Genomic DNA, 72,089 nt, shown 5'->3' with positions numbered 1-72,089 from the left:
GAAGCATTAATTTCAGATCTGTGGTTGAGCAGCATGGTTGTTTGATCTCATCCGTTGTTATTGCCTACTATAGAACCAATTGAATAATTCCTTTAGTGCATTGCTCCTTCTTTGTCCACCTCCCTTTCTCGTACATTTGAAAAAAGAAGTCCTCGCTTGATAGAGAGATTTTTCCATTCCTCGAGTATTCCATGTTCCAAGGGGTCCTTTTTTTGCAAAATATGGTCCATGCAGGTATAGAATATGCTAAAAATAAAAAAAAAGTTAGTTGAACTCAATAGGATGCAAAGTAAAATACTATCCAGACTTTAGAAAGTAATTGAATACTCACCAAGTAATATGTGATGTCTTTTGCTCCCCAAGCATCTATAATAGCAGTTATTAAAAGCTTTATTGTCTTTTTAAAGTCATCTGCATAAGTAGCAGAGCTAACTTGTTGTCTCAAAACTTTCAAAAAACTGTCGAGCTTCTTCCACACTTCCATGCGTTTGTTGGCTACATGTGGTCTACTTTTGACATTGGTTGTTATAACACAAACATCCTTCCAGCAGTTCCACATAGCATCAACTTGTTTGTTGTCATGGTTACTCAAAAATCTTCTGGCTTTTGCTCCATCCATAGAAACATCTTGCAAAACATAACCGGTTCCTTTTGAAAGAGTGGGATCTTTTTTTAGATGCACTTGACCACCATGAAAACCCATTTGAGAGAGCAAAGCCTCGCATTTTTCTATGCACTCGTCTGCAAGTTTAGTTGGCTTAATAGAATATGCATAGTCAAAATAGAGTCGAAGTGTAATGGAATTTGCCTTAATATGTGAGAGTAGAGGAATTTAATGAGAGTACTTTCAAGAAATGATTTTGTGAGCATAGCGGGTTGACATAATTGAAGATAGCAACATAATCATAGCAATTAGTTAACTTGGCATAGACAATACTTTTGCAAGAGAGAGAGTTTAGAGAACATGACAACAGTTGAGGACCGGATTTATGTGGAGCCGGTCCCCCCTCCAAGTATTATGATTTCTCCCATTAAGAGAGACTTGTTACAATACATTCTTTGTGTTCCTTGTGACCTAGGTGATGCAATGAAGATGGAAAGCTTCATGCATCATAATCATAGCATAACATGAACTTGAAGAAAGCTTTAACTATCCCAAGCCTCAGTCCCAAGACCTCAAACACCTTCGAAGGTGGAGAGAGCTAACAGGGAATGAGGGTAGGGAAGAGGAAGAAGAAACATTTCGTAGGAGAAAGAATTAGTTCCTCACTTATCATACTCTTGTTGCTAGCATACATAATAGCATAGTAATGAAGAAGAAGGAGATGTCAATCTTAAGCATTGAAGCATGGCTCTTGGTTGGATTTGCACTCCATAGCCAAGAGTGTTGGTGTAGGCTCTCAACCTCTACTTTCTTGGAGAAGGAGAGGGAGCTCTTGCACTTTGCATAGTACACAATGAGAGTGCTTGTGAGTGTGTGTGGGTGAGTATACCCCTCAAGAAAGCCCCTAGCTAGCTTGGGTCGACCCCCCCTTGTAGCTCATGCTTGAAGCTCATTGGACCCTCCCAGGCCTAGCCAATCACAAGCAAGAGCCATTACAAGCAACATGGGTAGCCTTGGGACAAGTGGTCCCCTTTCCCCTTTGAGAGAGAGGACTTGATAAATGCAAAATCAATTAGATAATTCAAGTAATTTATCATTGGACCCCTTTGAAGCCTAGCCAATAGGCTTCAAGCAACACATGAAGGTAACATGGGTAGGGACCTGACATGTGTCCTTGCTGCCTCTTCAAGTTGGGGCTTCCCTTGTGTGGGTGAGTGGGTATTCTCTCTCTAGCCCCTAGGAAAAGAGCTCGCCCCCCCTCTTGTAGGAATGCTTTTGACTTTAGGTGATCAAGCACCTTACTCACCAAGCATGACAAAGCACTTGAACTAGGGGGTGTTCCGACAAGCATCTCAGGCCAGCTTCTCAAGGCACCTCAAGTACCTTAATCATGCAGCAAGTCAAGCACCTCAAGCATGGAGCCATTCAAGCAGCTCAAGAATATTAATCAAGAACCTCAGGCATGACAAACACCTCAAGCACGACAAGCACCTCAAGCAAGACAAGCACCTCAAGCAAGACAAGCACCTCGAGCTTGGGCCGGGTTCCCACCTCAAGCTCAGCCCTAGCTTACCTAAGGTCAAAGGACTTTTACACACATTTATTGGAGGTCTTCAATGAAGCTAACCCTAAGGTCTTATGCTCCATTGGTTAGCCTTGCTCTTTGATAGACCATCTCCCTTTTGGGCCCCTTTACCATTGGCCCCGTGTTGAGATAGATCTATAAGCACATATCTATATCTTAACACTTGTTCCCATTTATTCTCCCACATTAAGTGATCAATTTAATATGAGAAAATCATTTGGGTTGGCTAGATATTAGATTTTATGACATTAGCTCTCTTTTGAAATCATAGTCGTCCTCGACTATGAGGTAGAAGAGATAAAGTCTTAGTCATTAGTCAATCGTACTTAGCGGGTAAAGGATCCCTTTTTACCCTACGACATCTTTCCAAGATGGATGACTAATCCATTTGGTGCTTGGGAGACATAGTTGCCGCAAGCATGTCTTCTCTTTAGTCCATTTCATTCTCCCAAAGTAGAATGACAAATTCTACTTGGTGTTTGAGAGACGTCGTCATCACAAACATGATTCTAAGCATGCATACTAGTTAAATTTGTGCACAATTAAAAAGAGGACTAGTCATATAAGACAAAAACATGAGTCATTTAAAAGAAATTTGTACATTTGCTTACTCTAATGTAGCATTGTAAGCATTGACAAGGTTCATACTATCCTTAAGTTGTACTCCTTGCATCCATCTAGCATCTTCAAAAGGATAATTTTTGAACTTAATAAGATATCGTTGGATTATCTTACCATCTCGTAGTACCTTGTCTTCATTCCGAAGGACAGCTTCGGGTTGTAGCACCTCTTCTTGGTCTTCAACTTCGGGAGGGTCTTCAATAATTGGTTTAGTTGGTGGCTCTCCTTTGTAGGGCTTAAGCAGGCTTACATGAAAGGCATTGTGTATAAGACAATGGTTGGGCAACTTGAGTTGATAAGCCGTCTCATTAATGGGCTTCAAGATTTGGAAAGGACCATAGTATCTTTTTGCTAGTTTAGTATAATACTTTTGATGGCCCGTAGGATTTTTGCCCGTCGTTTGCCTTAATCAAGCCTTAGGAAACTTGAGTAAGACCCAATCATTTTCTTTGAACATTAAGGCTCTTCTGTGCTTATCAGCAGCAGCTTTTTGCCTTTGTTGAGAGATGGATATAGCCTCCCTAATCTTTTGAAAAGATTCTTGTAGGTCACGGCTATACTCATCGGCGGCGAAGATCTTCCCATGTACTTTGAGTAGCAAGGGACTTTTAGGTCTTCCCTCAATGATCTCAAAAGATGCTTTTCCCGTAGAAGTATGTACAGTATTATTGTAGGCATACTCTACAAGAGGTAAGTACTTTTCCCATTGTGAGCGTTGATCTACTTCGGTAACATAAGTCTTGAGTAGATCAAGTATCGTAAGATTGGCTATCTCACTTTGGCCATCCGTTTGTGGGTGATAGGCCGAAGAGAAATTCAATCTTGTTCCTAGATTTTCAAAGAGACCTTTCTAGAAATTACTGGTCATTCTAGGATCTCTATCTGACACGATGGATGTGGGTAATCCATGGTGCTTGAAAATCTGAGATATGAAGAGAGTTTCCATTTGGTGTGCATAAATAGTCTTTTTGACAAGAATGAAATGTGCTTGCTTGCTAAACCTGTCGACTATTGTCCATATTCCTGTATTCCCAAGGATAGACTTGGGTAATCCAAAGATGAAATCCATGGATATACTCTCCCATGGTGAATTTGGAATAGGCAATGGCTGGAGTAATCCAGGTTGCTTCCCTCTATCATACTTGGTCTTTTGGCATACTACACATTTTGATACATACTCTTGTATGTCCACTTTCATGGTAGGCCAATAGAAGTACGTCTCTACTCCTCGAAGAGTAGGTTGAATACCTATATGCCCCACATATGGAGGAGCATGGGATTCATACATAACCTTCTCACGAAGGGAATGGGTAACACATAGCCTGTTGCCGTGGAGAAGATAACCATCCTGCAAGGTGAATGGTTCCTCTTTCTTCCCCAAAGCAAGGGATGACATTATGTCTCTAAAGTCAGGGTCAGTAGCATACTCATCTATCATAGAGAATAGATCATTGTGAGTATCTATAGACACCGCATTAACTTTTGGTCATCGTGAAAGTGCATCGGCAACTTGATTGTGCTTACCAGCTATGTGAGCAATATGGAAATTAAATTGCGAAAGAAAATTTGCCCACCTCATTTGTTTGTCGGAAAGCTTGGTTTGCGTCATGAAATACTTTAGACTTTGGTGGTCGGTTCGTAGGATAAATGGAGTCCCCAATAGGTAGTGCTTCCATGTGTCTAGGGCATGTAGAACAGCTAAAAGCTCTTTCTCATAAATGCCCAAGACTCGTTCATCACCATTGAGCCCTCGGCTCTCATATGCTATGGCATGCCCTTCTTGAAGCAAAACCGCTCCAAGGCAATCACCACACGCATCACATTGGACCTCAAATGGCTTTGAGAGATCCGGAAGCACGAGGACTGGTTGGGAAGTAAGCTTCTCTTTGAGTTTTTCAAAAGAATTTTGCTCCTTAGCAGTCCATACAAACTTAACATTCTTCTTTGTCAAGTTGTGAAGTGGTCCTGCTACTTGAGAGAATTTTGCTATGAAGCGTCTATAGTATGCACACATACCAATAAAGCTTCTTAGCTCATGTAGATTCCTTGGGTTAGGCCATGATTTTATTACCTCTATCTTTGATGGATCCATACGAATACCATCGTGAGAGATAATATGACCTAGATATTGAATCTCTGGAAGGAAGAATTCACTCTTCTTTTGGTTGAGAAAAAGTTTGTTTTCCCTCAAGGCTTGAAAAATCACTTGGAGATGTTGCTTATGTTCCTCCAAACATTTGGAGTAGATGATGATATCATCAAAGAACACTCCAGTGAATTTACAATATGGTCTAAAAATTTTCTCCATGAGACGATTGAAAGTAGCTGGTGCATTAGTCAAGCCAAAAGGCATGACTAGATATTCATAAAGACCAAATGTTGTGCGAAACGCGGTCTTTAGGATATCTTCATCCACTATCCTTATTTGATGATAGCCACTCTTAAGGTCAATCCTACGGAAGTAGGTAGAGCCTTGTAGCTTATCAAACAGATCTTCTACCCGAGGCACGGGAAATCTGTTTTTGATAGTGATATGGCTTAGTGCTTGATAGTCCACACACATACGGTATGTACCATCTTTCTTTTGCACTAAAAGGACTAGAGAACAAAAGGGAGAGGAACTAGGCCTCACCATCCCTTTGTCTACCAATTCCTGTACTTGCCTCATAATCTCCTCTTGTTGATCTTGTGAGACTCGATAAGGAGGTTTGTTAGGCGGTGAGCTTCCTGGAAGGAGCTCAATACGATGGTCATCATCCCCTCGTTTTGGAGGTAGGTCCATAGGGATATCATCGATGAACACATCTTGGAATCCTTTTAGAAAAGTAGACAAGTCTAACTCTTCTTGATTCCTATCATTTTCATTTGATGAAACATTATTAGATTTTAGAGACTCTTTGACATAAATCATGTACGCAGAAATTGAGCTCTTCATTGATTTATCAAAAGAAAGAGGATTTACAAGTGGAATAGTGCGACCACGCTCACTAGGATCTATATACATGTTCTTTCCCCTGTAAGTGAAGTAAATTCTCCTTTCAGGGAACTTCATGTTGGCAGCCATGCAATCAAACCATGGTGCCCCTAGGATAACATCCTGATGTTGGAGAGGAGAGATGAAGAAGTCTTCTTTGTCGACATAGCTTTGGACATGAAGCCTCAACTTCCCAATCAAGGGAGTAACGGAGGCTTGTTGTCCCTTGAAAGTTGCATCAGCGACTACTATATCTCCCATCTCAAAAGCTTGAATGCCCAACTTGGTGGCCAACTCTATTGATATGAAGTTAAGAGTAGAGCCAGGGTCAAACAAGATGAAGGCATCATGCTCTCTTACCTTTCCCCAAGCATAGGAGAGTGATGATCCTTTGCAATGAGCATCCTCTTTTGGAGCTTCGATGGTGGAAGCTCTAGGAGTCTCATTGCGAGTATTCTTCTTGGGGCAAGAACGATAGCCATGTCCTTGCTCTCCACACTTGAAACACTTATGGTCCTTGCGAAAATCTTCAAGCTCTTCAGGAGAGAGTTTGTTTTTACCTTTGTAAACTCCCTTCTCCTTGGACCGATTGTTGTTGTTGTTGTTGGAAGTGCCTTGGGAATTATTTTGAGCATTGGATTTCCCCTTTGCATCATTTTTATCTTTGTTTTCCATGGGCTTGACATTACGTCTAGCCCCTTGATGGAAATTGATGCGTGAAGCAACCATGGTGTGGTGGATTACTTCGGTAATAGTACCGGGCCGTTGAAAGTTGATATATTCGGCCATCTCTTCAGGTAATCCCGCATAGAATTGCTGTCTTTGCTCGGCAAAGTCTATCTTTTGAAAGACAGTAGCTTTGAGATGTAAATCCCAAAACTTGGCTACATACTTGTTGATAGACTCATGAGAGAGAAGCTTCAAGCCGCGCCATTCGGTAAGAACTTTATCTTTAGTATCGCTTGGCAGAAATTGCTTCATGATGGAAACTCGTAGAGTTTTCCATGTCTTTGGGGCTTCTCCATTGCCATGAAGGCTAGCCCACCATTGACGAGCTGATTTTTGGAAGTTCATAGCTACATGACGTAGCTTGGAGGACTCTGTGAAGCCCTCGTCCCCAAAGGCCGCATCAAATTGTTGGCTGAAGGCCAACACTTTGTCAGTAGCACCAAAGGTGCCATCGTAGGTGAGAAAAGAGATACTCTTTCCTCCCTCCTTGAACTTCTTTAGCTTTTGTGACCTTCGCCATGCAGGAAATGATTTGCGATGTCCTCCCCTCTTGTATTCTCTACGAGAATAGCCATAACTTTCATTGGAAGAGGAGGAAGGTGAAGAAGAAGGAGAAGAGGGTGACCTCTTCCTAGCCCTTTTCTTCCTTTGTTTCCTCTCTTGCCTTTCAGAGTGATGAGGAGAAGGACTATGGGTTTCTCTTTTCCTCTTGGGAGGAGTAGGCGATCGTCTAGACCGCCTTCTTCGTGGAGCCACATCTTCAGAAGAACTTAGACTTTCATTGCTTTCTTTCTCTTTGGATTCCTCCTCTCGAATGGGAGAGAGTCTTCTTTTGGGGGTCTCTTCAAGAGGCCTCCTAAGCTCTCTCTCCTCTTGGAGAGGAAGGGAAATTCCATAGGCACGAAGTTGTTGAGTAACTTCGGCTTGCAAAGTAGGGTTGCCCATAGCTTGTTGCAACCTAGTCACAAGATAATTCACAAACATGGGAGCATCATCATTAGCACCTTCATGTGCAAAATCAAAGCTATCAATGTTCATTCTACTCTCTTGATTATTGTCAGCCATGTTAACAAAATTTTATGTATGTACTTAGTGTATGCTTTGGCAATTCAAAACCTTAGTTGCCACTCCTCTTAGCCTTTGAAAATTGGCTCTTAAGTATCTACACCCACGGCTCAAAGTGGTTAATTATAGAGAGTAGAGGAGTAGGTCTAACATAGCAGAGTTACCAAGGGCTAGCTCCTTTCGGACTTCTTGTGGCTCAATAATGGTAAAGCCCTAGGCAAGTCTAAAAAGACTCCATTATTAAGTCCAAAGCTCCCGAGGTGTGCACCATCCCCCACATAGTGGGCTTAACAAAACCGATATTAGATCCCAGTTCCACTTACTCTATTATAATTAACAACATCAACCATTTATAGGCTACTTAAGGACCTCTCTTCTTAAGCAAGAAAAGAGAAACCAAATGCTCTGATACCAATGTAATGGAATTTGGCTTAATATGTGAGAGTAGCGGAATTTAATGAGAGTACTTTCAAGAAATGATTTTGTGAGCATAGCTAGTTGACATAATTGAAGATAACAACATAATCATAGCAATTAGTTAACTTGGCATAGACAATACTTTTGCAAGAGAGAGAGTTTAGAGAACATGACAACAGTTGAGGACCGGATTTATGTGGAGCCGGTCCCCCCTCCAGTAGGCATTTGTATTATGATTTCTCCCATTAAGAGAGACTTGTTACAATACATTCTTTGTGTTCCTTGTGACCTAGGTGATGCAATGAAGATGGAAAGCTTCATGCATCACAATCATAGCATAACATGAACTTGAAGAAAGCTTTAAATATCCCAAGCCCCAGTCCCAAGACCTCAAACACCTTCGAAGGTGGACAGAGCTAGCAGGGAATGAGGGTAGGGAAGAGGAAGAAGAAACATGTCATAGGAGAAAGAATTAGTTCCTCACTTATCATACTCTTGTTGCTAGCATACATAATAGCATAGTAATGAAGAAGAATTAGATGGCAAGATTAAGCATTGAAGCATGGCTCTTGGTTGGATTTGCACTCCATAGCCAAGAGTGTTGGTGTAGGCTCTCAACCTCTACTTTCTTGGAGAAGGAGAGGGAGCTCTTGCACTTTGCATAGTACACAATGAGAGTGCTTGTGAGTGTGTGTGGGTGAGTATACCCCTCAAGCAAGCCCCTAGCTAGCTTGGGTCGACCCCCCCTTGTAGCTCATGCTTGAAGCTCATTGGACCCTCCCAGGCCTAGCCAATCACAAGCAAGAGCCATTACAAGCAACATGGGTAGCCTTGGGACAAGTGTCCCCCTTTCCCCTTTGAGAGAGAGGACTTGATAAATGCAAAATCAATCAGATAATTCAAGTAATTTATCATTGGACCCCTTTGAAGCCTAGCCAATAGGCTTCAAGCAACACATGAAGGTAACATGGGTAGGGACCTGACATGTGTCCTTGCTGCCTCTTCAAGTTGGGGCTTCCCTTGTGTGGGTGTTCTCTCTCTAGACCCTAGGAAAAGGGCTCGCCACCCCTCTTGTAGGAATGCTTTTGACTTTAGGTGCTCAAGCACCTTACTCACCAAGCATGACAAAGCACTTGAACCAGGGGGTGTTCCCACAAGCATCTCAGGCAAGCTTCTCAAGGCATCTCAATTACCTTAATCATGCAACAAGTCAAGCACCTCAAGCATGGAGCCATTCAATCACCACAAGCATCTTAATCAAGCACCTCAAGCATGACAAACACCTCAAGCACGATAAGCACCTCAAGCAGGACAAGCACCTCGAGCTTGGGCCGGGTTCCCACCTCAAGCTCAGCCCTAGCTTACCTAAGGTCAAAGGACTTTTACACACATTTATTGGAGGTCTTCAAGCTCGCGAAAGGTGAGAGAAAAAAGAGAGATTCAAAAGTGGAAACAACTATTTGCCGCCAAGTGAAGTAAATGAAAACAAATTTCGAGGTGAGCCACAAAGAAATGTGAAGAAAATGATATCTTTTGAATATTTGGAGATATGTACCTAGATACACTTTAGATTGCGTAGATATGCTTTAAATGACCAAAATGGACAAATTTGGAGCCGTTTTGACCACAAACGGCTCTGCTAATTAGTAATTTAACCAATTCCTTACACAACCCTTATTGAGTTGTTTTTGGCCCTAATGAGTGCAACGCAGAAAATTGGATGATAAGATTGTCAAATGTTTTTTTTTTGGTTATATTGTTGAAAGAAAAGGTTACAGGTTGTATCATCCGCAAACAAAGCATATTTTGGTTTCACGGGATGTAGTGTTTGTAGAAGATTCTATTTAGCCCATGCTGTCATGTACTAGAGATAGTAATGTAAGCTCACACGACATTTATGACACTTTGTTGCCTCTTTTCAGTGGTGGAAGTTCGAATGTAAATTCCAATGAGGCAAATGTAGAGCTTATGGGGGTTTCAGAAAATGTTATAGATCAGCCTATTACTAATGGAGATGTACATGATGTACTTGATGAGGAAAATGCTGAAAATGAGCAGGCTAGGGGTATGCCAAAATGGCTGGAGCACACTTAGCGTGACAGTAAATGGGATGCACCTTTGTCTAGTCATACTCGTTCAGGCTCTTGCCATGCATCTTATGCATTAGATTGTTATGCTTTGGCTGTGTCTAGCTTATATGATGTTGAGGAACCTCTGTCTTTTGATGAAGCACTGAATTCAAAAAATTGGATTGTTGCCATGCAATTAGAATATGGTGCACTTTTAGAAAATGACACATGGACTTTATGTTATTTGCCTCCTGGCAAAAAGGCCATTAGTACGAAGAGGGTTTACAAGTTGAAATGCAAGCCGGATGGTGAGATCGATCGCCTTAAGGCTTGACTTGTTGCAAAGGATTATGCACAACAAAAAGACATAGATTATGAAGAGACTTTTTCTCCCACTTGTCGTATGACTACTGTGCGTTTTCCATGTGCATTGGCAACTCATTTTGGTTGGGATGTATATCAATCAGACATTGTTACTACTTTCTTCAATGGTGACATATTTGAGGAACTTTATGTAACGCAGCCTCACGATTTTGTCAAGAAAGGACAAGAGGACAAAGTGTGCAGATGTAAGAAGGCTTTGTATGGGTTGAAGCAATCTCCTCGTGCTTGGTATGAGAAAGCTGACACTCATTTGGTCAAACAGGGCTTTCGTAACACTCCAACAGAAAGCACATTGTATGTAAAGCGTGCGAGTGATGTACTTCTCATTGTGGTTGTTTATGTAGATGATTTGCTAATCACTGGACCAAATGAGAAGCATATTTCGGAATTTAAGGCTGATTTGAATGCTACTTTCAAGAATAAAGATTTGGGGCTATGGCATCATTACTTGGGTATACAATTTAAGCAGTGTGATGGTGGTATTGCCTTGTGTCAGAAAAGTTACATAGAGACATTGCTATGTAAGTTTGGACTTCAGGATTGCAAACATATTGCCGCTCCCATGGAAACAGGTTTGAAGTTGAGTCTACATGATGCTAGCGATCCTGTTGATGTCACTCTTTATCAAACTGTTGTTGACTGTCTCATTTATGTATGCAACACGAGGCCGGATATTCAGTTTGCAGTCTCACAGGTCAACAGATTTATGTATAGCCCAAGGTGTAAGCATTGGCAGGCTCTCAAGAGGATTTTCCACTACCTTAGTGGCACTTTACATCTTGGCTTGTTTTATCCAAAGGGGGGATCATTGCTGCCAGACTAACATGCTTTTTCGAACTAAGATTGGGCTGGTTGTTTTGACAAGCGAGTGTCCACAAGTGGTTTTTCTTTCATGCTTGGAAGTTCATGTATATCATGGTTGAGCAAGAAGCAACCTACTGTACATGTGGCCACTTCGAGTTGGGAGGCTGAGTACATGGTAGTCTTCACAGCTACGATTGAGTGTGTATGGCTCAGACGCCTTATGGTTGATTTGGGTGTTGGATAGGACACTGCCAACACTATCTACACTGACAAACAGAGCGCATTCGCAGTTGCGAGGAACACAGTTTTTCATGCTCGCACAAAGCACATTGAGGTGCATTACCACTATGTCAGGGAGAGGCTCTCTGTAGGAGAGATCAGCTTGGCTTATGTGCCAACACAGGAAAACCTTGCAAATCTTTTCACAAAGGTATTGTCTCGTGACAAGCTTGAAGCTTTCCGCAAAGCTTTGGGCTTACTCCCCTTTGTGGACTGATCATGTCCTCAAGGCATGGCACTTGCCTTTACTCATGTGCCAGCTCTCGTTCACCGCATCACTTCAGGGGGGATTTGCTACCATATACATGTGGTGGTAGTGATGTGTGTGAACACACTAGGACCGCTGGGGCATTTTTCCCCTCTTTAGGAGGTTTTTGCCCCCGAGCGTTGTATATAGGCCCATCACTCTAGGGCTATCTATCTTTCCATAGCACACTAAGTAACACACTCTCTATTGTGTGCCTTAAGCATCCTTCGTCTTCTCCAAGCTGTGTGCGTTTCTCTGCAACCCTAATTCCAAAAGAAAGGAGGGCGCTTCAAAAGGGTCACTCACAAGAGGCTTTTTTGGAGTCATGGTCTTGAGAGGCTTTCTCTAGGTGAGAATCACCCCTTGATTCAAAAATAAAAAAGGTGATGCAGAGGTTTCTTTTTGAGTCGCCTGCAATCATAGCGAGCATGGCCTTGCACGTTGACGCCGCCAAAGTAAAGCATAAGATGAGCATGGGATGCCAGGGGTCGGGGGAGGTTCTCGATGCCAGGAGGTTGCCGAAAAGGGGGAAGAAAAGAGGAAGAGGGGAGCATTGTGGAAGGGGAGCGGGGTGCTCAATACTTGGAAGAGGGAGGGCCAGGTGATCGAAGGGCGGCTCTCAAATACCAAGAAGGAGGATCCCAAGCTCAGAAAGCAACAGAAAGAGAGAGAGAAATCTGCCAATAATTATTCAGAGGGGGGAGGGCTCTGAAGGATCTCACAAGGTGCAACAGAGGGGCCTTTTCATGAACCTGTTAAAAGCGCCTTTTCAAGAAAGACCTCCTAAAACTTGGAGGCGCCTTTGAAAAATTGTCATGCTCCCATAGACAGATTACAGTTCTAAAAGTAGGTCTGTAAAGGGTGAGAAAACATGCCCTAGCCAATCAAGCTGCGAGAGGTGGATTCAGAGGGTGGTTCAAGCTCCCTCTAGCCCAGCAGCGAATCAGATTTGGGAGGCAATTTTGGTAGGAGTACGGGGGTTTCACTCTTTGGCAAAGGCCTTCTGAGCGGCGCCATTCGCAGGACTATGGGAGGGCGCCAATCAAGCTGCGAGAGGTGGATTCAGAGGGTGGTTGAAGCTCCCTCTAGCCTAGCAGCGAATCAGATTTGGGAGGCAATTTTGGTAGGAGTACGGGGGTTTCACTCTTTGGCAAAGGCCTTCTGAGCGGCGCCATTCTCGGGACTATTGGAGGAGAGAGCCGGTGGGCATCTAGAGAGTGCTCAGATAGAGCTAATAAAGGGAGAAGGCTTTGACAAGAGAACTTATTAGATCTGCAGAGGGAGAGCTTGTCATAAAGGAAGGAGGGAAGCCACTAGTTGAAGAGGGGAGCCATGCTCGGCACATAAAGGGGTCTCAAAGCTCAGAGCGATGGAGAAGGATGAGTTGGAGAGAGCTGAAGGGGCAGCCAATTGAGGAAGAATCTCAGGCGGTGCTATAGAGCGACTAGACTGGCAAGGCGGAAGGCTTCGTCAACAGGCCGGGAGACTGCAGCCAGCTCAAGTAGGGGGTACCGGCTGTAAAAAATTCAAAAAACGAGGAGAATCGGCGGCGTCCTGCAAGCAATGCAGGGGACGAGTTGCAATGCGGAGTAGAGGACCTGCGTCACTGCAAGTAAATTGTTTTCTTTTTCCTACAAATTGGGCTCATGGAAATTATCCGAACAGGCCTGGCGAGCTGGTTACTGAACCAGGTTTTGAATAGAACCATACCTTGATGCATTTAAGTTTTTGATTGGCATGGGCAGAGGACCAAAACGGAATCTGAGAAAGTTTTGGCTAATGATAGAATAAAATAGCGGAGTTACCTTTGAGCTTTTGATTGGCATGGGCAGAGGACCAAAACGGAATCTGAGAAAGTTTTGCGTAATAATGGAATAAAATAGCGGAGCTACCAGTAGCCTCTAAAACAAAAAGCTAGCAAAGTCCATAGAAAGAATTGGCCGTTACCTTTCCAAGGACAGCTATGGACATCATTGCAATCGAGCTAAGGTTTGATAGCCGATATTGTCTTTTGGCTAGTTAATGTTTTTAGAAATTAGTAAGTCACTTGTGTTCTAAGGCTCATTAGGGACTACATCATTAAATAGTCTTTTTTTGCTTTGCTGTAAAAGCTCTCTCTCATTCAGAACCATGTGTCTCTTTGCAAAATTAGAGTGTGCATGGCTATCTCTCATGTGCGCCCAATCATGGGAAAGATAATTAGACCCTTTCTGATGTACGAGAGTGGAGAAGATGAACAATCTCTCAGACTAGTCAATCCAACAGGTATGCCAGGAACGAAGTAGTAGAAAGAGCTCTATTTCACCGATTGAGAGGTGTCAAAATTGTCGGTCAGCGTGTAGAGACAAAAACGTATACCTCAGATTTGATGCCTGATTGAAATGAGCTACTTGGAGACTAACCTTTGGAGTTTTGTAGAAACTATCCAAAGCTTCTCTTGAAAAAGGTTTTGCATAGTAGGACATAAATTGTCATAATAGATCTTCAAGATGGGCCTACATAATGAACTCTTCTTGAAGCTCCATCGGCACACTACATCTAGCTGTGGTTGATGGAAAGATTGTGAAAGGGCCCTAGGTTCTAAGCTAGTTGTAGAGTTAAAGAATGGAATGATTATTGAGTACCCTAGTGATGCAACTAATTGTTCATGCACTCAAGCACCTCGCTAAGTACTAAGCTTTGACTGTTTGGTTTAACAATGCCCACTGATTGAATTGGTGTTGCTCAAGAGTTCAGCAAGTAGACCACCTTTAACATTATCCAAGTAGAAGATGCAATGCAAATGATGAATAATGAAAATATTTTTATATTTTTGGTGGAGATAATCCAAGATTACGATTGTGTGCTAATTAAGCTAATATTATGTAGTACCATGTTACTGATATATGGTTTGTAGACTAGAGACTTTATTAATCATTAATCACATTAGGATGTTCTTATAAAATTATGTACACAATAGAGAAGGACATGACTTTATTAATCTTGATGTAAATTAATATTGCAATATACAATGACCGGATGGTTGATATATGGATACATGATTGCCCAAAAGACATAAGTGAAGGTGACCTTAGTGCCAAAATTGATTGTTGGTACCTTGAACACGATCGAAGCACTGTATTTGAGTGTTCATTGTAACAATTCCTAGTGATTAAATTGGTGTGAATCTCTAGAAATGAGTAGAAGCTTGAGTGGATGAAGTAATCAGACCCTTGTAAGGTCCCCAACTTGGAGATTGGGGTGCCTTGATAGCTGGCCTTCCTTTATTCTTAAGTTCCATTGATATCACCTTACTTTCATATAGAGAAGCAAGGTTATAAGCAGTAGAAGTGAGGGAGGCCTCTATCCTTCATAATTGGAGATGTAAGGATCTTACACCACAAACCAAGTCAATAACCCAAAGGTTATGATAAGAATTAAAGCTTTTATAAAATTCTCAATATTGTACATAAGACTTAAATCCTTAATTAGAACCTAAACTTGTGAAAAGTACTCAAATAATGTGGTCCATCTATTGGTAGATATAGTTCCATTTGAATGCTAGTTTGGGTTCCATTTAACAAGAACATGCACTGTCAATAACTTCCTTTTCAATGGATTACTTTCAGCAATGATCAAATAGGTTTTCCTTGAATCAAATGAATTTTTTGACAAACGATTCTCTAAACCTAATTTAGAAAAATATATGCTTGTTTCTCATGATGATAATTACACTCTAGGTCATATTTGGGACATCCTAGTCCTCCCGTACTAAGGTAAACTTATGTATAGACAATGCAAAAACTGACTATTTGACTTACCGATACAAGAGTAGATGCAACAACCTGTGGTTGAGAATGGCCACCACCAAGTTTATTCATTAATTCTATAGTATAGGGATTTGTTGGAGCTTTAAGAATGTTGTGGGAGTTTCACATTCTCTTCCTTGGTGGGACCATCTCTCATGCAGTACATCGAAAAGATAAGAGGATGTAATACTAGAATCAATCAGAACCACATGGATGTATGTTACAACAAACATCTACACCCATAAAAATTTCTTAAAATACATAAGAATATGACTCTAGTAGGAAGTTTGAACATCCAATTCACTAGGGACACATCCTACTGTAGACAACCATATGTAGAAGGAAACTTGTTGCACATTCCACTCTCAAGTGATTTGGAGGTATTCAGGGAGACATTGACGGTGATTAAGGCAAACAAAATCACTAAAGAAAGAGATTATATTCCTAAAGTTCTAGTGCATGGATGCATCCACAATTAAGACACCCATATACATCCATACTTACTATTTCTGTGTATTCTTTGATATGCCTAATTTTCACACGGTTTAGCTTATGTAGATAAGAAAATCAAGTTGAACTCTAGCATATTATTGTGATGATATGGACAACGAAGAGGTTTAACTCAATGGTTTACCTTGCAATTAAGCACCCCAGATAAAGTAGTACTGTGATGGGTGACCTCCTAGGAATTTTTGAGTCCTACTAAATGATTGTCCCTTGCAGGTAGTCAATGGTGCCAATGAAGCCTTCATAGCCTCATTACCAAGAATTCTAAGGACTATGCCTAATTTTCCACCATAGTCGGTAGCCTTGGAGGGACTTGAGGAGGGTTGAGGTGAAGGAGGTGGCGATGCCGGGATGGTGGTGAAGCTTTGTTTTAGAGTACTATTACTCTTTATGTAAATTGTGTTTGTCCTCTACCCCTTTATAATAGCCTTTGAATTGTGTTAATTAGGTACATTATTTTTGGTTATACATCTCTCACAACCTTGATTTTCGTGTAAACAACTATGGCCGTCCTCAACCTTTAGCAATGAGCTCATATCATTCTCTGTTTTTGGAGTACTTTGCTCTCGGTTCTCTTGGGGATACTTATTATTCATCCATTTTTTCAAAAGTAAGGTCTTTTAGAAACTTTTCTTTTTCCTAAGATTTTGACATAGGTTCACATAGCTTATATGTACGACGTTGGATGTCATAATTGCTTTTTTTTAGCACATTCCTAATTGTTATTACATTCTATAATACTAATAAACTTAAATCAAGAGCCATGAATGAATGCAAAATTTAAATGGAAAAAAAATGGTGCATTACAGACTCCTTAATTTAAGGATTCAATATGTATCGTCTCAAGAAGAAGTCAAAGTACTTGTTCTTTATAGTGTCTTCATCTCCCATGTATCTTATTTAGGATAGTTCTTCCATTAAACCTTAGAACTCTCTTTTAAATTATTTTTTCTCAATATTTCAAAACTATAGAGGGATGGAGATCCAAGATGTTCTGGGTTGGCATGAAAATTTATTCATGGTCAATGATTTAATCATCACTAAGAATATAGGGTTTCAATACAAGAAATACATCATAGACTCTCACATAAACTAGCAATGTTAGCTTGTAATCTAGAATACCTAAATATACATTTGATGAGTTCAAAAGTACCACAATAATGGAGGCTAGACTTCTTTGTACCTCCCAAGTGGTTGGCTACTTATCTTTGGGTGAATCCCAAGAAAAACTTTGTCTCCTTCCTTGAATCTTCTTTCGAACATCTTACCATGAGCATACTGCTTTTGTATATTTTGAGATGCTTGATTATTCTTTTGAATGGCTTTGGATTTCCATCTCTTTGATAATCCTCTTAGAAGCTTCAGCTCTTATGGTAGGATGTAAAACGTTGAGTGGAGAGACACATTCATGATTGTAGAGGGCACAATATGGGGTTTTACCAATGGTTTAATTGTTTGAAACATTGTAAGAATATTCCACTAAAGGTCGAAATTGAATCCATTGCTTTAGATCCCTACTACAATAGGCTCTAGGAATAATTTTAATGACTTTCTAGACCCATTCAACTCCCAATTCAATTAGGGATGGTATCATAGTCATTCATAGGAAACATTGTTTCTTCCTTGAAGAAATGGAATGGCCATTTCACGGAAACGACGTTTTTGGCCTTTCTTTTTTAGAGTGAAAAGTGTAAATGCTTTTTTTTGTTCTCAGTCAATTATCTTTTAGCCTTAGTATCATTTTTATGCACTTGCATGTCTCTATATGCACACTCTATGCTTTATGTATCGGGTACTAATTGAGAGTGAATATTGTGGCTTCTTTGCATACTTATTGTGGCTTCTGGGAATTTTGGTTGGATCTATGGATGGGTGGGTGTATGTTTAAGTCCTACAATAGTTTTTACACTAAGTTAATATTTTAATTAAAAGGATTGTTGTTTCTTGACTGCTTTGATCTTCATCGCAACGTCGGGTTTCCTATTTTTTATTTTTCCATTTCCATTTCTTATTGTGATTGTTGATGGTATGTAGTACTAAAGTTGAGCTTTATTCTAATCTCCTTGAAGAGAGAGGCCAAAAATTTGAATTAAACTCCACATCTTGCTGGCTTACAACCTATGTGAACAATGTACAATCTAAAAATCTTCTTAGAAAACAATTTTGCAATGTTGTAGGCAATAACAATTGTCTTGACTAGAATGATATGTGAAACCTTAGTGAGTATAGGCCAAAAACCAAAATAAGTGCATTTTATCCTCCTACAATCTAGTGACAAAGTCCATAATTATGCACTCCAACCCATCTAGAGAATACAACGGTGGTTGAAATATAGCATGGAGTATAATTCTTTGCATCTTAATCCTTTGGCATATCAAACATCGAAATACATAGTGTAGTATGTCCACCTTTTTCCCAATTGAATATAATTTTTTGCACACATAATTAAGGATCTTTGCATACTATAGGAGTTGTGAAGTAGGACTATAATGGGCCTTGACCAAGGTATCCTTCTTTATGTTAGTATCCTTTGGTACACATGGACTATCTTCATAATAGATACAATGGCCATCATAGAAAGAGTATTTTATAGATGGTATATTCTTTGATTCTCCTCTATGAACAAGAAAAAATTTCAGAATTAGATTTTTAAATGAGTGAATCTACAATCGAGTTTTCTTTTATTAGGAAATAGATAATGTAAAAATTGTATTCTTGAAGAAACTCTATCGAGTGTATTTCTTGCATATTTAGGGTTGGTTTTGTAAAGATCCACGTTAATCTCTGATGGTTGGTTATAAGTCATAACTTCCTTCCTAATAAGAAGTGCATCCATAGATTTTGAGGATGAATGAGTGTGAATAGCTTGAGATCACGAGTTGGGTAGTTATTGTCTCTAATCCTTCTTGAACTAACACTCCTCCAATTGCTATATCATTAGCATCAATGTGACAACATCGAGGTGTGATAGAAATCTAGTAGCTTTAGACAATGTGAAGTAATGACATATTCCTTAAGTTTATCAAACCTTCTTTGTGTTGCGGTTCCCAATTTATCTTCACTTCTTTCTTTAGAAGGTTGGTCAAGAGAAAAGCAATCACAACATGATATCTTATTAAGATTCTTTAGCTGCCAGCAATGAGGACATTCAACAATGTGTTGAGCTTTAGAAGGGTCTATTGAGATCCCTTCTTGAAAAACAATAAATCCAAAGTATTCGATCTTTGAAGAGAAGAATGAACACTTGGTTATCTTAATATATAGCTTGTGTTGTTAAAGAAGATGAAGAACCCTCCTCAAGTAGACTTTGTGTTCTTTCTTATTCTTTGAGTAGATTAGAATATCATCAAACAAGACAAGGACAAAATCATCTAGATAGTGCCTAAAATATTGTACATCAATCTATTGAGTTAAGTCGGTGTATTAGTAACTAAATGTCATTACTTAAAATTCAAAATGGCCATATTGGGTATTGAGGGAAGGTTGTCTTTGGGATATCTGATTCGTTTTTTATATTTGGTAATAGATAGATTTTAAATACCCATAGAAGAAGTCACAGAATAAGGACGACAAGTTAGACCATAAAGGGAAGAAGCCAAACCCGAGTGCAAGACTTGTCCCAGATTTGGTTGGTGACCAGCCAAACATAGATGCCACAGAACCTTTGAGAAGACTTTTGATCCGTGTAACCTGTACGGTAACAATCACGTAGGAATGAACTCATGGTGAAGGAACATTGTATGTGTATACGATTTGTTTGCAAGAGTTGTACAATTGCTTTTTTTTTTGAGGAGAGATTCTTGTTAATATGGTTGTCACCTGGGAATATTTGAAGTGTTTTGAGTGGTGATTGTTGCAAATCAATGTGATTAACTTTTGACTACATTCACTTATCAATTTGTGTTTTGACACCCTCAAGTTTGGATCAATTTTTGAGGCTCTTCTACTCAAAGTTTGCACTTTGGTCAAAACTTGTTCTTTTGTTTGCGCTCTTTGATTTTATTCGTGGTTTTCAGAAAATGAAGTTCGTAGCTATAAGTTGTACTATTTTTAGTACAATTGATTGACGGAGGTTTCATATTTGTAAAGCATCTGTCATTGTTTTCTAACATAATCTTCTCTCAGTAACAAGACTCATTGACATTGGACTATTTGTGGGCTGTGATCATACCAAAGGCCACATATATTGAGAAAGATGGATAGAATATTGTGATTTATTTTTGCAACGGTAATTTATTTGAGATCTCTCTTAATGATATTGTAGCAAATGTTGTTACTACTCTAGGTGATCATGATTGTAAAGGTATCGCATCACTGATTTATTAATCCCAATTTCTTAAACTCTTTGAGCTTCATCGTCATGATCTTATATATTTCATGGATTTTAAAGCTCATTCTCATATGAAAATATCAGATTTTTATGCTCTTGGAATACACAATCGTAAACCTTTTTCTCTCTCAAGTGCAACTCATTCTCATGATGTTTTTGGAACTTTTTCATATAAACTTTTGTGGGCTTTTTCCTTCATCGAGATCAAAACATTGTTAATTCATTATATTTGTTGATGCTTACTCACGATATATATATTTTTATGCTTAGACAAAAATATGAGGTATTATTTGTTTTCAAAAGATTTTACAATACTGCAGAAGTTGAAACCGTTCATTGTCTCAAGAAACTTAGCAGTGATAATGGTGGAGAATATGTTTCTTGTGAGTTTTAGAGTTATTGTATTGAACAAAATATTCATCATGAGTATACTATTCCTTATTTCTCTCAACAAAATGGTATTGTTGAACAAAAAAAATCACTCTATTCTTAATGCTAGCGCTGTAAGATGTATGATAATTCATTCTAAGCTATCTTATCCCTTTTGTGATGAATCTATCTTGATAATACTATTTGTTCAAACACATCTTCCTGTTGTTGTTCCTTTAGGTAAGGTATCCATCATAACATGAAAAAGTTGACGCTCCTCCTCTCAAAGGTTTTTTTATTAGATATTCTAAAACTTCCAAATTCTACAAATTCTATGATCCTTCCTCCAAGAAAGTAATCGTGAATTGTGATGCTACTTTCAGTGAATAGCTTATGTGAGGTACATGGTCCATGGATGATTCTGATGATACTAAATCTTTGCTTCATGATTTTTTGTTCTTTTTTTATGACCAACCTCTTTGTAAGAAGCAACTTTCATTTCACAACTATGAACTTTGAATGTTACAAATGATCATATTGATATTTTTGTTGATTTGCGTATTGATTTTGAGCATGGTTACTGTAGCATCTATGATAAAGATATCATTGATAACGCTCTCTACTTTTGAAGATCCCCTCACCAATAGTGAGTCTATCTCTTCTCTAAAAAAAGATCAATGGCAAGAGACTATGGAAATAGACTATGATTCTCTTGTCTCTAAAGGTCAATGGATGCTAACCAAATTGCATTCTAGTCGTAGTTCTATTAAGTGTATGTGGGTGTATAAAACAAAAATTAAAGCTGATGGATCTTTTGAAAAATTCAAGGCATAATTAGTTGCCAAAGGTTACTCTCAAATTATCGGCATTAACTATCAAGAGACCTTTTTAACAGATGTTCACATTATTGGTTCAATTTGATTTAGAGACTTATCAAATTGGTTTTCTTTGATATTGGTTTCTTTTTTTTGACTTGTTATGTTGTATGTAGTCTTTTGCAAGACTAATAGGTCTTATTTGTAGGAAAAAACCAATTGGATATGAGATCATTGTCATTATATCTAATATGATGTACTTAAAGGAACTATCATGATTGAACATTTTTTTAGTGACCAAATGATTGCACACATTCTTATCAAAGTGCCCAATGAAAGAGATTTCATTCTCTTGTGCTTGGAGCTTGGAATTGCCCAAATTTCAATCTTTCTAGATTAGAAGATTTATTTGCTATGATAGCTTTCTACATATGTCATTGTAGTCTTATAGGCACCGTGCACCCTGTATATTTGACTCTTGCACAGTGCGACCTCTTGGTCACTTGTATATTTGTACATAGATACACAATGCACTTTCACATCACTATTGCTGGTTCATATTTTCATATTTATATAGGGGTTTGGGTTTTCTCCTCGTACTCTCCAAGGGTTTTTTCATCGAGATCTAGAGACCTTTGATTGAGCGGGGGTGTTGGAGAGCTATATATGGATCACTCTACCTAACTTGGTCTCACCTATACATGTGTAGATTGTCCTCAATATGAATCAGTCTTTCGGAGTGTGCATGGGGTGTGTCTTGTGTCATCTCTCTCTCTCTCTCTCTCTCTCTCTATATATATATATATATATATATATATATATCACTATTTTTTATAGAGGACCACTTTCTTGGAGAATATCTATCTCCTGGTCAATTTCTCGAGTAGGAGGAAGAGTGTTGAGGTCTTTGAGAATGACGTTAGCATACTCATAGAACCAAAAAGGTGTCACTTAAGTTTGGATCAAGCTTATTCAATTTGAACAAAAATAGATATTTCCAGCTTTGATACCCTTGAGTAGATGATTTGGTTTAGCTAACTAATCCTTGGATGTTCATTCTTCCCCTGCAATTTGACATGCTTTGCTTCATTATCTGTAAAGGTGAAATTGTCTTCGCCATAGTGGATGCTAGCATGACTCCTAAATACCCAATCCATTCTAAGAGTCCCATTGTACATCATTTAAAGTTGAAGGAATCTAAAGAAAATTGAGGTAGAGTGTCCTCCTAGGTCAAAATCAAGGATTTCCAGGAATGTCGAGATACCACGGTTTATTTCATTAGCTAATTCTACTAGATATGTCTAACTTGTTTTTAATTCCAATTCAACTTCCAGAAGCATTTTAGGAATTTTTGAGGATATAAAAATATTTACCTTGATGTGTGGCTAGTGTTTGAATAATAGAAAATTGTCTATGTGCTCTAGGGTTGTCACTAGTTTCATAAATAGTTTCTCCCTCTTTCTTTTCTCTGAGAGTAGGTGTCACTAGGAGGTGTAGTTTTCGTGTTGCCTTCTCTAAATATGTACGACATGGATAGTCAACTGTTAATTGAATAAATAAGTACCAAAAGGGGCGCCAATTTTGGGGTCTACAAGGTGTCGATCTGGTGTGTGCAGTGACATTCTAGTTGCTAGACACGCCTGTGTTCTCTTTTCTTCACAGTGCTCTATGTAAAGCTAACAGATAATTGAAATAGTACCACCCTCTACATTGTATAGGCAGGTTATATGGTTCCATCGACGGGATAGTCACTTTTTCTTAAAAAATTGAAGCATGGATTGTCTTTATATGGCAAAAAAGAGAGACCAAGTACCTGAAGAGGGATCTTCCTCAGATGGCACAAAGAAATTTCCTTCAACTCTTCAGGAAGAGGACATGTTGTTTAGAGCTTAACTGCGTCGCTTCATGGACATGTTTTGGAAGTTGGCTAACAACCCAAGGAGTAGGAGTTCTTATAGGATTCTATACAAGAATTTCAAGCTCCAACATAGGGTTTTCCTCCTCCTACATAGGACATGACTGAGCCGTTGCAGGAAAAGGAGATTTCCAATGTGCAAAGGACTCGTGATGCTCGAGGGAAAGCCCATGTGTTTGAGCAGCCGATATTGTCCAATAATCCAAAGCAGCTTGCTTTAGCTAGACAAGAACCATTTGTAAATGGTCAATGGAGTAATAAGTAGGCTATGCGTGAGACCCTTCCATTACCTATTAATTTTCCTAGTTATTTTGGAGGTGGTTCAATGTTTCAAGCTATGGCTAAACCTTCCATAGGTTATATTCCAGGGAATGTGTTTGTGACAATGCAAACAGGCAGGGGTAACCCTTTATATGTGAACATGGATGTCCAACCAGGTTTTCAGGGTATCTATGATCAATTTAGAGTGCTTGTTAACAGAATTTGATATGGCTGGTTTTTCGTAGTCATACGTCCAAAATGCAGATATGATAGGTAGAACAAGTGATGCGAGTTCTAGAATGCGCAATCGTGAAGCACATTTTTACAGGAACCTATTTATGATAATGTGGCTCCTCTGAGTCAGCCAAAGGATTACAAGGAAGCTGGACAGGGAGTGAAGTTTGAAACTTTTTGAGGAACTGAAGATCAACTTAAGGCTTTGACCTTCATACAATAGTTTTATGTAGCTTATTCTAGAGGAAATTTCACAAAGTCTTCAAAGATACACAAAGCTACCACTTTCTTGAAAGGAAATGCGCTTCAATGGTGAACCACATTGTTGAATCGAGGACAAGCCCCAACAACGTGGGTCCAATTTAAATAGGTTTTTGCACGTACATGGCTAACAAGCACTTTTGAAGTGGATGTGATGACAGAATGGCACAAGGTAAATGCTAAACACTGTGCGAATGTGGAAGAGTATAATAAATAGTTTTGGGCCACATTGTTTTCAGTCACCTCTTACACGTTTGTGCCATTGTCAAAACAGATTGAGAAGGACTATTGCGGATTGCCCAAGAAGATCACGAACTACTGCAGAAAGACTACTATCAAGAATATGTTCCAATTGATTGAGAATGTAAGAGTGGCCATGAATCTGTCAAAGGGAGATTCTGATGGATTTAATAGCCACAAGAAAGGGTCCCAGGGAAAAAAAATTTCAGCCAAGGGAAATGTTGCAGCAAAGCCTTCTGTGCCTCCCACAAAGAAGCCCTCCACTAAAGAAGCTGATACGTCCAAGAAGCACTCTAAATATTCTTTGCAAGGACAAAAAGGCATTTTTTGGCAAAACTTTTGAAGAAAGGAAAGCTCTTAGAGAGGCCAAGAAAAGCTATATTTGTGAAGAGGAGGGACATTTTGCAACTTGGGTCAAAGTCAAAGACGAGACAATGTTGGTTTTCTTTGATCGAGGAGGCCATGAAAATTTCATATCACCAGAATTGGAGTCAAAGTTGGACATTTGTACAAAGGAGATGGTATGACAAGTGAAGCAGGTTTGGCATGCCCAGGTCATTCAGAGCCTGTTACTCCCATTTTGGGGAAGTTTCATCTACACATTCAGAGCTATGTGGATGCGAAGGAATTTCATAGTATGCCACTTGAGGGCTGTGATGTGTTATTTGGGGAAGTTTCGTCTACACATTCAAAGCTATGTGGATGCGGAGGAATTTCATAGTATGCCACTTGAGGGCTGTGATGTGTTATTGGGTATCCCATGGTGTTAGAAGATGAATGCTATAGTGGATATGTACAAAAAAAAGACTACCCTTGTGCACAAAGGAAAGACTCATGTCCTTGATGTAAAGCTTAAAGGCGAGTCTGTTCCAGTACTTTCTACTTCTGCTATTTCATTTGGAATAAAGAATCATCTTTCTTCGCACTTGACCTTTCCAAAAGAATTTCCTATAGTTGTATCTAATTTGTCTACCTCAGATAAAGACATGTCAACTTTTTTGATCATGAGTGGGTTCAATGATTGTTATTCGGACGCTTTGTCAGGGGAGTTACCTCCTCAAAGACCTGAGGATCATACCATAGATCTTGTGCTAGGTTTTAGTCCACCAAATAGACAACCATTGTCGTAGTGTATGACTTGTATAATGTGAAAGTACAAGATCTACCTCACTCCCAATGCTTTTGTTATGAGGGACCAAATGCTTTTTTGTACATAGTGTTATATATGCGAAAATAAATACCATGGTTGCAATTGTGTAAATCCCTTGTTGGGACAGTGAGTCCCTAGACGTGGAAGTATGGCATGTTTTTTCACATAAATATATGTCTGTTTTTATTTAGAAATGTACCAATTTCAAGTGTATTGAAGTGGCACGCTCGGTTTGCCTAGAAAGTTCAATGCGGGCAATCTTGGCCAAAAATAGCAGGTTCCATGCGCTGGCAAAAGAGATGCATCCAGAATGCTTGCAAGTGATAAAATGAGGTTCAAGATGAAATTTAATACCAATGGTAATTTCCACAATTTAGGGATTTTTCCCATCTCGTTTGCGCTTTTTATAGACAAAAAAGGGTATTTTTTGGGCTAAAAATGAAAAAACAAGTCATAAAATGGTCAAAAATGGCACAAAATGCCACATCACTCACGGTTCCAATAATATGAGGAGCGAGGGAACATTTTATAACATCAATATCAACACTTTGAGCTCCTCTGTTAAAGGGTACAAAGCCTTCACTTGTGGTAAGCTAGTGCAATCCCGTGCTGTTTCAACCTTGTATTCAATGCCGTTAGACCACCAATAAGGGTTTCCCCTCTTAAAAAAACTAATCGAGAGTGTATAATGAAATTGTGAAGATTCCTTTAAAATGGCTACGACGGAGAATTGAAGCGTTTGTTTAGGGCTTTTATCAGGGCGAAAGAGCACTTCGGTTGTGTAATTGGCAGTGTGACTACACCAAATCATCACCCAGACTAGAGTTTTGCGTTGATATTGATTATTTTTCAAAGATAAGCTTTCATGGATGGAGTTTGGTTCTAGCCAAGATTAGAATACAAAAGCATGCGACGAGGCTATTATCAGCCTGCACGTCATTATTTAGCCAAGTTGACAACTCTATTATTATCTGCAATCTCCACTTTGACTAATTTCTTTAGCATTTGACCTGTTGTCAAGTAGCCCCGTCTCCAACGGCGTTCTCGTAGGTGAACAGACAGAGTAATTACGTAATAAGATGTATGTGGTTGAGCAGAAATCTCTAACAGTCTGCAAGCAACTCTCTGATCTGCATGGCAACGCGAGTAGCAAGTCTATGCTATTTTTAGGAAATGATTTCCTTCTCATCGTTTTGTCTTACAAAGGCAGCTTGCTGTCTTATGCTCTATGGCCCTTGTTTCTTTTGGTGAGTGGCAATTGAGACGCATGCAGCATCTTGGGATTTGCTAGATTTTCCAGAATGGCGTTGTCTCAGCCTCTTTGTTTTTTGCACTGCCATAGTCATGCATGCACGGTTGTGTTTCGGGTCTGCGGTCATAGTGTGGAACTGAGTTCGTGGCAAGTCAAGACCGAGATTGCGTGCAAGAGAGGGAAATTTTGTGTGTTGTGCAAGCAAAACATGGTTGTGTGTTGTGGGCAGGTCGTGGTGTGCGCCCAGGATTTCTTCTCAGGCTGTTGTAGACTTGCTTGGAAAGTGTGCATCGATTACTATTTTGTAGCGTGCATGATAAGATTAGCTTGAGGTTCTCTATTCTTGGCCACACTACCGTCTTTAACAACGTATTTTGGGTGTATACATTTGTGGTTGCATATGTCGGTCTATTTCTGCCAACGTATTTTCTTCCAAGTTCCAACCTTACTTCATTGGCAAGTTCGTTAGTTGTTTGGTCAAAATGAGATATGAATATGTTGTGCTCATCACTGGCATCGTCACAATTAGTGTTCTTGATATTGATCTTTCATCTATTTGTCTTTGATGCAGATGAAATACGTCTCAAGATCATGGCTATGGATTGTTAATGATATGCAAAGGAACGTCCAATGCCATATTTACGGTATAGAAACACGTTCAAATTATTTCGTCAAAGCCTTCTCGTATGGCTAAAAAGATTTCCTCTCGTCTCGTCAAAGCCGTGTGTTATAGCCAACATGAAGCCTTTCGACATGGCAAAATGATTTATACACTGAAGTTTTGTCCTCTTGTAAAAGATTGATACTGACGGATCGGCATAGCTGAAAATCTATTGTCTTGTTTGGCAATTGAACATCTATCGTCTCATCTGGCTATTGGAAATCTATCTTCTCGTCAGCCCACTGAAAATCTATCTTCTCGTCTTCTTGTCAGCCTTATCGTCTCTTCAACCTTATGGTATGCAATGATTTTTTTTTTTTGCTTACATGCATACAAGTAATCTAAGGATCCCCATTATGTTTTTATATACCGGCTTAGTATATATGTGTGCACATGTGATTACATTGATATTATATTTGTTTCTATGTTGTCTGCATATATGATTGCATCATCATTACTTTTGTTTCTATGTCGTCTCTAGAATGGCATCGCGAACCGTCTCTAAGGACAATGTGATGTGGTTATTTCTAACCTTCACGTTGATAGACCGCTTTTGGCGTGTACAAAGTAGCGTTTATATGCATCATCATATGTACAAAAATATGTAAATACATGCAATTGGGAGCTTTTCAAAGTGGTTTTAAGTTCGAAAAAAGGTGCAACGCGGCACATTGTAAATATGCGTGCTTGCGTGTCAGCAGTCGAGCATACGTACCTGCCTGGATAGGGTATCGCGGCCTTGGATATGGTTATAGGTGGCTTATTTTGACTCTAGATAATGTGTTTGAGATTTCTAGAATGTAAATAATTCAAGTAACAAGTGTGGGTACTCTCATCCTTCTCGAGAAGTTTGACACATGCGGTAACTGTCTATTTGCGGCGCTTGATCTGCAGTGATACATGCATCGCCCTAGAAGTGGTCAAAAAAGGAATGTGGGGATGTGGAAATGTTCTTTGGGTATCGAGGATCAATCGTGCGAAGTTTGGTGAATTTTGGAGTCCGTTTGGGGTTTTTCCTGCGAAAAATGGTCGCTAGGGGTCAAAACTAGCCAAAACTGGACCAAAAAGGTCAAAAAAGGTGTGAAATGGCTTCAAATTGCCACATCACTCACGGTGGCATGAGTGTTCCAGCTGAGGGAGTAATTTTGAAGAGCAATATCAACACTTTCATCCATCTGTGTGTGGGAGGAAGCAGGGTTCCTACAGGTGGTCTAGTGTAGTCCCGTTGCGTACCCGTCCTGTTTTCGAGTGTATGGAGGAGTGAATCAGAGATTTTTCTCTTCAATTTTTCACTTGGGAGAGTCTATGGAAGCTCTGAGATTTCCATGGTTGTGTGTGTGCAAGGAATTGAGGGAAGAAGGTTCGGCTTTCTGCAAGACTATGCGACCCTGTATCGGTGCCATTAGGGTTGGCGCTACTCCAAAGAGTCCAACAGAGTGGAGTTTGGTGAAGCTTTTGCAATGTTTTGAGAGTGGAATTTTGTGGCTGGAGTTTTTGGTTTGTGATGGTTTTTCTTGTATATTTTGGTCACCATCAAGCGTGATTTCAAGTGTTGATCACCTCGACTCACCTTGTAGTGTGGGCGGGCAGGCAAGGGCTTGTAGATCGAGGTGTTTGGAGTTTGCATTGAGCTTGTGGGTAGAGTTTTTAGGGAGATTTTGAGTGGTAGTGAGTGAGGTGAGGAATTCAAGTAAATCCCTTGTGTTGTGTTGAGTTATCTGGGTGTGTGAGTGTGTGCATGACATGTTTTGCTCCATCATTCTTTGGGGATTGTGCTGGGGAGCGGAAATTTTCCGGTTGTGCACCCAGGTGGAGTGGTTTTGCTGTGAAGTTCGAGCTTCATTGAAGAAAAGTGGTGGTTTGGTTGAGGTGCAAGACTTCACATTTTGTGAAATTACTTAAGCAAGGGAGAAGCGACTTCAAAGGGATGGCGTATAGTCGGCCAGTGTTTACAGGGAAGGAGGATGTGAAGGATTAGATTGCGGACTTTGAGTGGCATACGCTTGGTATGCACATTGTGAATGACAAAGCCAAGCTTCATGTATTTCCTCTTGCGCTCAAAGGAGAAGCTCGGGAGGGGTTTGAAGGTTTAGAGGAAGACAAAAAGCAAACATGGGAGCAGGTGAAGTTGGCAATTTTTGACAGGTTTGGAAAGAAACTAACCGCAACAAAAGCGACAACAAAATTGAGAGGTTTGCGGCAGGATTTTCATGCTAACTTTAAAGAGTTTTTGAAACACTTCAAAGGACTTTGGGTTCAATTAGAGGCGGCATCCCAAGTACCTCCATGGGATTTCTTTAAAGTACGTCAGTTTATGGATTGTCTCCATCCAAGTGTAAGGGAGAAGGTCGATCAAGATGAGCCTGCTACATTTGAAAGAGCTGTGGAAATTTCCGAGGCCAAGAGCAAGAAGATCAAGAGAAGGTGGGAGCAAGGCATGACACACGCTGAGCCAGTTCTAGTGCAACCAATGGTCCCTGTGGCAACAGCCCCTAGTGGAGATGCAAGATACGGATTCGACAGAAACCACATCATACGATAGTGATGCTTCGTCTACATCATCAGAAGAAAGTGTAGAGGAAGGCTTGATGCAATTATGTCCTGATCCTTTTGGGATAAGTGTTGAAAAGGAAGCATCGATGCATGATGTGAAGGTCAAAGAGGAGAAGGATAGTCCAAAAGCAATTGTAGAGCATGCCAAAGTGAATGTAAGGAGCATGCTAGGAGAGGACTTGACAGAAAAAGAAAAAAAGGAGTATGAAGGCATGTTTACAAAGTTTCCAAAGCTATTCGCCACTGAATATACAGAGTTGCAAGGAGCTAAAGGAGTCGAGCATAGAATCAATCTAAAAGAAGGTGCCAAGACAAAGGTTCAAAAGCTTAGGAGATTGGGGGTCATTCATGAGAAGGCACTTCATGAAGAGGTGATGAAGCTTTTGGAAGCAGATTTCATCTTTCAAGTGGAGGAGTCCGAATGGGTCTCTCCAGTTGTCATTGTGCCCAAGAAGAACGGAAGATTTAGGATATGTGTCGATTTCAAACCTTTGAATGCTGCCACAAAAAGGAATCATTATCCACTACCCTTTCTAGATGAAATCCTCAATCAAGTTGCAAGTCATGAACGTTACTCAATCATGGATGGATTTTTTGGCTACTTTCAGATCTTGATAGCGATTGAAGATCGATTGAAGACGACCTTCATTACTCCTTGGGGTTGTTTTGCCTACAAAAGAATGCCTTTTGGGCTGGTTAATGCATATGCTACCTTCCAAGGATGGATGCATAGAGTGTTTGGTCCCTACTTGGGTAAGTTCATTCGTGTTTACATGGATGACATTGGGTGTTATAGCTCAAGGGTCACACATTTGGAGAAGTTGAGGTTGAGTTTTGAAAGGCTTCAACAAGAGGGTGGGCAACTCAACCCAAAGAAGTGTAAGTTTGCTCATGCCAGAGTCCATTTGCTAGGACATGTGGTTTCCCAAAATGGAATAGAAGCTGACCCAGAGAAAGTTAAGGCTTTATTGCTTATGGATCCGCCCAGCAACACAAAGGATTTGGCGTCATTTGTGCATAAGCTCAACTACTTGTCATGTTTTTTCTGGATGCTATGCCAGTATGTGTATACTCTCCAGAAATTGAGTCAAAGAGTTCAAGGGTTTGAATGGAAGGAAGAAATGCAATAGGATTTTGATGTCATCAAGGAGGTATTGTGTGCTTTACCAACAATGAGTCCTCCTGACTTGTACTCGATTTTATATGTATCTATTAGTGTGGGGTCAGTAGCTTTTGGGTCGGTCCTCTTACAAAAGCAAGGAAGGAACTTCAAGCCAGTTTATTTTGAGAGAAAGATGAAGAATGTAAGCGAGTTCTCCTACAAGGAAATGGAACAGTGGGTATTCGCCTTGGTTCTTGCTTGTCGAAGGTTTAAAACCTATTTGTTGCCCCAAAAGTTCTATGTGCTCACCACATCGAATCTTTTGCCGGATGTAGTACAACATTTGAAGCCTAGCAAGTGCATCTTAAAGTGGAATTTGTAGCTTCAAGAGTATGAGTTTGAGTTTAAAGTGGATCTTAGCTCACTTGGTAGACATAGTGGTACATAAGGGGGGAGAGCTTCCATCTTACCCAAGGGTTGACAAGGATGCTCATGAAGAGGAAGTAGATATTATAGATGCGTATACAATGATGTTTGATGGTGCATACAGGAAAGTTCTTCAAAAGGAAAGTGGTGGGGTAGTCATTAAGAACCCAAAAGGCGATGTAATCTTTTCTAGAGCTTACAATCTTGATGAAGCTGAAAGTAACAATGAGGCCGAGTATCTCACACTTTTCCTTGGGTTGAAGCAGTGTGTTGAGTTTGGACTGAAGAGGGTCATTGCAAAAGGGGATGCATTGCTAGTCATGAATCAGTTTCTTGGTTTGTGGAATGTTAAGAAAGACAATTTGAAGAAGTGGTTCTATGGCATCAAGAAGCTTTTGCCTGAGTTTGAGAAGATACACTTTAAGCATGTTCCTCGTGAGCAGAATAAAGAAGCTGATGAGTTGGCTAGGGACAAGTTGGATGCCTTGGTAGCTCCTTTAAAGGTCAAGGAAGCCTTGTATGCAGGAAGGGAATCATTGCAAGATGTAGAAGTATTTCTTGGTAAAGGGAAATGTCCAGGGGTCATGTCAAAGGTTCGGTGTAAGAAAATAGTTGCAAAAGCAAGAAACTACACATTGGTAGGTGAGGATCTCATGCTTTATGGCAAGGATAGCATTTTGAGAAAAGTGCCGTACAAAGAAGAGATAGGCTTGATTTTGGAGCACTGCCATGAAGAAACAGGCCATCAAGGCAAGGATCAGGTTGTCTTTCGTGTTTTAAGAGCAAGCTACTGTTGGTCCTCTATGATGAGAGATGCTTATTTTTGGTGCAAGTCATGCCATGAATGCCAAGTGTTTGCAAATCGAAAGCTTTTGGCTGAGCCTCAAAAAGCTATAATGTCTTTTGATGCATTTGCAAAATGGGGAGTGGATGCTATAGGTCCAATGCCGAGGACCAACAATGGCAAAAGGTATATCCTTGTGGCTGTGGACTATTTGACAAAATGGGTGGAGGCGAGAGCAGTAAAAGATGTAATAACAAGACGAGTGGCCTCTTTTTTATATGAACATGTGTGTTGCAGGTTTGGAGCTCCTATGGTTATCATTTTTGATCGTGGACCAGGATTTAGGGGAAAACTTGTTACTGCTCTCATGGAGAAATTGAAAATTCAGCATAGGCATTCTTCTCCTTACTACCCACAGTGCAATGGGTTGGTTGAGAAATGCAATGGTCAAATTGTGAAGATGCTATCAAAGTATGCTAGAGAGCATCCTAAAGAGTGGGACTTGGACTTGAAAAAGTGTTTGTGGGCTTATAGAACTGCGTATAGAGTGTCAACACAGTTTACACCATATGAACTTGTTTATGGAAAGGAAGCTCTTATGCCCATACAAGTGCAGATGGATGCCTTGAAGTTTTTGTGTAGAATGCAAGGTGAACATAATGACAAGCTACAAGAAAGAAAATTCTTTCTCTAGAGTTGCTACGAATGAATAGAGAGAAAGCCAGTGATTATTATCTTCAACAAGCAGAGACAAGGATGAAGAAAATGAATAAGAGGCTACCAGAGAAAGAGATCAAAGAAGGAGATTTGGTGATGAAGTATGATTCTTGCTTGGATTTTACTTTTCAGAAGAAACTGAGGACAAATGGTTGGGTCCATATAGAGTGAAGCATGTATTTTCTAATGGCACCTATGAGTTGAAAAAATTGTCTGGTGAACGTTTGCGCTACAGAATAAATGGGTTTTGATTGAAGAAATATTTTGCAAGGGATGTGGTTCCAGATGCAAATAGTCTCTTGGTTGAGCATAAATGCTCTACCTAGAGGGTGGGCAATGATGATAGACCGCTTTTGGTGTGTACAAAGTAGCGTTTATATGCATGGTCATATGTACAAAAATATGTAAATACATGAATTTGGGAGCTTTTCAAAGTGGTTTCAAGTTCAAAAAAAGGTGCAACGTGTGCACATTGTAAATATGCGTGCTTGCGTGTCGGTAGTCCAGCATACGTACCTGCCTGGATAGGGTATCGTGGCCTTGGATATGGTTCTAGGTGGCTTATTTTGGCTCTAGATAATGTGTTTGAGCTTTCTATAATGTAAATAATGCAAGTGACAAGTGTGGGTACTCTCATCCTGCTCGAGAAGTTTGACACATACAGTAACTGTCTATTTGCGGCGCCTTATATGCGGTGATACGTGCATCGCCCTAGAAGTGGTCAAAAATGGAATGTGGGCATGTGGAAATGTGCTTTGGGTATCCAGGATCAAGCGTGCGAAATTTGGTGAATTTTGGAGTCTGCTTGGGGTTTTGCGAAAAATGGCCGCTAGGGGTCAAAACTGGGCCAAACAAGGTTAAAAAATAGTCAAAAAAGGTGTGAAATGGCTTCAAATTTCCACATCACTCATGGTGGCATGAGTGTTCCAGATGAGGGAGTAATTTTGAAGAGAAATATCAACACTTTCACCCCTCTGTGTGTGGGAGGAAGCAGGGTTCATACAGGTGGTCTAGTGTAGTGCCGTTGCGTTCCCGTCCTGTTTTAGAGTGTATGGAGGAGTGAATGAGAGCTTTCTCTCTTCAATTTTGCACTTGGGAGAGTCTATGGAAGTTCTGAGGTTTCCATGGATGTGTGTGTGCAAGGAATTGAGGGAAGAAGGTGCGGATTTCTGCAAGACTATGTGACCCTGTATCGGTGCCATTAGGGTTGGCGCTACTCCAAAGAGTCCAACAGAGTGGAGTTTGGTGAAGCTTTTGCAATGTTTTGAGAGTGGCCTTTTGTGGCTGGATTTTTTGGTTTTTGATGGTTTTTCTTGCATATTTTGGTCACCATCAAGTGTGATTTCAAGTGTTGATCACCTCGACTCACCTTGTAGTGTCTGCGGACAGGCAAGGGCTTGTAGGTCGAGGTGTTTCTAATTGATTCTGCCTTTGGACCCCTACATGTGGTCAAAATCTATGCCTCAAACTGTTCTAAAGAGATACTTTTCTTTGGAAATGGTGTTTGGATCTTCAGTTGTCTGCAGGAGTTGTAGGGGGTGATTTCAATATGGTATTACATAGTAATGATACAACCTCTCTAGCTTCTGTCTGTAACTCAAAGGAAGCTGGAATCTGAGAATCTCTTAGCAATCACTGGTTGCTTATTGATGCCTAGGATGAACACTCTCAATAGGTTGACTACACATTTCATTCCCTTTCCCACCTATCCTCCTGGCCTAGGCTAGACAGGGTTTATTTCATGCATTCTGATCGGCTGCCAATGAAGAAAACTTGCTTGGTGGATGTTTCAATGGTGCTGTATGATCATTTCCCTCTGATTTTTTCTTTGTCTGGCTTGGATGCTAACTCCTACATGCATGGTCTGAAATGTCCCTTGATGGTTAATAATAAATTGATTGATGATGGCTGCTTTAGCTTGGAGGTAATACAAATGATTAACAAGAATAAACTAATGTTTTCTCACCCTTTGCATGTCTGGATGCATATATGCTCTGATTTGAAACATATTTTAAGGAAATATGGGAAGAAGAATGCTGCATTCAGAAGGGGGAAATGCTAATCTGCTCAAGACAAAATTGAGCATTTCACTCAGTTGGCTAAGATCACCGAACTGTGTCAAGAGCAACTTGTGGAACTACAGCAGGCCAGAGATGTATTGAAACAAGATGATTTGTAAATGGCCACAAAATGTAGATTTCTATGCAGGTTTCATGCACTACAGGACTATAATGATCTCTCCAAGGGATTTTTTAACAAACTGAAAGCTAAGAGGAAGAGAGATTTGATGCATTGTTTATAGATTGAGAATGACACTGAAATATCCAGCCCTACTAACATCATGCAATACTATGAAAAATTTTACTCGGAGATTCTATCTGAGAAGAAGACTCAGCCTCCTGGCAGGGATACTGCTATTAAGGAATTGTTAGATACTATGGATTCATGTATTGAGCAGACTGATGCAAGGAGATTGGAAGCACCATTCGAGGAGACAGAGGTTAAATATGCTTTATCAAAGTTGGGCAATGAGAAAATTCATGGTATTTGTGGAATATCAAAAGAGTTTGTGCTGGCATTTTGGAATGATCTAAAAGGTATCATACTGTCTCTTATAAACTCCTCATGGTCAGCTCGATACATGGACCCCTGTCTCAAATAGAAACTTATCAAGCTTACCCCTAAGCAGCACTTTCCAAAAGGTTTGAATCATTGAAGACCCATATCCATAGCTGTGGCCATGAGGCTGAGCCCTCTTCTTAGAAATATTATTCATAAAGCTCAATCAAGTTTCATCTTGGGTAGATCCATTTTTCATAACATTCTATCAGTCCAACTTGGAATAGAACATGCTTAGAGATCCTCTCAGGATATGATACTGCTGCAGGTGGACTATGAGAAGGCTTTTGACACAGTTCAGTGGGACTTCATAGCTGGGGTTTTACAAAAGATGGGCTTTGGGCCTAGGATTGTCAACTGCATTTTCATGCTGGGTAAAGGTGCTTGGTCTAGACTTTTAGTGAATGGCAGAATGTCTAACAAGGTCCACATAGGACAATCTGTTAGGCAAGGCTTCCCTTTGAGCCCTTTGTTATTTGCAGTTGCTACTCACCCCTTTTTCTCTTATCTTGACTCTCTTGCACAGAAACATATTGTGTAGGGAGTCTCCACTGGAAGAGGCCAGATACTGGGTCAGGGCTTTGTAGATGATACTTTTATATTCTTGAAGGCTAACGATGTGAATGTTCTGAGATGTATGGCTGCCTTGGGGAAATTTTTTGTTGCATCAGGGTTGCAAATTAACATGCTCAAATCCACTCTAATTGATGTCTTTGCTATTGGTTTCAATGCTCTCATTTGGGGGGGGGGGGGGGGATTTCCTAAGGGTCATATCTTCAGGCATTTAGGGTATCCTATAGGGGTGCATGTTGAATTGCAGGACTGGGTGCTCAACAGAGTTTATAGTAAAGTTGCTTCATGGCACTATGAGGAGTGGCCACTACATGTCAGATTGAGGATAATTCAATCTATTCTTATGCCATATCTGCTGTATTTTTTTCCTTGTCTGCCTTGGTCTAAAAAAAATCTGCAGATCTTCAACTCAGTAATGAATATATTTTCGTGGAATTGTAAGAGAGTTTCAATTTTTTGGGTTGCTTAGGATGTATTAGCTCTTTCCTAAAGCATGGGAGTCTGTGGAATTATGAACCTGCTGCATGCTCTGGCTAGAAGGGAAACTTTTATTAAATACATGCTGCATCCTTCACATGATTGGGTTGTATGCATATGGGGTCCGATCAGATCCTCTGTCTTCTATTTTCATGGCTGCTGGTCTTTGAGTGATTGGGACAAATTTTTTACAGCTGCCCCTATTAAAACTGGTTATGATATTTCAAATATGCTGATAGTGTCCTCGAAGCATGTCTTCGCACTTGTGAATTGGCAGGGGAGAATGAGATACATGCGCAACTCTCTTTCAGTTGAAAATGTATTTTGGAGTTTTGTTTTTAGAGTTGTGCCTACTAAAGCTTTGGGGAGGAATGCCCTTTCCTTTTTCAGGAAGGGCATCTGCTCCATTGGTCAAGTGGTAGACTCTGAGTCCAGGTTTAGTACTTTTTTGACAGCTAGAAGACACCTCAGGCTACACTATGGCTTCAGAATACCATGGAACCTGCTATGTGCCTCAGTCAACAACCTGCAGGTACCTATCAATACCTTGGAGGAGGACCGATTCAGAGACTGGTCCTTCCCAGATGCTCAAAAGAACTGGTGGACTTCATAGAAAAGAGATTTTTACAGGATCTTGCTTCCTCCCCTCACAATTCAGGACAAATGCAATAAAATATGGGCAATGAATAGAGATAGTGATTTGTGGTCTCAGCTATTCTCTAGAATATGGCACTGTCAGGCTTCATTTAAGTTCAAAGTGTTCTGGTGGAGATGCTTGATTGGGGGACTCCCCAATGCTGATGTAATGTTTAAAAAAAACATTGGTGATGGGAAGTGTCCCAGATGTAACAGAGTTGAGACTATTAGACATGTATTTTGGCATTGTACTGTGGTTGTTGAGTGGTGGTAGTGGGCCAGACATTGGTGGAATGAGGCATGGAATTGTAAAATCTCTAAATTCAAATGTATATTTGGTTTGTTGTCTTCTAAGGATGATGCTATGTCCTTTTGTCTGTTGTCTTTCAGTACTAGGTTCTTATGGATTATATGGGACTTGAGGAATAAGGTTATGTATGATCACATTGTGATTTTTGGTAGCTCATTTCCTGTGGAGCTTATCAAACTCACGATGATGGAAGACATTGTGGCACTTAAAAGGCTGGACCTCAAACAGAGGTGTCTCATGATACTACACAAAATGTAAAAATGTAACAAAAGGATTTTCACAAAGAGAAAGAGAGAGAGAGAGAGAGAGAGAGAGAGAGAGAGAGAGAGAGAGAGAGAGAGAGAGAGATTAAAAAAGTAGAGAAAATATGAAATGAGATGTTATATTAAGATTTAGGGTTAGGTTAGATTTAAAATTACATTTAATTAAAATTAGGTTAGATTAAGATCTAAGATTAAGTTAGATTACATTTAACTTATATTTAAAATTTATGCTAAATTTAAAATTAGGTTAGACTTAAGGTTAGACTAACATAGTGTTTTTTTTTTTAATACAAAAGTCTCAAAAAGCCACAAAAGTGGCTGATTTTTTACAAGACTAGTGTTAAGATAAGATTTGAGATTAACTAGATTAGCTTCGGATTTAAGTTAGATTACATTTAGGTTTAGGTTAGATTTAAGATTAGATTATATTTAGGTTTATTTTGAGTTTCAGATTAGATTAGATCTAGATTTATGTTCAATTTAAGAATATATTAGATTTAGGTTAGATTTTAGTGCATGTCAATGAAGGATTTGCCCAAAGATCAAACACTACTTACACAACAATATGTATATTCCCATCAAAATCTGACACACTAAACAAATTCAATTAGCCACGAATTACCATATGTTCAATTAGGTTAGATTTTGGATTTAGTTTTAGTCTACCTTCGGGATTGTTAGGCGAACGGCGATCCCTCTCTTCCTCTCTACAGATGCGGCCTTAAGTTGGAAAGCTTTCAATGGCATGATACTAAGATTGGAGGCCAACATGTAATGTGCTAAGTATTCCCTAGAACAAAGATCTAGTGTGAAGAGATGTTAAGATGCTGTGAATTGCTATAGCTAGAGAAGAGGCAAAGGCATTTTGTCCACTACATGCACTATCATGTAGACGTGGGTGTGTAGATTTATTGTATTCACAAATATAGGCATTGACCAATAAAGAAGAGATTATAACCCGGTGGTTTTGATCTCCGTGCACCTCTAGACCGAGGTGTGCGCGGATTGGACATGACTAGAGAATGTGAGCACTACAAGAGGCTATTCATATTAGCGACGCTCACACAGCGACGCTCAAAAAAAAAATTCCCGACGTCGCTATGAGCGTCGCAAATTTACAAAGAAATTTGAGACGCTTATAGCGACGCTCATAGCGACGCCGGCTGGGGTAAAAAAATAACCGAGCGCGCCCAAAAACTCAGATCTCAGATCTGAGTTTTTCGGCGCCCTCAAGCAAGGAGCAGGCAACGCTCTCCCTCTCTCTCTCTCTCTCTCTCTCTCTTTCTTCTCCACACACACGCGAGGAGAGGAAGGAGAGCCAGGTATGCTCCTTCCCTCTTCTCATTCTCATGTTCCCTTCCCCTCTTTCTCTCTCCCTCTCTCTCTCTCTCACACACACACATACACACACACACATAGTGTTTTTGAGAGAGAGAGAGAGAGAGTACAAACAAAAACAAAAACGCACACACACATACATAAACAAAGAATGCACACACACATTGAGAGAGAAAAAGAGAGAGAGAGCATGCATAAACAAAAAACGCACGCATTGAGAGAGGAAAAGAGAGAGAGAACATGCATAAACAAAAAACGCACACATTGAGAGAGGAAAAGAGAGAGAAAACATGCATACGATCCAAAAAAACGCACACACATTGAGAGAGAAAGAGAGAGAAACTAATTTAACGTCGTAGGAAACTAATTAAAATTAAAAGACCTAAAGATCTAGCCGACGAGGAGTTGAACTCAAGACCTATTATTCAAGAGGGAAATGGCATAATCAATCTATCATACTTGGCATGGGTGATAGAAAGGTTATACCATTTATCTCTTTTTATTGGCACACACATCCACACATGCGCACACACACAAGAAGAAGAGAGTTATAACGTCGTAGGAAACTATCTTAAAAGACGTTAAAGATTAGGTTATATGTAGACTTACATTAAATTAGATTTAGGTTTATTTTTAACTGGATTTACGTTTATTTAAGCTAGATTTAGATTTACGTTATATTAGATTAGATTTAGGTCTCCATAGACTACGATGCCTGCATGAAGCGGGTGAAGAAAGCCCTCAATGGAATATAGGGTATTGCTGCCTTCACTCATGGTGGGCTCCGTCGATCCAAAAGTACTGGTGAAATGTCTTCAGAAGATAGGGAAGAAGGTGGATCTTCAGGGCGGCAAGAGTCACTACATCCCCGACACAATGACCATCTAGACAACCTCTAGTCATTAGACTTACGTTAAATTAGATTTAGCTTTATTTTTAGTTAGATTTACGTTTATTTAGATTTACGCTTATTTACGTTAGATCGAGTCCACGCAAGAATTACTTACGGTTTAGGGTTTAGAGTTAGACGAACAGTGAAAAGATCTAATGTGAAAAGATGTTAAGATGCTGTGAAGTGCTATAGCTAGAGAAGAGGCAAAGGGGTTTTGTCCACTACATGCAGTATCATGTAGACGTGGGTGTGTAGATTTCTTGTACCCACAAATATAGGTATTGACCAATAAAGACGAGATTATAACCGGGTGGTTCTGATCTCCGTGCACCTCTAGACCGAGGTGTGCGGGGATTGGACATGACTAGAGAATGTGAGGTAAAGAGAGAGAGAGAGAGAGAGAGAGAGAGAGAGAGAGAGAGAGAGAGAGAGAGAGAGAGAGAGATAAGACGAAGAATGCCAATAGAATATTAAATTTGTTGTCCAGGTTATAAGTTTTTTATCCTCATTATGAGTAGCGACGAGGATGTGGGACCGTCCAACCGAAACACCTATCTCTCGACAAGGGTCTTATGTCCTTGTAATCAATGCAAGCATGCTGTGCGACGGACAAGACGTGTTTCTTTGCAGCACGTTCGTGAATTTGGCGAGTTTGATCCATCTATTATATATCGAGTTGTTGCCAATTATAACTCGTCGGACTCTGACGCTGGCCAACAAGCAGCAATCTTGCAACCCAATAGACATGTTCGCAGGCGCTTTGGTCAAGCAGCATATTTGAGGCCACAAGATGTAGCCTCTGACAGCTCGGGGGATGATCATGCAGATCACATTCCCAACGAGGCAATGTTTGAGTCCGAGACTGATGAAATGATCGAGACGATCATGGATTCAGAAAGGCTTATCTATGATGATATGAAAAGTGAAGCCGATACGCCATTGTATAATGGAGCATGTATGTCTAGATTGAAAGCACTCCTGGTTCTTCTCAATATGCAGGCAAAGTTTGGATGGAGTGACAGTAGCGTCACAGCGCTTTTCAGGTGATCTATTACAATTAGTTTACTTTAATAAAACTCTAAATGTATAATGATCTGATAGATTTTTACACGATTGTATCATATTTTTATGTTGTGTAGATTGCTGAAAGAGCACATACTACCAGCTGACAATGTGATGCCAGATTCCCGATATGAAGCAAGAAAGATTTTGCGAAACTTGGGGATGGATTACAATTCTATCCAGGCTTGTCCTAATGACTGCATTCTTTTCAGAGGGGAATACATACACATGGAGAAGTGTCCGAAATGTGATTCCGAAAGATATCGAGTAGATCTCCACGGGACAAAAATTCCACAAAAGGTTTTGCAACATTTCCCTCTGCTTCCTCGCATCAAGCATTTCTTCGAATGTAAGTCCATGGCCGCCCTAGCATCATGGAATGAGGAGAATAAATCTTCGGATGGTGTGCTACGAATTCCTGCAGATTGCGTAGCGTGGAAACATATAGATGGAACATGGTCGGATTTTGCCAGGGAAGCTCAAAATTTGCGCTTAGGCCAGGCTATGGATGGCGTAAATCCATTTGGTCAAAGATCAACATCTTACAGTGTATGGACCGTTGTCATCGTCAACTACAACATTCCCCCGTGGTTGACTACGAAGAAGGGGCACCTATGGCTAAGCTTGATTGTGCCAGGGCGATATAAAGTGGGGAATATGGATGTGTATCTTCGTCCACTATTGGAAGAGCTACAACAATTGTGGATTGGCATAGAGGTGGTGGATATGAGCTGACACACAGGACGACGGAATGCTTTGATCAGAGGCATTCTAATGTGGACCATGCATGACTATCCCGGGCTAACAGAATGCTCAGGTGATCTATTGACACTCCTCACTCAGACACTGTAAATCTTGTTTTTTCCCATAGTTGATCTATTATCATGTGTATACATGCAGGGCTTCAAACAAGCGGATACAGAGCATGTGTCACATGTGGACCTAGACTGAATGCACGTAGGGCACCCTCACTGAAGAAGCAAATCTACGAAGGTCATCAAGCGTATCTTCCAGAGAATCATGTGTTACGCGACGGATTTTTGGGAAGAGAGCCACCAAGGATGTCTGCACAAGCATGGTTAGAGCAGAAGGAGATGTGCGATGACGGATTGCCTCCCGGGATGAAGAGACTATCTCTATGGTACAAGTTACCATACTGGCCCCGACTCATGATCAATCACTTGCTCGATCCAATGCACATATTCAAGAATGTGGGTAATCTACTATGGGACCATTTGACCGGCAAGAAAGATACTTTGGGAGCCAGAGTTGACCTTAGAAATGTGGATCGTATGGAGCAATATTGGGCGCAAATAGCGTCTGATGGATCGATAAAACTCCCTAAAGCACCATGGATTTTCACAGGAGCCCAAGAACGCAAAGTAAAAGAGACCATTCGATCTTTGCGGACCCCCACTGGCGTAATGCACTCGCTCCGAACGTGTTTTACTAAAGAAGGAAAGCTTACCGGTTTGAAGTCACACGATTGGCATAAAATGTGTCAGGTACGTTCATAGTGGACTTTAATATCATTGCATAAAATGTGGACTTTAATATCATTGCTACACATACTTTACAGTTTATTTTACCGGTTGCCATTGAGGGATGTTTGTCTCTCGACATCCGTAACACAATCTACAAACTTGCAAAGCTGGTGCAATATATCTCACAAAAGGAGATCAACGTAGACTCCATACCATTCGCCAAACTAAATGCTGCGGAGCTTGTGTGCATGTTTGAGAAACATTTTCCTACTACAATGCTAACCATTCAGGTGCATCTTCTTGTTCACATAGTTGATGAGGTGGAAATAGCAGGCACAGTTCATTCCAGATGGATGTTCTTCTTAGAGCGTTTCATGAAAACGCTTAAGGGATATGTGCCTCAAAAGGCACGTCCAGAGGGTAGCATGGCAGAAGGTTGGTTGGTATCAGAGTCCCTAGTGTACATTGGAGAGTGGCTAGACGGATTTGATAAATCCCGGGACACGCTATGGCGAACCATAGATGATGAGCGCATATCTGGGATTGTCATGTGCAATCTCGGTGTTGAGAAGAAGATGACGGAAGATCTAGAGGCTAAAATCAACCGATTTTGCATGCTTCACAATCCAGTGATGCAAAAGTGGATTTCACAATATGAGGATGCAAAGCAAGAGCGACAAAGGGCACGAATCGAGTGGAGACGGGAAAGACGACCACCGATGCACTATCCAACGGTTCTGGAGAGCCTACGAACCTTCATGAGCTTAAGATGGTTGCACAACCAATTGAAAAGCGCACAACAATGCGGTGACGAAGTGACTGAAGAAGAGTGGGAGTACTCTCGGGGTTGCGCGACCAAGGTAAGTTTGCAATGTACGACTAGCAAGTGACTTTATTTATAAACGTTTGAACGGCCACTCATAATCTTTGTTCGTTGTAGTATAAGTCATACACAGCAGCATGGTGTAAAGGTCGACATTTTAGGGTGGAACGAATCGACAAAAAGCGTTTTACTCAAGATTGTGGAATCATGGCAAAATTTGAACAGTCTAGTCGACGACGTTCCTCTGATGCAGATCCTGTGGTGGCGGAATTCACTTACTTCGGCACGCTGCAAGAGATTTTGAGGATCGATTACAGAGGATTTTTTGTCGACTTGTTCGACGTGCAATGGTTCAAGATAATCATGGAGGGTCGCAACGCTACTGTGCGTAGAGGAGAGTCTGGTTTTCTTGAGGTGGATTCTACTAAGAAATGGACTGACCTAAGAGACACTTTCGTACTACCCAAGCATTGTGAACAAGTAAGTATGTAAATAGTTAACATCCCCCTTTTACAAGTTATGTGCTTGAAAGCTCTCATGTAAGTTATGTGGCTCTGGCAGGTAATATTTCATCCTACAAAGTCTACATCAAACTGGTGGTACGTCATAGAGGTAGCCCCTCGTAGTGCAAGGACGTATGAAGGCTACCATGTGCCAATCACAACAACATCAATGGAGGAGATCAGAGAAGATGCTCAATCAGAAGCCGCTGCGGTGGTGCCAGACGAGCATCAAGATGCTACTACTCTATATGGGGTGCATGCAGAGGAGCTACAAAATGAAACAGAGGATATGTGTTTAAACGGAGAGCTCTATATAGATATAGGAAGTTATGCTGAGTTATGCGAGGATGAGAGAGACATCTCTTAAAGCCACAAATATTGTATTTGAACAATTTTGGTCCGTGTTGTAAAAGCTCTGGCTCTCTAAGTACCTTCCATGGTGTATAACGCTCTTTTCTACTCGCGCTCACATCTTTTGATTGAAAATTCTGAGTTTTCGACTTGCCTCTTCTATGACTGTTCCTAGAAGCTACACACCTCTACCTACTCCGCCACGAGCCACCCCACTCGACACTCCTCGCTTCGGGGCCCAGACGCCAGTGGAGACACCTGACGTCCGTACCCCCATCGACACGCCGCTCGAGACCCCTGCCGGGACACCCAGGTTCATGCGTCACCGGCCAGAGGTCTTGCCTTACTCCGTCGACATCAGCGACAGCATCATCATGGATGATGACGGCAAGAAGGTGATCTCGCGCATGCGTGGTCTTTGCTCTCAGCTGTTTAGACACTACATACTAAAAAAATGGAGTGAAGTACCAAGTGATTTAAAAAACAGAGTCATCAGCATACTTCATGATGAGTTTCCCGTTCCAACACGGGATCAGCGCTTCAATGAAGACCTGATGAAGATTCGAATGCGCGAATACTGCAAACACAAGCGTTCCAAAGTGCAAAAAGCAATCAAGAATGGGTGGAACAGGCCAGATTGGCTGGCCAAAGAAGATTGGAAGAATGCGAAGAAAGCAGCGCACGAGAATCCCGACAAGTGGAAGCAACAAAAGGATGCAGCCAGAGCGCGAGTAGAGGCAGGGAGCTCGCACCACTTGGGGAGCGGTGGATGGGCATCATTTGAGGCCGATTTTTTAAGTGTTTTCACATTGCTCTTTATGTTCGATAGTTTAGGGTTTATGAGTTTTTTAGTTCTAACATAATGAAATCTTTGTATGTTTTGACAGTGGTCGATGACAGGACGTGATCCCACACCGTACGAGCGCGAGTACGTAGGCAGGAAGGGCTTAAACGCCCTGATGGACATTCTCAGTTCTCGCGGCGGCATGGTTAGTATTAGGGTTTACTCTTTTTTATTTTTTGTATTGTTTTATAAATGTCGTTATATGTTTATACTTACTGAAAGCTGTCTTATTGTCTTTTTTTGCAGAATCCGACAGATACGCCGCTTGGACGCGATGAGACGTCTGACTAGACGACGTCAGTTTAGCCGTAGATAGATAGCATTAGTTTAGGGTTTCTCATAGCTTATGTATCATGAGACGGATTTTATACATCTTTTTGAACCATGTATATTATTACATTTGTCACCGCAGTTCCTTTTGCCAATCAATTCTTTATGCCTATGATGTTGTACAATTGTCATTATTACATTTGCCAATCAATTCATTTTGCCTATGATGTGTACAATTGTCAATTTTGCAAACAATGCGTCTTGTGGGTGACTATTTTGGGTTTATTATCTACCCTTGCACTTTTTTTAAAAAGTGAATCAAGTACAATATGGTTGATGGGTGGCAGGGCATTCAATGCCCTACCACCAAAAAAAAAATCTCTCGGGCGTCGCTATTTATGGCTCTGTAGCGTCGCTATGAGCGTCGCTATAGTCTTCTGTGTAAACGTCGCTATATGCGTCGCTATATAGCGATGCTTATAGCGACGCATATAGCGACTCCTATAGCGACGCATATAGCGACGCTCTCGTAGCGACGGTTTTAGCGATGCCGGGGGTTATAAAAACCCAGTGTATTTCCGTCGCTAACAGCGTCACAAGAGCACACAACCTCTTGTAGTGGAGGTAGTTTATAGTGTGCACAAAGAGAGAGAGAGAGAGAGAGAGAGAGAGAGAGAGAGAGAGAGAGAGAGAGAGAGAGAGAGAGAGAGAGAGAGAGAGAGAGAGGATGCCAATAGAAGATTAAATTTATGTCTAGGTTATAAGGTTTTTACCTTCATTATTAGTAGTGATGAGGATGTGGGGTCGTCCAACAGAAACACCTATCTTTCAACAAGGATCTTATGTCCTTGTAATCAATGCAAGCATGTTGTGCGACGGACAAGAAACGTTTTTTTGCAGCACGTTTGCAAATTTGGCGAGTTCATCCATCTATTATAGATCGATTTGTTGCCAATTATAACTCGTCGGACTCTGACGCTGGCCAATAGGCAGCAATCTTGCAACCCAATAGACGTGTTCGCAGGCGCTTTGGTCAAGCAGCATACATGAGGCCACAAGATGTAGCCTCTGACAGCTTAGACGATGATCATGCATACCACATTCCCAACGAGGCAACGTTTGAGCCCGAGATCAATGAAATGATTGAGACGGTCATGGATTCAGAGAGGCTTATCTATGATGATATGAGAAGTGAAGCCGATACGCAATTGTATATTGGTATGGCAAGTGTATTTAGATTGAAGGTGCTCCTCATTCTTCTCAGCATGCAGGTAAAGTTTGGATAGAGGGACACTAGCGTCACAACACTTTTCAGGTGATCTATTACAATGTGTTTACTTTAATAAAAAACTCTAGATGTATAATGATTTGATAGATTACTTACACAAGTGTACCACATTTTTTGCACTGTGTAGATTGCTCAAAGAGCACATATTGCCAGCTGATAATGTGATGCCAGATTCCAGAGAGGAAGCAAGAAAGATCTTGCAAAACTTGGGGATGGATTACAATTTGATTCACGCTTGTCCTAACGGCTGCATTCTTTTCAGAGGGAAATACATAGACATGGAGAAGTGTCCGAAATGTGATTCCGAGAGATATCGAGTAGATCTCCATGGAACGAAAAATCCACAAAAGGTTTTGCAACATTTTTCTCTGCTTCCTCGCATCAAGCATTTCTTTGAATGTAAGTCCATGGACGCCCTAGCATCATGGCATGGGGAGAATAAATCTTCGGATGGTGTGCTACGGATTCCTGTAGATTGCGCAGCCTGGAAACATATAGACAAAACATGGCCGGATTTTGCTAGGGAAGCTCAAAATTTGCACCTAGGTATAGCTATGGATGGCGTAAATCCATTTGGTCAAAGATCAACTTCTTACAGTGTATGGCCCATTGTCATCATCAACTATAACATTCCCCCGTGGACTACCAAGAAGGGGCAGCTATGGCTAAGTTTGATTGTGCAGGCGTGGTATAAAGTGAAGAATATGGATTTGTATCTTTGTCCACTATTGGACGAGATACAACAATTGTGGATTGGCATAGAAGTGGTAGATATGAGCCGACACCCAGGTCGACGGAATTCTTTGATCAGAGGCATTCTAATGTGGACCATGCATGACTATCCTCGACTAACAGAATGCTCAGGTAATTTACACTCAAACTCAAGCACTCTAAATCTTGGTTTTTCTCAAGCTTACCTATTGTCATGTGTATACATGCAAGGCTTCAAACAAGTGGATACAAACCATGTGTCACATGTGGACCTAGACTTAATACACATCAGGCGCCCTCATTGAAGAAGCAAATCTATGAAGGTCATCAAGGGTATCTTCCAGAGAATCATGTGTTACACGATGGCTTTTTGGGAGGAGAGCCACGGAGGATGTCTGCATAAGCATGGCTAGAGTAGAAGGAGATGTGTGATGACGGTTTGCCCCCAGGGATAAAGAGACTCTCTCTATGGTACAAGTTACCATATTGGCCTAGACTCATGATCAATCACTTTCTTAATCCAGTGCACGTATTCAAGAATGTTGGTAATCTGCTGTGGGACCATCTAACTAGCAAGAAAGATTTTTTGGGAGCCAGGGTTGACCTTAGAAATGTGGATCGTATGGATGAATATTGGACGCAGACAACATATGATGGATCGATAAAACTCGCTAAAGTGCCATGGATTTTGACGAGAGACCAAGAGCGCAAAGTAAAAGAGACCATTCGATCTATGAGGACCCCCACTGGTGTTATGCACTCGCTCCGAACGTGTTTCACTAAAGAAGAAAAGATTACCAGTTTGAAGTCACATGACTCGCATAAAACGTGTGAGGTATCTTTGAAGTGGAATATATCATAGTGAGAATTGTGTAACAAATTCGTGTGTAGACTTTAATATCATTGCTAGACGTGTTTTGCAGTTTATTTTACCGGTGGCCATTGAGAGATGTTTGTCTCCTGATGTCCGTAACACAATCTACAAACTTGCGAAGTTGGTGCAATGGATCTCACAAAAGGAGATCAATGTAGATTTTATACCATTTTCCAAACTAAATGCTGCAGAGGTTGTGGGCATGTTTGAGAAACACTTTCCTACTACCATGCTAACCATTCAAGTGTATCTTCTTGTTTACATAGTTGATGAGGTGGAAATAGCTGGCACAGTACATTCCAAATGGATTTTCTTTTTAGAACATTTCATGAAAACACTCAAGGAATATGTGCATCAGAAGGCACGTCCTAAGGGTTGGCTGGTATCAGAGTCTCTAGTTTACATTGGAGAGTGGCTAGATGGATTTTTTAAATCTCGAGACACGCTATGGCGAACCATATATGATGAGCGCATATTTGCGATTGTCATGTCCAATCTCGGTGTTGAGAAGAAGATGACGGAAGATCTAAAGGCTAAAATCAATCGGATTTGCATGATTCACAGTCCGGTGATGCAAAAGTGGATTTTAGAATACGAGGATGCAAATCAAGAGTGACAAAGGGCATGGATCGAGTGGAGATGAGGAAGACGACCACCGATGCATTATCCGGCAAGCCTGGAGAGCCTACCAACATTCATGAGCTTAAGATGGTTGCACAACCAATTGAAAAGTACACAACAGTGCGGTGAAGAAGTGATTGAGGAGGAGTGGGAGTACTCTCAGGGTTACGCAACCAAGGTAAGTTCGCAATGTACGACTAGTGACTTCCTAGATGTTTGAACGGCCACTCATAATATTTGATGGTTGTAGTATAAGTCATACACAACAACATGGTGTAAAGGTCGACGTTTTAGGGTGGAACGGATCGACACAAAGCATTTTACTAAAGATTGTGGAATCATGGAAAAATTTGAACAGTCTAGTCAACGACAGTCCTCTGATGTAGATCCTGTGGTGGTGGAACTCACTTACTTCGGCACGCTACAAGAGATTTTGAGGATCGATTAAAGAGGTACTTTTGTCGACTTGTTCGACATGCAATGGTTCAAGATAAACATGGAGGGTTGCAACTCTACTGTGAGTAGAGGAGAGTCTGGTTTCCTTGAGGTGGATTCAACTAAAAGATGGATCGACCTAAGAGACACTTTTGTACTACCGGAGCATTGTGAACAAGTAAGCATGTAAATAGTTAACATCCAATTTTAGAAGTTATGTGCTTGGAAGCTCTCATGTAAGTTATGTGGCTCTGGCATGTGATATTTCATCCTACAAAGTCTGCATCAAACTGGTGGTACGTCATAGAGGTAGCCCCTCGTAGTGCACGGACGTATGAGGGCTACCATGTGCCAATCACAACGGCATCAATGCAGGATATTGAAGAAGATGCTCAGTTGAGCTGGTGCCACACGAGCATCAAGCTGCTACTCTCTATGGGATGCATGCATAGAATCTACAAAATGAAACGGAGGACATCTGCCTAAACGGAGATCTCTATATAGATATAGGGAGTTATGCTGAGCTATGCGAGGATGAGAGAGAGACCTCTTAAAGCCATAAACATTGTATTTGAACAATTTTGCTCTGTTTTATAATATATATTGTATTCATGTGGCTTTTTGTCCATTTCTGTCTATATGCTATACTCGAGAAATTTAAATTGTGTTTAATCGTCATTCTGTCCACTCCAGGTATGTATGCTCCAAGTATGTTCTCACAAGCAGGGACACTCCTCGATGTGTGGTGAAAATCTGATATGTCAATGAGCACTGCACTCTGAATGCGATGGAGATTGAGGTTGAAATCCTGCAGGAGGTGATCGATCTCTGCTCATAAATTGTGCTCGTCCCTCCACTATATCTAGTTGATCGGATGAAAGAGACGCTAAGAAGCACTACTGCTGCTTCTTAGAGTCTCTTTCACCCGATCAACTAGATCTAGTGGAGGGGCGAGCAACATCTATGAACATAGACAGATCACCTCCTTCGCGATTGCAGTCTTAGTCTCCATTGCACTCGGAGCGTAGTGCTTTTACAAGATACGTAGAATTCACGCGAGAGATAAATTCACAAGAACTTCACAGGAATCTCACTACATAGGAATCCCTCTCCTTTTATGAGTCCTCTCTCTCTCTCTCTCTCTCCCTCTACTTGTCCATGTTTTCTTCTCCATTCAATATTAAGATTAAATGTTCTTGCATTTAATGTGGCTATGGAGAATGATGAGTTTCTTTCTTCTTTGTCACCCCAGCAGAGGAGGTGGTACAAGGATCATCATCGCTCTAGAGCACCATCATGTCGTTCTACTCCTTCAGCATCTCCCTCTGTTTTGGAGCATTTGGGAGTCACCCCAGTCGACACTCCTCGCTTTGGGGCCCAGACTCCAACGGAGACACCTGACATCTGTAACCCCATCGACACACCACTAGAGACCCCTAACAAGAGACCCAGTTTCACACGTCAGAGGCGAGAGGGCTTGCCGTACTCCGTCAACATCAGTTGCAGCATCATCTTGGATGATGAAGGCAAGAAGGTGATCTCCCGCATGCGTGGTCTTTGTTCTCAGGTGTTTAGACACTACATACTAAACACCTGGAGTGAAGTGCCAAGTGACTTTAAGACAAAGTCATTAGCATGCTGCATGACAAGTTTCTCGTTGTCAAGTTGGGATGAGCGCTTTAATCAAGAATTGATGAAGGTTCGAATGTGCGACTAATGCAAGCACAGGTGTTCTGAAGTACAAAAAGCAATAAAGCATGGGTGGAACAGACCAGATTGGCTGGCCAAAGAAGATTGGAAGAATTCAAAGCGAGTAGTGCGTGAGAATCCTGACAAGTGGAAGCAACAAAAGGAGGCAGTCAAAGCGTGAGTAGAGGGAGGGAGCTCGCACCACTTGGGGAGCGACGGGTGGGAATCATTTGAGACTGATTTTGTATGTGTTTCTGCATTGCTCTTTAGGTTTGGTAGTTACATCTATTTGTATTTTTAAATTCTAACATAATGGATTGTTTGTATGTTTTGAACAATGGTTGATGATAGGACGTGACCCCACATTCTACGAGCCCGAGTACGCAGGTAAAAAGGGCTTAAATGCCGTGATGGACATTCTGAGTTCTCACGGTGGCATGGTTAGTATTAGGGTTTGCTATATTCCATTGGTTGTATTGTTTTGTAAATTATATGTTTATACTTACAGAAAGTCTTATTGTTTTTTAATGTAGAATCCGACAGATACTCCACTTGGATGCGATGAGACGTTTGATTAGATGACATCAGTCTAGCCGTAGCTACATAGCATTAGTTTCCTTTTCTCATAGCATGTATAATGAGATGACGGGTATACGGCTTTTTGTAACATATTGTATTTGGAGATGATTTGTAATACTTCAATACACAAAATATATTAAATCAAGATTAAATCCATGTATATATTATTAAATCTAATTAACATGAAATACATGCAACATGTGCATATATGTACAAAGCCGATACTCAAATTTTACCATGGGGATCTCTTATTTGTATGGACTCTATTCAATGTAGTTTTTCTTGATGCGAAATAAATCACCATGGAACGACGTCATGGAGATAATCTATGAAGAAATAAACAGTAGACATATAAAAATATCATGAAATAATATCATGACATCATGAAACAATCATTACAAATAAATAATATAGTAAAACAATATCATGACCTCATGAAATGATCATTTCAATCATTACAAATGAACATGAACTAATATCATGGCATAATAAAGCAAAGCCATAAAATAATAATCATTTCAATCATCACAAATTATCATGGAAAGGTACCATGGCATCACTCTTTCCATCATAACAAATATACATCATGAGAAAGAGTGCTAGGACATCATGCAACAAGTATACAAATCATTGTGAGTCAGTGTGAAATAGTAACATGACATCATCATGAATCATTATGAAAAAGCTACGGTAATAAACATAATAAAATATCATGAAACACTATCATGACATCATAAAATGGTCATATTAAACATTACAAATGAACATAAAACAACAACATGGTATAATGAATTGACTTCATGTAACAATAATTATTTCAATCATAATGAATCATCATGTAATGAAACCAACGTATTCAAAGGATATATCTAACAAAAAACATCTCAATTATACTGAGTCATCCATAAAAACAATGCTACAAAAAAATAAAGCATCTCAATAAGAAACAATCAGTACAAGCAATTTGGAATCATCATAAAATTGCATTGGTATTGTGGAACAACTCCATGGAATAATAATCATCTCACTAGAAAACGCTCTATACAAAAGACTTATAGTCATTATGAAAAAACACCATGTCTCATGGAACAACTCCATAAAATAATAACTATCTCAGTAAATAAATGACCATGAAAACACATCATGGTATTATGGAACAACTCTATAAATGAATAACCATCTTAGTAACAGATGATACATACAAACAACTTATAATCACCATGGAAATATATAATGATATCATGGAATAACTCCATAAAAGAATAACCATCTCAATGAGAAATGATTTGTACGAATGATTTATAATCACCATGAAAATGCATCATGATATCATGAAACAACTTCATGGAATAATAATCATCTCAATAATGAACGATCAATATAAATGACTTCTAATCATGAAAACATATCATGCAATCATGAAAAAAATCTATCAAATAATAATCATATTAGTGAGGAAAGATCAATGAAAACAACTTCTAATCATCATGGAAAAGCATCACGGCATCATGGAACAGCTCCATGGAAGAATAATCATCTCAAAGAAATACGATCAATACGAATGATTTTTAATCATCATGAAAATGTATCATGGCATCATGAGACAACTCTATAAATCAAAATCATGTCAGTCATGAATCACCAATACGAACAAGTTCTAATCACCATGAAAATACGTCATGCTATCACAAAACAACTCTACGGAATAATAACCATATCAATAAAATGAACGATCACTACTACAAATGACTTTTAATCATCGTGGAAACACATCATGGCATCATGAACAACTCCATGGAATAATAACCATATCAATATCAATAAATTGAACGATCAGTATAGACTACTTTTAATCATCATGGGAACGCATCATGGTATCATGGAACAACTCCATGGAATTATAACCATATCAACAATGAAACTATTAGTACGAACAACTTGTGATCATCATGGAAACACATCATGGCATCATGGAGCAAATCCATGGAATAATAACCATCTCAATAACAAACGATCAATATGAAAAAATTCTAATTCTGCATTTTACTAACAATCGGCTATGGGTTCTTGGCCACGATAGCAAGCAAGCCAACATTTAATGTAAACCAAAGCAAGTAGGGTTGCTCTCAAAGAGGTGTCTTATAGGAGGTTGAGGTAGTCATGGAGGAGTTGCTGCCAATGATCAAGTGAGTATTGGGAAATTCACAATACAAACCAGGATCTATGTACACTATGTCCGTGTCCGTGTGTGACATAGGTCTAAGAGTTCAAGTTCCAAAGTTGCATGAGAAGTCAGTAGTAGCCCTAAAAATAATGGCACATGAGTTGAAGAGGCTTGATTTTAAGAATTCAATAGTAGCCACAAAAAAATGGTGCATGAGTTGAAAATGCTCAATTTTAAGATGTGAAGCTCTTGATAGAGACGAAGAGATAGATAGATAGATAGATAGATAGAGAGAGAGAGAGAGAGAGAGAGAGAGAGTCTTTGAGGAATGCACTGATGCTGAAGCAGATGAACATCTAGAAGCCAAACAGTGAATCTTTGCAACAACCACCGGCCTGCACTCTTGACACTACATCACACTCTCAACTGCTTGTATTACGTACATCATTTATATCTTCAGTTTCTGCTGCCATTGAAATTTTTGTTGTTTTTCTGCACGCTTTGTAAAGGATAGGCTTACTAATGTATCTCCTTGTATTCAAGGTTCTTTAAGGCATCAAAATGTTGCCCTTGAGTTTGTGTAGAGTAGCTGGTTGTTGAACACCAAGGTCTCGTGGTATGCTGTATAGAGTTTATAAGAGTCAAAATTAGAGTCTTGAGAGTAGATTTTAAACCTAGGAATGCAAGGAAGCTTCAATAGCTATCTCTCTCTCTCTCTCTCTCTCTCTCTCTCTCTCTCTCTCTCTCTCTGTTGTTGATATGTGTATTTACATTACTTTACATTACATGAAGTCTTTTTTGGGTCCATAATAACCTCATAACTAGTATAAAGTTATCTCCCAACTTGTCGTTTGAGATACTGACATAGTCTTCCCACATTTTTTTTGGGATAATTTCCCAATGTATAGTGACCTTGCATAGGGAGACTTTTTCAAAGCAAGAATAATTCCTGGCATTCCAAATAAATAACAAGAGAAAAACTCTGAGTGACTGCATACAAAAATCTAAGGCTGCATCGGGGAGTTTGCAACACAATTCAAAAGTAAAGACAGACAGCTTGACAGGAATTCAAGGCTGTATATGCTGAATTATATAAAACCACTAGTCCCTTACATTTTTGTAGTTCGAAAAAGTATGTTTGATAGTCTCCCTGGCTTGACAAGCTGGGCATCTACCATTGGAGATGCCTTTTTTCAACAACAGCTCACCACAAGGAAGAGAGGCAGTGATCAATCTCCACAAGAACACCTAAATCTACTATAACGACTCCATGGGTTCACATAACTTACTATGGACCAGTTGACTCAGATGATAAGTTTGTGTCGTGTATCGATGGAAGGACTTGTGACTTGTTGTACCCAAGACGCGACCTTCACACATATCAATAGGTGACATGTTTGGTGTTAGGCATAAGCATAGTTGATTATTGGCCACGAGATGGAGTGTGGGACCATTGATATGCCCAAGCTTGTAATGCCTCATGAGGGTTAGATGTTGTTGTGGTTAAGTGTAGAGAGATAATTGAAGTCAAATATACCATAGCAACATGGCCAGATTCGGTGATTGGAATCAGATACAAGCGATTCTTTAAAGGGAGCTTGAGGATTTCAAATTTTCCACTAGGGAGTTTGAAGTGTGACATAGAAGTCATGGAAAAACTCAATGGAGGACCTTGTAGATATGTCTGTAGTAAGTGAAAGGATATGTTGACTAAGGCCTGGTATGTGATAGATGTCACAAATGATGACAGAAGTCCCACTAGCTAAGATGGCATGTAGATCTGTTTGATCCCTACTGCACTGAGGCTATGGTTGTCTCTAAGGTAGACTTGAATCTGGCATGCAAGGTGTTTGTATTCTAAGTTTCTTTTCTACCTTTGATATCTCATCTTGCCTCTATTCCTCACAATTTGATAGGCTACAGGTATTTTATAAATCCCTTTAGAGCATGCTCGTACAAAGAGACCCCCCACTTTTCGAAAGCCCACCATAACTCCATCAAATTATTAACACACAATAAAACTTGACTAGAATTCATTCTAGGAAAAAATTCATTCATGCTCTAAGTTTCTTCTCTCCCTTTGATATCCCATCTTGCTTGTATTCCTCACAATTAAATAGGCTAGAGGAATTTTATAAAACCCTTTAGAGCATGCTTGTACAAAGAGACTCGTCTCTTTTCCAAAGCCCACCATAACTCCATTGGATTATATATTGCCACACAATAAAACTTGACTAGAATTCATTCTAGGAAAAAATCCCAATATCTCTTGATTTAATTGAAATGATAGCATTCTTGCAAGTGACTCATCACCACCTATTTCCATGGCTTCCATATCCATTTTCATAGTGCACTTTAAGTGTTGTACAAATGCCTCTAATGACCCTCCTTTTGCATAGGATTTAGAACTAGCCCAGATAGCATTTGGTATACTTGTCAGTGATGCCTCTTCTATTTCCTATACAACATGCATTATTATCATAGAAATATCTTTAACATCCTGCTCAGTGAAACTAGAACTGTTTTTTGAAAATTCAGAGTTGAGCATTTGAGGAAACATGCATGACTTTGTTAGTTCAGTTGATTTAGAAAGATTCAACTTGGCGAGGCTCAAGCACCAATCTCCATAAGAAAATTCGTTATGTCATTTGCCTCTTGGTTAAGAGGTCTTGAGATAATGGATAGATCTTTGAGGTCTCTTGGTATAGCTTCTTATAACGTTAAACCTCTCTTCTTCTTCATAAGCGATTTTTGCCTTCCCCATGTTAGGACATATCAAAGATGCAGAATAATTGTTACACCAATCACATCCTCATAACTATGAGCTGATACTGTGACCCCAAGCTCCTTGCACATCTCGAGTGTCAAAGAAGGCCAATGCATGTATAGAATTCATGTCATGTATAGATGTTGTTAGAGCCCCTGCATAAGCCTTACATGCATGCTGAGCTTGCAAACATTGTAGCTCCTACCATAGTTGCAATGCCCCCCAATCCGCAAGAGCAACATAGCTCTTAGTGATACCTACAACAAGAAATTGAACCCCATCAACACCCAGAGAACTAAGGGCATCGTATGTCTGCAACATCCTTGAGAAAGCAATAGAAACACTCTCATACTATCCTTGGCTCTCATGAATTGTAATGGGAAGTTTCCCTTCAAGTATCCTAGTATCAAACATCTCCCTTCTCCACATCATATCTAGGCTCAACGACTCTTCCTTATCTTTCTGTAGTTGTTGCCTTATGATTTTGAAAGTGGGAGAGGCATCCCTTGATGTCACATTATGTTGCAGTGATTGTTTGTAGAGTGTTGTGCTCACTTTGAGTCTTCTTTCAAAAACAACAATACTACCTTGCTCATGCTCTGGGCTCAGTTTTTGACATTGGAATACACGTCTATTTTCTAGATGGTGCTTAGAGCTCGTGTATCGAGATTGGTGGCAAATGGAGCACTGGATTACAAATTAGGCTCATTAATCTAGGGTTTTCATTCACTAAAATGGTAAAAATGATTGTTTGTTGGTCAAATCATATCCAGGTCAAGTGAGACTTGATAGGTAGGTTAAAAACATCATAGCCAAGCTGTTGGAAACTAAACAATAAAAAAATTGGTGACATGGATTGAACTCGTTTGTCTGGGTCTCAACCCGTCCTATGAGTCATCTATGTGTTTGTTTCATGCTCTATGTGGATGGATTCTAGCATTACCATGCATTCTCAAATGGTTTAGAGCATACCTCTCATACATGTCAGGGTGTACACATATCTCTAGATTTACCAAGTTTAGGGTTTTTTTTTGGCGTGAAATTGATAAAAATGGGACAACTCTAGTTGAGTTTTATTAGGATGAATTGGGTCTCTTTAAGTTCAATGCCTTTGGATAGGTCTAAAATCTTGATGTATACTGACTATGTACCTTCTGGAATGTGCTTGGAGCTCTTATGAATTCATGGCTCAAATTGAGAGTGCACTCACCAATAATGATTCCTAGCACTCTCTCCCACGTCCATAAGAAACACGAAACAAGCTGAGGGATGTATGGCCCTCATCTATCCACGTGGATCTACAAGTTACCTACACAAAAATCATAGCCTCCTCCATGTGTCCCGCACAGGTATTGAACCCACGCATTCACCCTTAAGGCCATGTGAGCTACCAATATCCCCTTGTGTTGAATCATAGAAACTCAATAAATTCAATCTCTAATAAAAGTGCTACCTCCCTTGATGCAACAATGGATGCCACACAATTACATGCACCCCTCTCAATCACTCTAAGTTGTAAATCCCTTCCTCTCGACCCTATGTGTCTGGTAAATATATGGGCAAGAAAGGAAAAGAGGGCAAAGACCCAAAGACCCCCCCAGATACCCAATAACAATAGTATAGAAAGTGCAAAAGAAACCCCAAAGCCCAAGGAGACAGGTAGAGAGGACCTAGAGAAAAGATAGTGTGCTAGATGTCTGTTGTCAAGGAGCATTGGAGTGATTGCAATGTCTAGACAAACTCCCACAAATGACAAACATGATATGAGAACGAATATGATGATGATTGATAAAAAAAATGATGTAGAGAATGATTTCACGAGCCTACACAATGGAAATAGGCACAAATTTGTATGCGTATTATGATGATTGAGTGCAAGCCTCTTTTACAGATGTAACTTTTGATGTTTTTATATCAAAATGGGGAGAGAGAGAAATCTTAGCTCAAAATTGTTGTGTCAAAGGTTGAAATTTGATGGCGAGGCTCAGAGGGATCCTCACGACCCTCAAAGGTTGAATTTTACAAAGCTTCATTCTCTCTCTTTTGGGTTACACAAATGTAGATTGGACGAGTTCACATTTCTCTATGTGATCTACTAGTGGCAATTGCTTGTTTCTAAATGATTGTATTCTTTCTTGGACCAGTAAGAAAAAACACAGTGTTATAGTTTCTACGACTAAGTCTGAATATATTTCCATATCACTTACATCTCGTGAGATGATTTGGCTTTGACAAATGCTGGTTGATATTGGTCATTATACTCTTTCTAGCACACCCTTGTGGTATGATAACCAGAGCGCTATTAGTCTTGCAAAAGACTATGTTCAACATAACAAGTCATATCATATTTCTATGCATTATCATTATGTCCAATATAAAGTACACAAGGGCACTATCATGATTAAACACTTTTCAAGTGACCAGAGGTTTTCATAAATTCTTACCAAAGGCCTCAGTGAGTCACGCCTCATCCTCTTGCACTCAGATCTTGGAGTTGATTTAGCCTCACTTTTTCTAGATTAGCCTCTCTGCTACTATGGTAACTTTATACATATCACATTGTAATATAATAGCTACCATACATTGTGCACATTCCACATTTGCACATTGTGACCTCTTGGTCACTTGTATATTTGTACATAGATACCTAATGTGCTTTCTCATCATTATCGTTGGTTCATATTGTCACATTTGTATAGGGGATTGCTTGAAATCCCTTAGGGTTTTTCATCCAAATCTAGAGACCTTTGTTTAAGTGGGGGTGTTGGATCTATATGTGGCTCACTCTACTCAACTTGGTCTCACCTATACATATGTATCTTTTCATCGATATGAATCAGTCTTTGGGGGTGTACGTGGTGTGTCTCTTGTCTTGTTTGTGTACCTCTCTCTCTATCTTTCTCTTTACATCTCAACATCCCCTACTTATGTCTAAAGACTTTCCTACCTTTAATGTAGATATCGGATGAGAGACCACCTACTGAAGAGAAACCTAGTCATTCTTCCTTTGGTTTGTTCACCTCCCAGATGGGCCCCCATCCAGTGAGGAAGTTGCCTCCAGTGGATTTGACTCTTGAAAAGGCATGGTTGTCTTACACCTACAAAGGTGCTATCCTATCTACCTAGGTTCCTTTTCTAGTGGTAGATCCAGACTTCCAGCATGTACTCTCTTTGCGGGATGAGTACCTCCATTGCTTCGATGCTACACTCCACAACAACTTGCGGACTACATTTTTTCTAAGAAATCAATGCCATGGGAGAACTAGGGAGGGACTCCGTACATCTAGAGCCTCACACCAATGACACCTCTTTCCACAGTCTCATCTTATCAACCTATTCTCTTTCGGCTACAGGGCCTCACACTCCTTTCATCACAGGGCCCCATGCCATTCCATTTGACTCCTGCTTCACTCGAGCATTGTGGACAATCCACAGCTCGTTGAAAAACTTCTTTTGGCAACGTGAATCAACCTTCATCTCAGGGCAGCAAGCATTGTGATAAGTGGAGTGGCGGGGAATCCTATGGATTTTCTTGCTTTGGTAGTGGACGGGGACGGTGCCCCCTATTTTAGAGCATGCCTCTCTAGATGCACAGGATGAGGACACTGACGGATCCATAGATGCTACTAGAGAGTAAAGTATGGCAGCAAAGTGGACTTTGGTATAGCACAAGACAAGGTGTTTCAACGTCATCTTCAGATTCTTATACATTCGACGTATAAGAATTGTCTTGTAAAATTCACATATCAATAGCACGGTCATGCACGCTACATCAAGACAGTTTTGCATGCTCAATTTCCAAATGCCCCCAATGAGCATTGGCTGGAGGGCTATATATATATATATATATATATATATTTGAAAAAAAAGCAATGCAGAGAAAGTATGAACAAGTTGCAACAAGCTCATCCTATCGTCAACAATGCAATTCTCAGGCTAGACAAACTCCCACACACTATGGTTCAGGAGGCAAAGTAGTCAAATATGTAAGTTCTTATAAATTGGATCCTAAACCGGTGAACAAAGTGTTTTAGTTTATGAGTTTCTTTTGTTATTTGCTAACTTAGGAAAATGTCACTCTTAGCCCCTGATGAGAGAGATGGTCACGGATCAAGAGTGGCACACAAAATTCAATACTTGGTGATGGCTGTTGGAGAACCGTGACATCTCTTAGACGAGCAATTTGAGTCAATTGTCGGACCTCTATAGGTGGTAAGTGTAGACAAATCATATTGTAGTAATTGGTTTGAGTTATTAACTAATTTAATTTGGTTTTGGTTAGTGTAGAGTCAAGGTGATTATACATATGAATTATTGGATGAATATGAGGACTTTGACCAATATAAAAAATTGTATTCCTCTTTTAAAGTGCAAATGTGGTATAAAAAAACTCTATGAGCACATGTATATACAAATCAGCTAAAATTTGATCTTATTTGTATTTTTAAAATTATTTCTTTTTTATACTTTAAATTGTCAAGGTAAGGTATATTCAAATTAAGTCTATTGTTTATTTTTTTCATTACATTTTTCAAAATGCAATTGATGTTTCATATGTTTTATGCAAGTCAAAAATAAAGGTGCTCATTTGGACCACTGGCCCAAATGAGACCCTTATTTTTTATAAGCCGTATAGCGATAATATCTGTGACAAAAGACACAATAATAGATGCCAAAATATATATGTGACTATTACCCCGTCTATTGCTAGTAAACCGTTGCCGCCAATGCAATTTTTTCTCCTTCCAGTTTCATTTGTTAACTTGCGGTAATAACGGCGGTTCTCAATCTTTCCTCTTATAGTGGTATAAGTTTTTTATTAAACTGAATTCATTTGCTATAAAGATCTAAGTTGAAGATGGTGATGAATCCATTTTCTCTAAAGTGGCTTTTCTAGAAATAGCTTCGACATTCATCCTTGCCTGCTCTTTGTACATTGACTTTGCAATACTATCTTGCCTCTCAGAGCCAAATCCAAGGTCACTGACACCTCCATCATCACCGACTTGAACATGTTCCATAGCTTCCTCTATTTTGACTTCACGTGTTGCCCGAATCTCCATCATGAATGTAGCATTTTCTCTTCGATCGTCTACCGCACGCCCTCCATGAATCGCTAGTTCTGCTTTTGCCTCCTGCACCCACTCCATATCAAAAGATTCTTCATGGAAAATATAAGGCTAGATTTCATTATTTCCTTGCAAAAATCAAGCACAATTCCACACGATGTACTCTTGGAACATTCATAAGTGTCACCAAGGCCCAAGAGTCCATCTCCTGTAGCAATCATGCTAAGAGCGATGGACATTGTATCTTCAATTGGCGCAGCCATGCGGAAGTTGGTGGATCTCTTTTGCATGAATGGTGCAAGCTTCCCACAAAGGTAATTCAAGGTTTATTTTTTGTTGATCCTTAGACTCCTCTTGCACATGCTAGCATTATAAGCCCTTGGGAGATAGCATAGAATAAAGCCTTGTGTACGTGGGTATGCCCATACTCGTTTTTGTCATTTGTGACCCCTCCTTTAGTTGGAACTCTTCTTAAGTCTTACAAACCGTGCCATGAACTTGGTAACATGCAACCAAGTTTGCAGTATGGAATCATCATTGCAAAAGTTGGGCTCCTATAGCAATCGATAGATGGCTAAAGAGCACAACCATGCACAATAGAGAGCCATTTCCTTGAATATGGCCATCAAATCCTTCAATGGTAGAAAAAATACAACATATTTAGTGATAGTCTACCTAAATTTACAACTTTTTTATCATACTTTAAAACCTTGAAACTTTACAATACCCTTGGGATGCATGTCAATAAAATTTGAAAGCTTTGGAACATGGAAAGCTATATATGAAAAATTACAGCAAAAATTTGAAAAATTGAAAGCTTGGAATCATGAAAATTCTAAAGCTACTTGTCACTCGCCCCTAGACTCCTTTAAAAAGTCACTCATAGTCATACGCATTACTGCTAGTATGTTGAGCCACTCCTTCTCCAAGGCAATATTCTGGCTAGAGATCTCCTTGAGATGCTCCAAGAGAAGTTTCCCTGTACTAGTCATCTTGACCAAAGACTCCTCGTACTTCTGAGTGTCTTTAAATCTTGTAGATAGGGTGGGTTGGGTCTTCTCTTGATGTGGGGTGGCATTTTCTTTTGTGTTGTCACCAATTGGTTGGGTGACATCCTCCATTGTTGATGAAGAAGCATGGCTAACAGGAGTAATAGTGACTCTAGTGAGTAGTAATCATCCATTGTGTTGAACCATTTGCATACGTTCCTCCTCTCATTTCCAAAAATTGAGTTGTGGGCTTTGTCCTGCCTGTAAAGTTGTAGCACTGCTTGCTACTTTTTGCAAAACAAAACTGTTATATTTAACAAAATGAGGTTAAGTGGTAGCTAGTTTAGTGGCCACCTTTGCCCACAAATTAATCCCTTGCTTCCCAGGATTATTGAACTCCTCATTCATGCCCCCCAAACATGAATGATTTAGTCCACCCACTAGTCTTTCCACTTGCTTTTTATGTTGTCTCCATCGTCATCATCTCTCAAGTCGATGTTGCCCTTCTTCCTTGAGGCTTTGGGATTCTTTGCTATGGCCTAGTTTTGTAGCACAACCTCCTCATTGGCGGCTTCTTTCCTCTTCAAACATTTGGCACGACTTGCCTAAGGCCTTGTGTTGATAAGCCCGCATGACATTAGGGGTAGGGTTGGATGATGGTTGGGATGCCACATGATTTTTTTGGGGGAGGGGGGGGGGTTGGGGGGGGGGGGGGGGGGGGGGGGAGGGGTCATCCATATTGGAGTTAGGACTAGTCTCACTTAGAGGGGTTGAGGGACGAGAAGGTTGTGTAGCCATAGGAGAATGTGGACTATGAGCATTTAGAGGAGGTGAGGGAAGGGGTGGTGGAATTCAGGAACCATAATTTGGGGGTATAAACATGAAGGGAAAGTTGGGAGAGATGGATGGAGAGTTGAACATGGTTTGGTAGGCATGAGGTGGCATGTGGAAAGAAAGAGGGGGGTATGGATGGAAACTCTATAGATTGAGAGAAACGAGATTGGTAGAGAGTAGGGTCGTCATTGTCTTGTTGAGGATCAAAAATTTGATTTGCGTTGGAGTCAGTTGTACCTATATTGCAAAACAAAAAGGGTAAAGACCTGGACACAACATTTCAACTTTCTCATGAATGTATGATTCACATAAGTAAACCTCACCTTAGTGAGCTGATTTACACCACCATTGTTTTCTTGACACGTTTGCCCTAAAAGAACGCTACATAAATACACATTAGTGCACGTATAACACGCCGAACAACTCTCAAAGAAACTAGCTTCCATATGGACAAAAAAAAGAAAAAATTTGGCAAAACTGACTCTTGTTTCTCCTCCCAAGCTGGCTAATGTACTTGCTATGAAGTACAAAGGAGCTTAATCTCCTTCTCTATTTTGATGTTGATAGACTCACAAAAGGGTAGACATTAATCTATTTATGTAAGAAGGGAAGGGGGGGAGGGAGGGGGGGAGATTGGTTTGTTTTATATTTAAAAACAATGTGGTTCCATTGGGGAAAAACAAAGGGTGCAACACGAATACTTTCTTGCTGTCAAGTTATGTGGAGGGTGAAAATACAATTTTCAAGGGGGGGGGGGGGGGGTGTTCCAAAGCAATAGGGTTGTTTTGTTTTGTGAGATGGCACGTGGAGCTACCCGTTGTCGCCGCACATAGTGAACAACATTGCTTACTTGCGTGCATTTGATTGGTTGCCAATGTGCAACGATTTCATATCACTTCATACAGGGAACCCACCCTAAAAACTATAGTGCACTAGTACAGCCGGCCACCTTCGGCGGCCTCTCTCTCTCGTTCTCGCTCCCTCTTTATCGCGTGCACAAGGGCTTCTCTCAGTTTTGGAGTTTAGCTTTCATGTCTCAGATTTTGACACGTGTAAATGGCTCCTCCTTCCATCATATTATGTTAGTTTAGATGCTTAGCATGACCATGCTCTTACGAATACGTTGTGAGCGGGATGAAAACACACACAGCGTCTCTATAACGACCCGACACACACTCTTGGGAAGATACACACACACACTATGGGGCACCACTCGGCTTACACAACACACCTGGCCGAGACAGGGAACACACCTCTGGAGTGAGAGGAGAGAGACTTTCCACTTGCCCACTCCACACAGACACACACACACACACACACACACACACACACACACAAAAACTCAGCTCAAAAGAGGATAATTTCTGATGTTTAGATACAATTGAGCTTGGGCCAACACCAATGGGGCAAATAGCTCACACAATATGGGTAAAATATGCCAGATACAATCACAAATTGGAGAAGAAGCTTCATTCATAGGAGAAACTTACACAGCAAACACAGAAAAAAAAGAGTGAGGAATTTGGCAAAATGGACAGCGCCATCGCGTCCGGAACGGCCCAAAACCCCAGTCTACAATGTCAAAGTGCTCAAATCCGACATCGGATGAGCAGTTTACGGCCAAAACAGGCTCCAAAAACACCAAAAACACACCTGCGGTTGTTCCTCCTCTCTTCTCCACGTTTTTTCTGGTCTTCTCTCAGTTTTTTCAGTTCCCACACTTAGATTTTTTAGTTGGGCACCCTTGGCCTTTTAGATGACCTCAAACGGACCCCGAACAGGCCAAAAACTGACCTCGCAGTGCATAGTTGTCACCTTTTTGCATCATTCGCACACCTGGCACTCAGCTTTTTTCCAATAATGCACCTCGCCACCATGTGAAGTGGCCCCAAAAAAAGGTCCTCATGATGACCTTTTTGCATAATTCTCACAAGCAAACACCCACGTTGTGTCCGTCCTCATCTGCGTGCAAATATAGACCTCGTTCGCCCTCCTGACGCCACTAGATGCCATCTGACGCACCTGCTGACCTCACGTCGTCGGCCCGCGGATAGCTTCGTCGAGAAGTTTTACACGCTACCAACTCCTCCTTATTGTAGAAAAAACACAATGATACTGGTAATAGTGAAAATCGATGCACTATGTACACCCTGTCCTACCTATACACATGTGGGCCCCACATAACCACCTGGCTAAGGAAAATGGGCAATCCTTTATTTGATGCACCATGCATGTGTATGTACATATGCGCAATCCCTTGCTCCAAAAAACTCCTGACATCATTTGCCCATCCCCTAGCCTGCTAGATCATTCATGATCAGCAGCAGCAAAGAGAGATATGAGACTCGCCGCATCACACGTCTCCTCATCCCTCACCAACACTGCTTGATCCACAGCCAGCTCATCTTGCTCCACCATCATCAACCTAGCATGATACAACTTAAGACGCAATCCATTTATCCTTAACGTATGTAAAATCCCATCCAGGTTAGCCAACTGATATGTACCATTCGGGAAACACTCCACTACCTTGAAAGGGCCTTCCCACTTAATTTGAAACTTCTTTTGGAAGGTGTTGTCCAGTTTGCTGTTATAGCGCCAAACCAAGTCATGCTTCTTGATACCCTTACTTTTGACCTTTTCATTTATCTTTGCCAAAGCCTTATCCTGCATCTGCCCATAATGCTCCAATGCGCTCATCCTATCCAATTGGACCTCTTGTAACTGCAAGAGCCTCTCTTTGAATGCATCACTAGGCGACCCAAGCAACTTCTCTAACATCTTGACCGCAGGCAACTCTACCTCCACAGGCAATAGTGCTTCCTTTCCATACACCAAATGAAATGGAGTAAACCCTGTACCTGTCTTCACCGAAGTACGGTAAGCCCATAATGCACTAGGCAATTCCAAATCCCAATTCTTTCCTTGGTGCTCTGTCACTTTCGAAAGAATCTGTACCAACTCACCATTGAATCTTTCATTCAAGTCATTACACTGCGGGTAATAAGGAGTGGTATGCTGGTGCCTAATCTTCATCTTTGCACATAAAAAATCTAGCAGTTTAGCTCTAAAGCCAGGCCCCTTATCTGAAAGTAACTCCAGTGGCACCCCAAACTTGCAACATATTTCATCATACACAAATTTTTCCACATCCTTTGCAGTGATCTGTTTTACTGCTATAGCCTCTGCCCATCTAGAGAGATAGTCCACTGCCGTCAAAATATAGCTTTTGCCCCTGCTTGTGATAGGTTACGGGCCTATTGCATCAATTCCCCACTTTTCAAACACATCAAACGCCATAATGGTTTTTCGTAGCTCTGGCTTCAACACTCTCTTCCCAAATGCTTGACACCTATTGCAAGACCTACACCAATGGTGAACATCCTTGTGCAAACTAGGCGATACATACCCCTCTTGCAAAATCTTATGCAAGGTGATCTTTAGAGCAAAATGGCCACCACATGCGCCTTCGTGATTCTCTTCCAACACTCTGTAAAGCTCCTCCCGCCAAGGTACACGTCTCAACACGAGATCAGCCCCTTTCATGTATAAGTCATCACCAATCAATTTGTACCTGTATGCTAGTCTCACTTAGAGGGGTTGAGGGACGAGAAGGTTGTGTAGCCATAGGAGAATGTGGACTATGAGCATTTAGAGGAGGTGAGGGAAGGGGTGGTGGAATTCAGGAACCATAATTTGGGGGTATAAACATGAAGGGAAAGTTGGGAGAGATGGATGGAGAGTTGAACATGGTTGGGTAGGCATGAGGTGGCATGTGGAAAGAAAGAGGGGGGTATGGATGGAAACTCTATAGATTGAGAGAAACGAGATTGGTAGAGAGTAGGGTCGTCATTGTCTTGTTGAGGATCAAAAATTTGATTTGCGTTGGAGTCAGTTGTACCTATATTGCAAAACAAAAAGGGTAAAGACCTGGACACAACATTTCAACTTTCTCATGAATGTATGATTCACATAAGTAAACCTCACCTTAGTGAGCTGATTTACACCACCATTGTTTTCTTGACACGTTTGCCCTAAAAGAACGCTACATAAATACACATTAGTGCACGTATAACACGCCGAACAACTCTCAAAGAAACTAGCTTCCATATGGACAAAAAAAAGAAAAAATTTGGCAAAACTGACTCTTGTTTCTCCTCCCAAGCTGGCTAATGTACTTGCTATGAAGTACAAAGGAGCTTAATCTCCTTCTCTATTTTGATGTTGATAGACTCACAAAAGGGTAGACATTAATCTATTTATGTAAGAAGGGAAGGGGGGGAGGGAGGGGGGGAGATTGGTTTGTTTTATATTTAAAAACAATGTGGTTCCATTGGGGAAAAACAAAGGGTGCAACACGAATACTTTCTTGCTGTCAAGTTATGTGGAGGGTGAAAATACAATTTTCAAGGGGGGGGGGGGGGGGGGTTCCAAAGCAATAGGGTTGTTTTGTTTTGTGAGATGGCACGTGGAGCTACCCGTTGTCGCCGCACATAGTGAACAACATTGCTTACTTGCGTGCATTTGATTGGTTGCCAATGTGCAACGATTTCATATCACTTCATACAGGGAACCCACCCTAAAAACTATAGTGCACTAGTACAGCCGGCCACCTTCGGCGGCCTCTCTCTCTCGTTCTCGCTCCCTCTTTATCGCGTGCACAAGGGCTTCTCTCAGTTTTGGAGTTTAGCTTTCATGTCTCAGATTTTGACACGTGTAAATGGCTCCTCCTTCCATCATATTATGTTAGTTTAGATGCTTAGCATGACCATGCTCTTACGAATACGTTGTGAGCGGGATGAAAACACACACAGCGCCTCTATAACGACCCGACACACACTCTTGGGAAGATACACACACACACTATGGGGCACCACTCGGCTTACACAACACACCTGGCCGAGACAGGGAACACACCTCTGGAGTGAGAGGAGAGAGACTATCCACTTGCCCACTCCACACAGACACACACACACACACACACACACACACACAAAAAAAAAACTCAGCTCAAAAGAGGATAATTTCTGATGTTTAGATACAATTGAGCTTGGGCCAACACCAATGGGGCAAATAGCTCACACAATATGGGTAAAATATGCCAGATACAATCACAAATTGGAGAAGAAGCTTCATTCATAGGAGAAACTTACACAGCAAAAACATCAAAAAAAGAGTGGTGAATTTGGCAAAATGGACAGCGCCATCGCGTCCGAAACGGCCCAAAACCCCAGTCTACAATGTCAAAGTGCTCAAATCCGACATCGGATGAGCAATTTACGGCCAAAACAGGCTCCAAAAACACCAAAAACACACCTGCGGTTGTTCCTCCTCTCTTCTCCACGTTTTTTCTGGTCTTCTCTCAGTTTTTTCAGTTCCCACACTTAGATTTTCTAGTTGGGCACCCTTGGCCTTTTAGATGACCTCAAACGGACCTCGAACAGGCCAAAAACTGACCTCGCAGTGCATAGTTGTCACCTTTTTGCATCATTCGCACACCTGGCACTCAGCTTTTTTCCAATAATGCACCTCGCCACCACGTGAAGTGGCCCCAAAAAAAGGTCCTCATGATGACCTTTTTGCATAATTCTCACAAGCAAACACCCACGTTGTGTCCGTCCTCATCTGCGTGCAAATATTGACCTCGTTCGCCCTCCTGACGCCACTAGATGCCATCTGACGCACCTGCTGACCTCACGTCGTCGGCCCGCGGATAGCTTCCTCGAGAAGTTTTACACGCTACCAACTCCTCCTTATTGTAGAAAAAACACAATGATACTGGTAATAGTGAAAATCGATGCACTATGTACACCCTGTCCTACCTGTACACATGTGGGCCCCACATAACCACCTGGCTAAGGAAAATGGGCAATCCTTTATTTGATGCACCATGCATGTGTATGTACATATGCGCAATCCCTTGCTCCAAAAAACTCCTGACATCATTTGCCCATCCCCTAGCCTGCTAGATCATTCATGATCAGCAGCAGCAAAGAGAGATATGAGACTCGCCGCATCACAGGTCTCCTCATCCCTCACCAACACTGCTTGATCCACAGCCAGCTCATCTTGCTCCACCATCATCAACCTGGCATGATACAACTTAAGACACAATCCATTTATCCTTGACGTATGTAAAATCCCATCCAGGTTAGCCAACTGATATGTACCATTCGGGAAACACTCCACTACCTTGAAAGGGCCTTCCCACTTAATTTGAAACTTCTTTTGGAAGGTGTTGTCCAGTTTGTTGTTATAGCGCAAAACCAAGTCATGCTTCTTGATACCCTTACTTTTGACCTTTTCATTTATCTTTGCCAAAGCCTTATCCTGCATCTGCCCATAATGCTCCAATGCGCTCATCCTATCCAATTGGACCTCTTGTAACTGCAAGAGCCTCTCTTTGAATGCATCACTAGGCGACCCAAGCAATTTCTCTAACATCTTGACCGCAGGCAACTCTACCTCCACAAGCAATAGTGCTTCCTTTCCATACACCAAATGAAATGGAGTAAACCCTGTACCTGTCTTCACCGAAGTACGGTAAGCCCATAATGCACTAGGAAATTCCAAATCCCAATTCTTTCCTTGGTGCTCTGTTACTTTCGAAAGAATCTGTACCAACTCACCATTGAATCTTTCATTCAAGCCATTACACTGCGGGTAATAAGGAGTGGTATGCTGGAGCCTAATCTTCATCTTTGCACATAAAAAATCTAGCAGTTTAGCTCTAAAGCCAGGCCCCTTATCTGAAAGTAACTCCAGTGGCACCCCAAACTTGCAACATATTTCATCATACACAAATTTTTCCACATCCTTTGCAATGATCTGTTTTACTGCTATAGCCTCTGCCCATTTAGAGAGATAGTCCACTGCCGTCAAAATATAGCTTTTGCCCCTGCTTGTGATAGGTAACGGGCCTATTGCATCAATTCCCCACTTTTCAAACACATCAAACGCCATAATGGTTTTTCGTAGCTCTGGCTTCAACACTCTCTTCCCAAATGCTTGACACCTATTGCAAGACCTACACCAATGGTGAACATCCTTGTGCAAACTAGGCCATACATACCCCTCTTGCAAAATCTTATGCAAAATCTTCCAACACTCTGTAAAGCTCCTCCCGCCAAGGTACACGTCTCAACACGAGATCATCCCCTTTCATGTATAAGTCATCACCAATCAATTTGTACCTGTATGCTCTACGCACAAAGCCATACTTCTTAGACTTCTGAATCTCCTTTGGAATGATTCGTGTTAGCAAAAACTCCTCTTCTTGAGCCAAACTTTCCCGGCCATGATAAAGAGGTAAAGTGGTCCTTAACACAAATAGCTCCCCAATCATTCCTTGAGCTGCTTCATGTGCCTCTCCATTTAGAGCACGTTCAATGTGACTGATACTCCATGCTTCAAACTTTTTTAACAGGCCTTTAATTCTGAAGCACATTTCCTTCAATGAGGTGTTCTTGCTCTTCCACACACCCAGCACTTGCTTCACCACTAACAAGGCATCACCTTTTATGCTCAACCTTTGAACCCCGTGCTTCAAACAAATGTGTAATCCGGCTTCCAATGTAGCATATTCAGCCTCATTGTTACTATGCGCATCCAATTTGAACCCTCTCTTGCATACTAGCTTCCCCTCTGGATCATAAAGTGCTATACCCCCTGAAGCTGCATCATGGCTCTTTCTGTATGAACCATCAAAGAACAACACATGTGCATTGCTGATCTGTGGCACTTCTTCAACTACCTTTCTCACCACCTCTTCCTTAACAATAAGGGGATTCTCCTTGTAGGTCAACAAATCAGCTAGGGTAGCCCTTGTACTATCTTCCACTAGAAAAGAGAACTCAAACTCTTGCAGCTCAATTACCCATTTCTTCACCACATTTGACATGTTAATACCATTAATTAACTGTGGCAAAAAGGCATAACTCGTCAAGAAAACAAAAGGCCGTGGTAGCAAGTAATGACGAAATCGTCGACAAGCAAATATTACACTGGCCATCACTAGCTCTACTTCCGATAACTTTCTCTCCGCTACCAACTTCACTCGGCTTGCACAATACACTGGCCTCATATAATGGCTGCCCTTCCCCTTTTGCAATAGCATGGCTCCAATGGCATCATCCCCTACTGATGGATTTACATAAAAAACTTTCTCCCAATCAGGAGCCTGCATGGCTGACAACCCCCCTAACACCTCTTTCACCTCTTGAAACACTTCTTCACACTTGTCATCCCATTGCAATGGATCATGCTTTGCCACTTGCTGTAATGGATACAGAAGCTGCGAAGACAATGGAATAAACCGTGCCATGTACTTCACTTTGTGTATAAAGGTTGCCAATTGCTTCGTACTCATAGGTGATGGAAGAAGAATAATAGACTTCACCTTATCTGGATCAGCCTCAATGCCATTTTCTGACACCATATGGCCCAATAGCTTCACCCTTGGCTGTGCTAGATGACATTTCT

General features: G+C 40.7%; 1 protein-coding gene across 1 annotated transcript; it reads left to right on the top strand.

The window, feature by feature from the left end:
- Nucleotides 1-35,484: 35,484 nt before the first annotated feature.
- LOC147435212 (uncharacterized) lies at nucleotides 35,485-59,842 on the top strand. Its single transcript, XM_086487705.1, has 6 exons — nucleotides 35,485-35,718; nucleotides 36,031-36,186; nucleotides 36,304-36,397; nucleotides 42,214-42,695; nucleotides 43,088-43,531; nucleotides 59,675-59,842. The coding sequence occupies exons 1-6, from the start codon at nucleotides 35,485-35,487 to the stop codon at nucleotides 59,840-59,842; spliced, it is 1,578 nt and encodes a 525-aa protein (XP_086343831.1).
- The last annotated feature ends 12,247 nt before the right edge of the window (nucleotides 59,843-72,089 follow it).

This window comes from Adiantum capillus-veneris, chromosome 18 (assembly GCF_014529385.1).
Source record: "Adiantum capillus-veneris isolate H3 chromosome 18, ASM1452938v2, whole genome shotgun sequence".
Taxonomy (NCBI): domain Eukaryota; kingdom Viridiplantae; phylum Streptophyta; class Polypodiopsida; order Polypodiales; family Pteridaceae; genus Adiantum; species Adiantum capillus-veneris.
This window is presented reverse-complemented; position numbering and strand designations above follow the sequence as displayed.

Excerpts from the sequence above, each read along its gene's own strand:
- LOC147435212 (XM_086487705.1), top strand. The coding sequence starts at position 35,485 with ATGCAATACTATGAAAAATTTTACTCGGAGATTCTATCTGAGAAGAAG. Across the intron at positions 35,719-36,030 it reads TATCAAAAGAGTTTGTGCTG|GTGGACTATGAGAAGGCTTT; the intron begins GCATTTTGGAAT and ends ATACTGCTGCAG. Across the intron at positions 42,696-43,087 it reads CAGGAGCCCAAGAACGCAAA|GTGCATCTTCTTGTTCACAT; the intron begins GTAAAAGAGACC and ends CTAACCATTCAG.